Source organism: Ammodytes marinus (genome assembly GCF_949987685.1).
Source record: "Ammodytes marinus genome assembly, chromosome: 7".
Taxonomy (NCBI): Eukaryota; Metazoa; Chordata; class Actinopteri; order Uranoscopiformes; family Ammodytidae; genus Ammodytes; species Ammodytes marinus.
In genome coordinates, this window is record NC_137211.1 from 15663687 (window position 1) to 15735775 (window position 72089).

Consider the following 72089-nt stretch of genomic DNA (forward strand, 5'->3'; position numbering starts at 1 on the left):
ATTTTGTAATACTGCATGTTATAAGGCCTGTGATGTGATTTTCAACAAAGTTAACCTAAATCAATCATTTCAACTAGCAATTTGAATCAAGCAAAGTCATTGGACAATAACAAACTAGAATATTGTACCTAATAGCTTTGGTAATAGAGAAACCTTTGCTCCTCAAACTCTTATAAACATCTGTTGCACATTCAACAAATAAATCAATAATTCTTGGCTAACATTCCAATCCACCCTATCCAATGTAATTCACTGCACTCATCCTCAGGCCTGCAGGAGAGTACACAAAATATGTCCTTATTGGCCTGAATACACTAAACTGATGATGCATGCACTGTAAAAACTCTCTTTGGGAAAAATTTAAAAAATTGAGGCAACATTTTCCAAGCATTTTTTAGTAGTAATGTGAACCTCTGCCGATTTTGAGTTGGTGAAACCTAATTATGTGTCTTTCTCTGTACTTGAAAAAAAAGAGTACAGCCTACCAATTTTTTTTACAAAATTGAGTTCAGATAACTCAATAATACAAAATAAAATATTGCTTTGATAAAACTTTAAAAAATTGAGGCAACATTTTCCAAGCATTTTCTAGGTGTTCTGTGAACTTTTGCAAAATTTGAGTTGGTTCAACTTATTAATACATATTTTACTGTTCACAAAAATTTAGTACAGCCTAAAAGGAACAGTAAAGAAATTGAGTGAAACAAATGTCAAAAAAGTCAGTTTGGATTTGATTGAATTAAAATGAGTGTTTGACTTGCATGAACCTTAACACTAACTTAACACTTTAACTCACTCCTTTCCGTTTTAATTTTAATCCTTGAAATGGTTAAAAGTGTTGACCCATCATGTATTAAACAAAAACAAGAATGGAAAAGGGAATTTTAAGAGCATGTCAATAGATTTATTTAAAGTTAACACTGCCATTCAATGGGACATAATTTTAGAACAAGTGTGTGTGTGTGTGTGTGTGTGTGTGCGTGTGTGTGTGTAATTAGTATATCACAAAGTAAGCTGCGGAGACTTAACAATGACTCAACACTATACATCAGGCTCCTAAAGACTCATTTAGCTTTGACAGAAACAGAACTGAAAGATTGTCTGAGAACTGCGAAACTAGGAAAAACATACAGCAAGATCTGAGTGTGATGCCAAGAGCTGTCTAGTCTAAAATGTCAAGCAGAAAGGAAAGTGGCTTGGTCCGGTTTCGGACTATTTGACTGCTTTGCCATGGACTTATAGTCCACAATCACTAGTTAACCAAAACATACTCATTGCCTCTGACATGGCTGCATTTGTCCTTAATATATGAAACGAAGATCTGTGTACTTTTATCGTGTGTGTGTGTGTGTGTGTGAGATTAGTATGTCACAAAGTAAGCTGCTTTTGTTGACCTTACAACATGGTGTGGAGACTTAACAATGACTCAAAACATACAAAACACACTGAACAATTGTCTGAGAACTGCGAAACTAGGGAAAAGAAGAGGTCAACATGCAGCAAGATCTGAGTGTGATGCCAAGAGCTGTCTAGGTCATCAACCTGTTTTTTAGGGTAGTGAACCTTGAAGTTGGCTTGGGCGCCAGTGTGTCCAGTTTCACAAGGAGTCTTTGAAACACTTCAAAGGTTTTTCCAAGTTTTGGAGGATACTCGAGGTTCAGGGCATATGCCAGTCCTAGAAGAAGGCAGCATGCTCTGGCCACGTTGCCGACATTGGTAAGAACTGGGACACCCTCAATGATGATGCCCACTGCATCTGGCTCCCGGCACACATAGATCTTCATGCTTTCCATCTTCAGATCTTGCTGCACGCCAACCTCCTCTTTTCCCTGTACAAAACACAGACAGAACACAATAATGAGACAATGAAACGTGCATCTATTCAAGCTCTAAATAAATTGATAGTTAATGTGCAGATGGTTTTACATTTAGTGTAGTTTCAACATTGTTTCTAGTCCACAACAAAACATGGTGAATACACCACTTTGATTTTTTTTAGCCTGAAACCACCAATTATTGCACAAACAAATAACAGAGCAGTGCTCAGAAATGGGAAGATTGAGAGGAATTCTACAGCTTCAATAAAGTTTAAAAAGGGAAAAATATATTTTTTTAAATGCACTGTCATTTTATAGCAAAGAAAATCAATTTTCTATTTTGTGGTATCCTTTATTATGAAATGATTCAAGGAAGATGCCTTAATTAAAACATTAAACAATCAAAGAGCAGCATTAAGGTTCTGTTAACTGCAAAGCACACAAAGATAATCCAATAGTCACAGAATAAAAATATGGTCCTGAAAATGTGCACAATGTTAGCATGGCGGGACCAGACTGACGCAAGCTTCACATTTGTTTACAGCACATCATTCTGTACTTTCTCCAGTCTCCCTGGGGAGGAGCCTATCAAAAAATGGTTGGCCTGCGTTCAGATCTAACATGCCTAGTTAGTAACACGGACTAATCATATTTTGATCAGCTCCTCCCCACAGAGACTGGAGAAAGTCCAGACTGATGTGTGGTAAACAAATATGACGCTCGTGCGATATCAATTTGGCTCCTCAGATCAGCTCCTACGAACAGAGTTTGGAGAAATTCATAACTTGTGACATGACCAGACTGATATGAGGGAGATAAACGAATGTGAAACCCGCACGATATCAGCGTGGTCTGGCCAGGCTAGAATATATCAGTATCTTTTACCACATATACAAGAGGTACCTCGTTCAGAGAATTTCACAAAATGTAAAACTCTTTCTACTTCACTTACTTGATAGTCAGAGATGAGCTCGTTCCCACTCTCTCCCATATACTCTATGAGGCATCTCAGAAGGACTTCCCTCTTCTTCACCACAGACGCACATGGGTCCTAGAGTAAATATGAAAAAAATAAGTGTATTGTTAGCTTATGTGTTGTTAGCTCATGTGTTTACAATATAACCAGCTGAGAGAAAAAAACACAACCTGTTAACAACATAAAAAACAATTTAGGCAACATAGCTGAACAAGAAACTCAGTGAGACTCTAATAAGCACATACTATATATTTTGAACAGAAAAAAATAATCTGAGCAAACAAAATTGTCCTGTGCGCCCACCTCTGCCTACACTTGCTCAATCATTGCTCTATGGGATGGCAAGTATGTGCAGAGAGGTGAATCTTTACCCAGCTACAATGGCTGAGCAGGTAAAAATCATACACAATGTCTGTTATGATCATGTTTTAGTGCACATGAGATGACACAAGAGACACTGCACAAATGCTTGGGAGCAGAGATTAAGCAAGCCAGAGTTGAGTGCTCACAGGACAATTGTTTTTTTGAAAGGTGGATATTTGCTGTTCAAAATATGAAGTATGTTTTAGCAAGGGTCCCATTGTGTGTGCACCTCCACAACTATAAATACATACTAAATAAACATCTATAATTGTAAAGGCTACATCTCCTACCTCTCTGCTGTAGATCAGGAACACACAGGTCATGGACAGCTCCACCAGGATGCACAGCAGGATGAAAAACTGTAAACAGTCAACATCAGATTCAACCATCAATCTCTAGTCACCCATATTTTCTATTGTGATCACACACACTCACAAGTGCGCGCGCACACACTCACAAGTGCGCGCACACACACACACGTGCAAAATACCCCCCCCCCCAGAGAAAATGTATCAGCGGATCTCCATTAATCACATAGGTGGCCAATTATGTTTACAAAATGGCGAATTTAGCCGACTTTGACTAGTTTGCGTACCTGCTGTAGGCTACCAAAACACAGTAAAGGCCCTTTCCCACCGCTGCGCGGCAAATCGCCGCCTCCACGCTCCGTTTTTTTTATGAACACATGCACGCGGAGAGAATAGGCGGCTGCATTTTAACACACCTGTTCAACATGCATAAACGCTCAATCTGTCCACTGAGCACATAACTGATACGCAATATTAGCACGTAGCTCGGCAGCTAACAGCTTAAACAAGCTAAGACAACATATGTCTGCATGTTGTCTGGCACCCCCCCCCCCCCCCCAACCAAATCCACATTTAACACGGTAGAATGTGGCTACACATCCCAGCCAAAGGCACATTTTTTCCCAGACTGTAAGAATAAATAAGTATTTATTTGTACATAGTACACTCCAACATAGGGTGCTAAATTTTAGGTGCAAGGTTTGAATGTTTCTAACGGACAATGGCGCCAGAGCTTTCAGCGCGACACATACAGAAAACTCGGCCAGGTTGAAGCAGAAGACAAAAAAAGGCATAGCCACTTTAGTTATCATATCCGACTATAAATGAACAAATACAAAATGTGTACACTTACTTCTCTTGCGCAGGAGCTCGGTGAAATCCGTAAACAGGGTAATGTATAGCAGTCGCAGCCAAAGCAGAAAGCACGCTGTGGCTGTAGAGGTGGACTTGCCCTAGCATGCCCAAACCGGCCCAGACTGGTTCTTCCCTCGCTGCGTAAGTCGGCGTAATGACGTAGAGGTTCACATAAGCACTTTTATTGGGTTTTATGAAATCAATTTGTCATCAAGTTTAATGAAAGTAAATTTATCTTAAGAAATTATTGAGTTGTTAAAAAGTGTTACTGTTTTTACCTACGTGCGACTTAATTAAAACCACATACAAAAGGAAACTAATTTAGTGGAAGAAATTTACTTTAAAAAAAAGAGTAATACGGACTTCACCATTGAAACAGTTTTTACAAATGCAATTTACTGAAAGAAAACAAATGAGGGCATTTGCATAATCCATAATGCCCATATCACGTGTGCAAACGTACCCCATCCTGGTTTGTTTACTTTCCACATAAAAAAATCTATGATATGTTGGTCATGTAGATAATGAGTGGTAGCTGGGTTATGCAGGATTCATGCAAATATTAGTTGTAATATTTTAGGAGAAAGAATGAAATACCGAAACCGAGAGTTGGTCAACTTAACGAGGATGTAGGACAGCGAGAACTCATAAAGTGTCTTTATTGTACAGAAAAGTCATTTCAAGCTTTCACATGCAGCAGTTTACACTGAAAGGTGGTTTCGCTCAATGCACTTGTGTGCAAATGTGTTTACTTCTTGATTTAGGTATGAATGTGAATGCGTGCAATTGGATGTCTTAAAAGGGGAAGGGGCAGAGTGCCAACTGTACGTGCCAGGGTAAACTTGATCTCTTTCCATTACAATGCAGAGTTGTGTTTAGGTGAACTGATCTCTTACAGGCCTGCAGTATACCTTTCTTGTTTACCGTATTGTCTGCACTCTGTTGATGATGATGAATCAGATCCATTACACTAGCTCACTGGGCACACACCACACAGCAAGCTTTTGTATAGTCAGCAAAGTGTATTACCAAGAAAGTGTATTAAAGTAAATAGATACTCCTCAATACTTACATTAGGCTTGAGTGTAACGTCTCGATGTGGATCAGGGAATAACAATTAATGTCATGAAGGTAGAAGGAAGGAAGGATGGGATATGCTAGTTTGAAAAAGGTCAGCACAATTTATTCACACTAAAAGGAAAAACAAAAACAAGGAAAAAAACATGGATGGATGCTCTGCAGAACATCCAACCGAAAGCAAGCTCGCAGGGACAGGCAGAGGCTGAGAGAAACGACAAGGACAGAGAAGGATTAAGCAACCACTAAATCGCTTGTTGAACCACCACAGTCCATTTAAGGAAACACGTATATAAAAGGCATCACTCACAGCACAGTCAGCTGCCAACTGGCACAAACAAGGGATGAGAAGAAGGTCTCAAGGTTTCCTCCTGCTTTTATCCCAATCTCAGGGTAGAGACGCTCATGGGTAGCAGCCTTGAGAAAATGAAAAGGTGGGACACACACACACACACACACACACACACACACACACACACACACACACACACACACACACACACACACACACACACACACACACACACACACACACACACACACACACACACACACACACACACACACACACACACACACACACACACACACACACACACACACACACACACACACACACACACACACACACACACACACACACACACACCTATTTAACATTGAGTCTCTCCATTGGCTTGTGCAATGCATGGAAGCATAGGATGCTAAAAAACTGCAACGATGAAAGCGGGCAGACCAGATGGTCATCTCTACTTCAAGGTTAACACATTTGTTCCACTAGGTCTGTCTTATATCCTTTTAGAAGAGTCTGCCAGGCATAAATAAGGGAAATATATTGTAATATTTATGATTACAGGCTGGACCGCCCATAAGGGGGAGGAAGTGGGAAAGCTTTCTGGGGCGCATGGTGTTTGTAATAACCATAACTGACTCTATAGTTGTGTTTAGAATGTTTTCTCATGTACTATATGTGTGAAGGCACATCAGAACATGGAACAATACTGACTGAATACTGCGTGGTGAAGATCTTCTCTGAGGCTGAATGTGAGGTCATTACCACACTTGTATGAACATTTTGATACTCCAAACTCTCTCATTGTTGGTCTTCTCAAAAAACCAAGAAGCCTGCAGATGTTTTGAATTTATCTTGCGGTTCTTGCTTGTGGCTTCCAAATTATTAATTATATCACGTGATTCACGTGTAACCCCTTCCTGGCGCTGGAAGTATAATATGATTAAATAAGGTTACTATATAAATGTTCTAATCAACAGGATCCTGAGTACTTAGCAGTTGAATGGTGAATTTGGCTAAATCTCCCGTTACCAGTAGACAATATTATTCACAGGCATATGTAACAAATAAATGATTTAGAAATAATAGCGCACTTAACTCACACTCTATGAGCTATAATGGTATTTCCCCAGAAAATGTATAAAAGTAAATGTTCAGGACAATCAAGTAGAATGCATAACAAATCGGGATTTATTTACTAGTGCTAAATGCAAATAAATGTACAGGCAAGAGCCCTTTAAACCTTTTCACATTAAATGTAAAAGTCTAAGAAATAAACTTAAATTGAAGGCATGTAGCCTTTAAACCTGAAATATAGTTATATCCCCTAACAGGAAACATACCAGGGTTAACAATACTACCAATACATTTAGCACACTTGAATTCAAACACACTTCACATTAAAATAAATGAAATGTTTTGGTTAACCAGCTCAACCTTTTTAAATGTTCTCTAAATATACCAAGCGCTTGGGTTTGCATTAGTTGGGGCCCCTAAGTTGGTGCACTTATGATGAATAATTCCTTTACTTTGCGGCGACACTCTCTGTGTCGGAAACTACTCACATATCCACCAGCTCGGCCGAAATCAACGAGCTGGGATGATGTCGAAACAATGGCGGTCAAGAAGAAAAGCTGACAGAGTCAGCGCCGCTCCGGCGATGAAACGATGGCAGGCAAGATAAAACAGAAGATCCCTCTCGGCAACGGGTCTTGCGGTGAAACGATGGCAGGCGAGACGAAACAGCTCAGCTTACGGTGAAAGGATAGCAGGCGAGTTAAACATGGATAGTCCTCCGGTGGGCAATGCAGGTCCGGCGGTGGAATTCCTCCTCACGAGGCAGCAAACAGCGTCCATCCAATACGGCACTTAAGTGAAGTCTTTATCTCCCGGTGGAGCACTTTACTTTACTTTACTAAGTCAACACTACACATTATACACAAAGTTTATCCGTAACAGATATTTGTGCCCAATACTTGGTATTGTGTCTACAAATAATCAATCTCCTCGTTTAACTAAGTTCTCAGTCCTGTTCGTCCGCTTGCTGAAAGTCTCTCTCCCGAATGCGCACATGTTACCGTTTTCACTTCCTCATTAAACTTGTACTCTCCAATAAGATGAGCTGTGATTCGCTAAGAGTTCTTCATACATGAATCTTATTGGCTTATGGGTACTCAGCTTAAAACACATTGAAAATAATTTACAAGTTACCAAAAAAACAATGGATTAATGAAAATGCAGTTTCCATTCAGTTTACCCACTTATAAAATAAACACTTTATTTATTAAGCAGTAATTACCCATATATTAAATAAATCACCTTGTATTTATTTAACTGTATTTTAGGAGGTCCCTACACACGCATCATCAAGTTTCCTCTGTGAACAACCCTGCAGCCACTGGTAATTTATTCTTTAAGTTATTACACGCCTAAGTTCAACCCAATCTTAAAAACGGAAGCCATAGCAGCGTGTAGTATATACAATTTAATTTCCCTACCTCAAAGGCCTACTTCACCGGTTTGAATATGAAGGTGTATTGAATTCTGAGATCCTATGTAGTATAAATGTGCAAAAAAAATTCAAATCGGTTCATCCTAGCCTGAGAAAAGGCAGAAAGAGTGTTTTTTTTAACCCTATATTTCTCCTTCTCGTGACATCACAGAAAGAGAAATATAGAGTTAAAAAAAACGTACTTTGTAAATATTACTGTGATGTCACAGTAAAAGACATCACAGTAATATTTACAAAGTAAGTTTTTTTTTAACCCTATATTTCTCTTTCTGTGATGTCACGAGAAAGAGAAATATAGGGTTAAAAAAAACACTCTTTCTGCCTTTTCTCAGGCTAGGATGAACCGATTTAAAAAAAATTCGCACATTTATACTACATAGGATCTCAGAATTCAATACACCTTCATATTCAAACCGGTGAAGTAGGCCTTTAAGCACTGGGTTGTAATCACAGCTGTAGCTGTAGCCTGGTCAACACAGGCTACAGCTACTATTATATATTAATTGATTGATTATGTGTGATTATGTGTATTATCAGTAATACACATAATCACATTCTTAATTTCAAGGATTTTGCAATCCATAAACCACACAAGGTTATGATCATCAAAATAGGGGGGTGTAGTGGTTTGAGCGTCCCCCTAGAGGCTTAGGCCTCTCTGCATGTCTTCCCCTTTTGCCCCATTTCAACTCTGTCTCTCCAAATCTGTCAAATAAAGTAAAAAATAACACAGAAATATAAAAAAAAAAAACTATGCCCTGCATAGTCTTTGACATTAATACATTTAAATGATTAGTCAGCATTATTCATTGTTTAATCTTTGTTAAACAAAGTGAAGGCTTGGTTTGATTTGAGGTAGTCTGGTGCTATCATCGTCTAGTGATAGGGGGTTATTTCACTTCAAAGTAGACTTTCTTCCTGTGTCTCAGATGTTTAGATGAGTTGGCCCGCGTAATAATGAGCACAGTGCATTTGGAATGCCAGTTAATATCTCCATTTATTCTCAAAGCATTAACTGTTTATTGAAACAGTCTTACCACCACGTGTGTTTACACGTACCACGTATTTTTGAAATAAGCCAAAAAAGACAAGGATATTTATTCAAGCTTTGACAGCGGCAGGCTTTTACTTTTGCATGTTCACTGTACATTCAGAAATAGCCACTGTGTTGTGTTGTTATGAGTTTTAAATATGTCCTCTCTAATTCAATAGTCTCAAAGACTAGACCAATATCCTGTGTTAGTGGATAGCACATTAATGTGTGTGAGATTGGATCTTAATGTTCAAAGATGAAATTATTTATACTGCCAATGTGGAGCAATTAAATATACTATGAAAACTATGGGAGCGAAAGACGAGGACAGTCAATCAAAATGAATTGTTTTTTCCCTGGAGTCTGCCCGTAGGCGATGAATGCCTGGCTTGTGTTCCAACAGACACATTTTCCCATTATGAGAAGTGGAAGTAGGCCAAGAAAAAAAACTAAATGGAGCAAACGGGACATTATAAACAAATGAGATCAAATATTATACCAAGTGTGACAATAAAATGTAAACATTCACACTATGACAAATGTTTCAAGCAGTGACACTGTAGCGAATCCAATGTCAATGTGTATTATTATGGTTAGGTTTTCAATATGCCAGTGAAAGCCTATTTCATTTACTTGATTATTGCTTTCATGGAGATGCAAAACATTTTTTGTACCTCACTTGAATACATTTTATAAGGATATAAATTGGACTGTGTGCACACGGAAATTGGTATTTACTGAATCAAATGCACATATGCACAGCTGTGGTAACACAGCAAGGTCGGTCTTTATCTCCCTCATCACAGTCGCACTGTTTACATGAAGATCGGATATGCTGACTATGCAAACATTGAACAATCGGATTAGTGTCCTCCTCGAGCTAATTCCTGGCCCTACTGGCTGTATGAAATATGACTCTTGAGCAGAGAAGAGCAATGTCGTTCAATTGTAGCCAAGAAATCCGTAATGGGAGAAGGTCAGGGTGCATGTGATAATTTAATGAAACACCTGTATTTGACATAAAAGATAACAGCCAACGTTGTTTTTGTTAACCATTGCGGAGTTATATCAGAAAGCGTTTCTATTTGTTGTAGTTTCTAACGGTTTTGGAAGTAACTGGAAGGAGTTGTGTCGTCCTTCCGATGAAAGTGTCAGATCAGAAAAAGCTTATGATATCATTCTGGTGAACAGTAACAGACAGTGTATTTCGTTGTTAAATTAAAAAAAAAAATGTTTTACCAAGAATGTTAACCATGCATTTCCATTTTTGGCTCCTAACTTCCAGTTGCTATTTCTGGCCTGGCCTGATCCTGAGTTCACACAGCCTACTATAAATGTCTGCTGGAAAACACACGTCCACATTTCTGAGGAGGCCTGACACCAGCACATACACTGCATATTTCAGAATAAAATGCACATAATTTCACCCACCTCTATATAATTGTATGATAACAAAGAATCCCTATCATGTAATACTGTATGAAACCACTGTTACGCTGTGTTTTTGATGAGAAAATATTGTATTAGCACATACTTTAAACGTTATGATATCATATGATTATAAATAAATAATAAAACACAAATACCAGCGCATTGACCGTGACTATTATATCAGTAACATGACCAGCTGTTTCTTTCTGCTCCAGCGGCACTATTTGCTGTCTAAATATACTAATCAAACATTTGCTAAAATGGAGGTACAAGCAGCAGATATAACCTACGAGACACGCCCCCAATTCCGGAGTAGCCAGAAATTTAACTACAAATGAACAGAGTTGGAGCAGTCCCTTGTTGCTGAAGCAGAGTCAATAGATTGTATAGTTAGTTACGCACATTTTTTGTTGTACATTTCTGACATTCACATGAATAAATAACATTCTAAACTTGTAAATGTATGTTTGTACATGCATGGTTCATAAATGGAGTCGCCTTGGGTATAATCTTTCTATATCAGTTGAAACACCAGCAAAGCTCCTTTGTCAATCAAACTAATTCATGATTGACACAAACTTATGCTTAGCTGCTGCAGTCCAGCTCACATTGCTGTGTATACCTCCCCATCCTGAAATCCTGCTCTATACTGCAGACCTGGCAAGAGAGTAGAACGTTTGGCAGATGGTGTTCAGCAGGGACATGTTGTTAAGGTGAGGAAGGCAGATCATGTCCATCTGTTTGCATACAGTGTGCATGCTCTTCACCACATCTGAATCTGCAGGGTTAACGCAATAGGTCAGGTGTGCAATGACACAGCGAGTGCAAAAGGTGTAGAGAAACAGCTGATAGTTTTTCTTGATATGCGTTCAATAAATGAAGTGGAAAACCCTTTTTGTCTCTCCTCGGCTCTTTTTAAGCTCTGAGATGTTGTTGAATCGTTGATTAAAGATTAAAACTTAATATGTAGTTTAAGCTCACACTAAAGCCTGTTATGTGAAACAAATGGTTTAGCTTCTCTGAAGAGATTATTGATTCAACCACACAGTCACATAATAAGAAATAAGGGAAATCGTGCTACTTTTAATTATGTGGGGGTTGAGGTGATGGAAGAGGGAAGCAGAAAACATACCAGACTGTGAGGCTGACCTCCAACTCAATAGACTTTTCTTTATGGTTTAACATCTCCTTTTATGAAGAAACATCAGTCAGGTGCCCATGTGTACAGTGAAACAGGGTTTGCTTGCTCGAATCTTGTGTCCTGTTTATTCTGTCCAATAAAGAATCCCTTTAAAATCCACAGTTAAGTCCTCCATCTGTGAAGAAACACATTCAGAAGTCTATCCGATGCTTATAAAGCGGTCTAAATCAGACAAATACAGTGGGTATTTTGCACAGTTAAAGGTGATTTACCTTCTCTCCATTACAGCTCAGTAAAAACAAAACACTGCCTAGGGAGACACAAAGAGGCTATTCTAGACTGTAACTTTTGAAGTTATCCACTTGATCTGGCTAGGTAAGACTGCTGAAGCCTTATATAAGCTTATACAAAATATTAACCAAATTTTTGCACATATGGAGGACTTTGAATCCCTCCCCTATACATTACATTACGTAAGATTAACTCTTGATATCCGAACATGCCCTGGAAAAGCTTTGGTGATTTTCGGGAGATAACAAAATCAGTTTAAAATGCATCCTTAGTCTTACACAGAACAAACCCATTTGAGAATTAACTGTATCGGCTTAATCTCTCAACAGTGGTGTTTTTTTTCTTGGTCTATAGTTTTGCTTATCATGCACAGCATGTCCTTTTAATTACATTGGATATGTTCCGCCTTTGTTGACTTTGTGTGATGCATTGCAGTATTGTAACAGTGGCTACATGCATAGGCTTTGACACTTTATTGTAGGCGATGCTGTATCTGATGCGAGCCGCCTCAAAAATATAACTACACGTCATGGCCACGACAGCGGACAGAGATAACACATTGGGACTGCAAGTACTGTGATTAATCAGCTTGTGAAGTTTTCTTCTCCTTTTCAGCAACACATATGGAGCAAGGTAATTTCCTTTTGCTCACCTTGTCACCGCTCTCTTTCAAAGTCACTCCAGGAACATTACAAATGTATTGATTGCACAGCACAGCAGCAGAAGTGTCATATTCAGCAATGTGACAAAGTCGCTCCACATCACTAAATAAATTAAATGTAAACGCGGTAACCTGGGGAATGTATTGAAATCACAATACAGCCTGATCATGTGTGATACTTCTGTCTTGTGTTGTGATGGTGGTATCAGTGGACTAAATTATATATTAAAAAAAGCATTCGCTGTTGGTATATGCACGAGGGCTGCAGCAAACCCCTTGTCTCTTGGCGATCCACTAATGCAATGATCATATATTAAATTTGCCCAGGTTAATCCATCCATCCATCCAACAAGTTGTATTCCTTTTCAATGAGCATTGCAGCCTCACAGAGCCACTACAATGGCTGCAAGCTCTTATTATTGTTTTGTGATGGTCTAGCTGCCGTGCGACTCAAGGTTGCAGTGGAACAAGTACATACTGTTTCTTCATGCCCTGCTGCACAACTAAAACAACTTAATAAGAAAGGGAACATAAAAGAAGGGATATTCTCATTCATTGAATCCTGAATTTTATTTATTATTCCATGTAAATGATATGTTCTGGGATGAACATACCAAAAGATGTAAACATTTTTCACAATGCATCTGAAACTTCACAGACAACAATGATAATAATTTTAATATTTCAATTGTAATAATAATATTTCAAAACCTAAATATATAGATTTAGACAGTCTTTTTCCTCACATATCAATATACATGTACAACACATCACATTCAGTATTGTTTATGTCTGAAAAGGGTTATAAAACTTTTGTATCTTTTATTTACAAATAATACTTATAGCGGAATACAGTGCGGTCTAAAATTGCAAATCTCCAGAGGACAAAGTGTTTGCTTTTCAGACGACAAAAAGGAAAATAGAGATTCATTCACAGACTTTGCTCTCCAGCTTGCAGTCATAAGATTTAGGTTATAGTTGCATCCTCCTGATCGCATTTAACTTTATTTACACCGGATTAGCACAGACATATAGAGAGCAGTCAGTATAAGACTTCTCACATCATTCAGTCCAAGTGTAGGCTTAGAGAGTTCAGTAAGTGCATTATAAACCACGATAAATGCTGCATATGGAAATCCTGCTGATTCAGTCTCATGTCGCAAATAGGATTAACAAAGTCTTTGTCATTTTTTCAAGCTGCTTCTTGACAGGTAGATTCAGAAAGGATGGAGATTTAATACAAGCACATACAAAAAAAGGAAGTAGTGATATGATGCCTAGCATCGTGCTGGTGCTTGGCATTACAGAGGATTTCTTGATGCAAGGGCCACACAATAATTGCATTCAGCTCTGGCTGTTTCTTGCACACTTCTGAAGTAGCAGCACTTGAATTATTTTGTCATTGAGCTCACTTGCAGTAAACTGCTCATCTAAGTGGCTGTAATCACATCAGACACCTCTTCTGCACGGATTTCATCAAACTAAACACTGTACACTTCTAATTCCAATTTCAGCCACAACAAATACATTCCAATACTAATCAGGAGGTAGAAGCAGTCACCTTCATAGAAGCTGCATATAAAATATTATTGAATTAATTCATTACATTTCCCACTAGGGTTTTTGTTTCTCTAATAGAACCCAAGAACGGCATGGTGGGAGATGAAACTGTATTAATAATGTACTAAACCGAACCGTCTAGTATTGATAGTATTTCTATTAGGATATGCGTTCAGTTAAGTCTTTTCTCAGCAAGCTATTAAAGGATTTAAAAGTAAATGGATTCCAGCTGCAGTGGGGAAGACACAAACCTGGAAGCTGTTTTGCTTTAAAAACCTTATAATAGGAAACATTTATGAAAACACTTTCAAACTACCAGTCGGAAGCTGAAATAACAAGAATAAAAACCCATCACTCCCATTTCAGGATGCCGCAAGGGGTTGCTCCATCTCCCGTTAACACATTTAGACGAAAATTCATAAAAATATATGAATTAAATTTGGCATCTGTACATACACATATTATAGACACACATGCAAACCGATATCTACATAACTTCCCTGACATCTGATATACTGTTTACATCTGCACGTTGTGTTAAATAGGTAAAGCCAGTGAAGATGACCCGGGTGGGAACGCTAGTGTTTCAGAATATACACTCATGTGCTTGCAATATTTTTTCCTTGAGGATAACAGACTTAAAAAAAGGAGACATCAGAAGATTAGATTCGATTTTCACAGTAATGTTCAGTTTATGTATCCTGGTTTGGATGTCCATTGTGGCCCAAGATTATGGGTCAAACAAAGCCCATCATGCAAAGGACTGAGAGCCAAGTCTTTGATATGTTTTAATGATATCCTGCATATTGGTTTTGAGAAAAGTGTTCAGAACCACTTTTTGGCTTGGACAGTGAATGTTAATAGGACTGTAACCTTTGGTTCCAGCAGTACACACAGAAAATCCCTCTTGAATCAAACCGATCATTCAGCCTCCACACCATTTTATAGCTTCTAGATCTTATATAATCATCATTAAACCAGCAACATCTTTGAGAAACCAGAGTAGAACCAAGGGAACACGTTTTGTCTTCGTTTTAGCAACAAAAAAAAGTATTTAGTTTTTTCCCACGTGTCCACCCTGAATGTAATGAGCTGCTACCCTGCACATCCATGCAGATGTATTCGATGTTAGTTACACATAAGAAAAAACAAATGACAGCATTGTGTATAATGTCCTGATAAAGATCCTCAACTCTATACATGAGTGAAAATGCCTTTTTTGTCTTGGCAAATAGTTGTGAGACGATGGCTGAAATCCACCCAGGCTTCAGAAAGCTTTGGGTATTTCCCAGCCTTATCCCAGATTAAGGGTTCACACTTGATCATCGAAACCTTGGATTTATGTTAGCGGAACACTCACAGCATGTGACTTCTTTGATTTGATTTGACAACACATATTTCCATCGCTTCTATCCATTCTTTAACTCTAATAGTCTTTGTTTTTAGGAATTATTACAATGTCCAGGGTTTTGCTGATAGGGTTGTGAATTACGATCCAGCAAGGCCAGTTAAGTAAATATTTTAAAGACGTAGTGCAGCACAATCGTTTTATCAAATACACTTTGTTGCTGCATTATGGCAATAAATCTAGCCACGTTTAACTTTTTTTGCTGGATGACTGTTATTTTTTGCTACAACCGTCTGCGTCAATGCAGTGGCCCCATTGAAATGAATGAAGGTGCTGCGAATTGTTCGTGCAGTGCTAATGTCGAGCAGAACACGGCTTAAGCCCACAGCTAACAGAAATGTAAGAGCTGAGGTTTGAAGGGTCTAACCCCAGGGCTAATTGTTGTTTGAAGAGCCCAAGTGGACTATTTGTTCAGATGGCAATGGTGGTTAAGTATCAATTTCTTCAAGAAGCAATCACTACCCATTGCAGTAATTTGAAGAGAGAGTGCAGCCAGCAGCATAGATCACGTGTGCAGACATGGTTCTCTTGCATTACTTGAGGCAATTTTTTTTTAATGAGTGATCTGCTTCCATAGTAAGGTATTCTGTGAAAACTGCACAGAACTGCAATCTTCCCTCTCAAAGTGGCAAAGTAAGAAATCATGGCATGGCATGAACGTAGTGCCATTCAACCACAGCATGCGCTCTAGCAGATCTAATTAATCTTGTCCATGGCAGGGCTTTTTGTACGTCCTTTTGATGACCTATTCTGCAGGAAAATGTACAAAACTGCTTGCTGGACAAACACTGCGGTTAAGCTTAACTTTATGCTCACTGGACATTTTATATTGGAATACTGCTGCCGGTGCTGACGCAAAGCCTTGTGTCTGTAATTTTACAAATCCGTCCTTTGATCAAAAAGGTCCTCTCTTTTCCAAGAGACAAGAAGAACACTAAAGGCAAGGGGGGCCATCCATGCAAAGACTAGTCCTCTCTGTTGCTATAATGGCGTAAGGAACATGTAACATGTTTAATATGCCCATTTCAGTGTTCTGTTTTGTTGTTGCTGTTTGTGCATTAGACCCAAAGGAATTAGCTGACTTTTAACTTCTCTCATGAGCTGCGCATGTGTACGTCTGCCCATGAAAGCACAGACCCACAGAGGCACCTTAGAAAAATACACACACATACAGTATAAATAAACCCCACGACATTTCTTTCTCTCAATTTCATACACACACACATAGGCATCACTAAAGGCTATCGGACCACTTTAAACTATCATTCCAGTTCATAACAATTTTGAGTCTTATTTTCATATGTTTGGATATTAGTCATGATGCTAATAATAACATACTGACATAGTTAATTGATCTGGGAATGTGAGAACATTGCTAAGAATAGTCAGAACTTTGTTCTACCGTATTTACCTTAAATTTGTGCAGACGCCATTAAGAGTTATGACCAGCATTATCGGTGCTTTCTGACCTACAAAAGTGGTTAAATTGTAATCTGGTTAAAATGCTGGCTTGTTTACAACCTGTCTTTTCATTTGGCCGCTCGTTTCTGGCGCTGTCTGACATTGTTCTGCTTATCTGCCACACAGTGTCCAGATGTCAGCAATTGTATTGGTGTGCACATTATAATCATAACCAACATACATCATAATCGACACTATGAAAGTCCCACATTGCTCAAAAATAGAATTAGTCCTTCCAATGCTCTGGAGTCTTCCTTAGGATGAGAAAGCTACTTCATGATCAGCCTTGAGGAAATAAAAGATGAAACATGTGACACAACTCCTTCTTGTTACCATCATCCCTGTCCACCATGTCTACAAGAGACAGCTCTTTGTTTTATGTACACGTATAGGTTTCAAAGCATGGCCAAAGACATACACATAACTGCAATCTTGTTGTTCTGGATGAATATACATTTTCTGTTGGATAAAAAAATAGCATGATCTTTCATTGACATCAGATACGTACTCTGTTCAGTGTTATAATTGTGTAACTTCTGTCTGAATTTGAACATCCTTTACACAAAATGTAAACATGTAAATACTATCCAGCATATATTCCAATATGGATAGTACAATTTGATGGTGTAGCTTATTTGACAAGATGGTCCACAAAAACTGTACATGTTGTATGATGGATCCTCAAGCAGGTTTTTTCTTTGCTATTTTTATTTAGATGTCTATACATAGCATCTATTGAGTGAGGATAGAGCTTACTAAGTGTTATAGATTTGGTTATCCTAAGTCTTGCACCGAACACTTCTGCTTCTTATAATTATTTCCATTTGTCACGCAGATTAGACAAAATTGACACTGGCAAGTCTTATTTGCAGAGGAATCAATACAACCTAGGTCAATTGTAAGATGCCCATTTTCATTTGTACACACAAAAAACAATAGGCTCACTAAACCAAACCTTATTCTCCTGAAAGACAGAACAATTCTCCCATGATTTAAAGACCAAAACCCTGTGGCCCTTCAATTTTAGGCATGCATTTACAAATACCAATGAAATTAAATACATACTCAAGCACAGTAATACATACACAAAAGGTAGTTTAAGGGTCAGCATAAAAATAGTTTGCATTGTGACTCAATGGAGCTTGTTTAATGTTGATCAGTCAAAGTGATCAGTTAGTTATTGAGACAAAATATTGATAAACGCATCTGCAGTCTTATATCCTCCTATATTGGCTTCTAACTTTGTCGTAATTTTTTTGGCAGTATAATATATTTGAGGCATGAAAACAGTTCTTAGTTTATAATATTTCAGTTATACAGTTTTTCGTTCAATCTTTATCTTTTTTTTGTTGCAACTTGCAATAAGTGTATTTCAACCTTCATTCTTGCTGTCATTTTTTTTCATTACTTTTTTACCTTCTCGCTGTCCGGCTGGGTTTTTTTTCTAGAGAAAGTCGCTCTGCATCTCATTGGAGAGTCGACTGACAGCCACTTCACTGTGTTGCGATCCTTTAAGTATCCTGGCAGTCTGCCGGGGGCTGTAGTCTGTAAGATTTTCCCTGGCAGCGGTGACTGTTTCAGGGCAAGGACAATGTCTGCAGGTCCTGTGGTTCTCTGGTAGCCCATTTGACAACCTTGTAGAGTTGCACTCTTCTTTGTGATGCAATTGACTGCAAGTTACCTTCTGTGCGGAGCTGTGCGGACACAGACATCCACAGAGTGAACTTCTGCACAGGGCCACATCCCGACACAGGGACTTGCGGAAGTTGGGTTTGAAGACCAGATAGACAACAGGGTTGTAAAGAGTAGAGGACTTGGCAAAGATAGCTGCCGCAGCAAAGGCCATGGGTGGTACAGCTGCTGGGTCACCAAATGCTGCCCACATGGACACAATGGCATATGGACTCCATGCTGTCAGGAAACCGATGCAAACTGCCACGGAAAGCTATAGAATGAAACAACACAACATACTGTACATGTGTCATGTAAACAGAACCAAACACAGCCATGTAAACATGTATTTAAATATCCCTATATAATATCATAGAAATTTAAACCATGCACTTACCTTAATGATAAGTGTATGTGCGTTGGTGATCTTGTTCTGAGGGGACATGTGCTGCTGCACAGCCTGGCGAGAACCCCGGACAGTCATCAGGATATTTGTGTAGGACAGGAAGATGACAGTGCAGGGCACAATGTAGCAGAAGAAGAAGAGGCAGATGATGTAGCTCATAGCTGCAGAGCTGTGACTGGGAGCATGCCAGTTGATGCAACAGGCTGTACCGTAGGGCTCTGCCCCATACTCTCCCCAGCCCGACAGGGGACCTACGGCAAAGACTCCGGCATAGCACCAGACCCCAGCAACTAGCAGGCTGGCGTGGCAGTAGGAGAACTTGTTACCTGAGGTAGAGCAGCACAGGGTAGAGACAGCGGCAGAGAAGGGAGAGTTGGGGGAGTGATTATTAACAGATGAGGACATACGTATAGGGAGGATAAAGAAGCAGCAGCAGAGCAACAATATGCTACTGAAGCACAGTAAGCCTGGTTACCTGATTCTGACAACAGGCAATGAGTGAGGAGGAGAAAAAAGAACACAGTACGAGGAGGAAGCAGAATCATGTACAGTGCTTTAAAAAGATATAAACAACTTGACTTATAATGTCCCTAGGGTAGAAAGCTAAGTTTGACAAGAAGAAAGAATTACTGTTCTACCGACAACACGGCTAGGAATTGTATTCATTTTATCATGTGTTCTAGTCAATGCTAATTTTGATGTGACCTGAGGACAGAGAGCACAAGGCCCATGGAAATGCATGTGAAGTTAACAATGTTCATAATGCATGGGAGCCAATGGGCCTAATTTATCAAACTTTTGTGGAAACTGGTGCATATCCTGGCCCAAATATCACCCCACGCCAGGTATCTCGTGGGATTTATCAAACTTTCGTACCTCGCCAATCTCAGCGTACTCAAGATCAGCATTGATAAATGCGGCCCAATGTATTGTAGATTTAGATTTTTGCTGTAAGTAATCAAGCATTTGAAACATTTATTGAAATGGTGGAATGAGACGAAACGTTTTCAACATAAACGCAAAAGTATTTTTCCGTTTCGGTCAGTACGTTTACACAACAAGAACGTGTTGGGGGGCTGAGAAATTAAACTTTTGAAACCAGGTTCCAGAGTGGTAGCAGGAAATGGCAGGGAAGAGCATGGGAGGAGCTATCGTCTGTTACAACATAATGGTACAAAAATACAGCTGGATGGGGGGGAATGTGCAGATAAACACCACCACCACACATTCTAGTTGGGCAGTTGTGATCATTGAGAGGGATTATTTTTGTTTGACCCTATAATTTATTTTTTGTAATTAAAATGTTGCATATTGTGCCTTTAAATACTTAAATATAACCTTACTTAGGGTTTTAAGTATATATATATATATATATATATATATATATATATATATTAGGCCTATATATATTTTTTTTATATATTTTTTGGGCATTTTTTTTTATGCTTTATTGATAGTGCAGAGAGACAGAGGTGAAATGGGGCAGAGAGGGGAGTGACATGCAGAGAACGACCGCGGGCGGGAATCGAACCTGGGTCTGCTGCTGGGCCTGGCCCGGGGGGGACGCCCTACCAACTGAGCTAAGGACGCCCGGGTTTTGTTAATATTTTTTATGTCCCAAAGTGTATTTGCACTCGCATTTTTTGGTCAAAAAATTGCAAAAAGTATTCACAGAACTAGCCATTAGACATCATTTAGGAATTGGATTAAAACGATTTTTATTAATACAGCCCAATATCACAAATTACAATTACAATTGCAAAAAAATAGGAAGAGCTCTGACTCCGTATTTCATTCATTGTGGTATTTGTATAAAGATTTACAATCAAAAAAGTCTAAAGGAATACCTAATGTAATGCTTGTACAGCCTGATGTATATGCCGTGTATTTTAATCATATCAGAACTTAAATTAACTTATTGAATGTGAGGACATGGCATTCATGCAAGACTTTCTACAGCGTGATTAGCTGCGGATCATTTGGAAGTCATTACACTCATGTGCAGGAGAGTGGATAAATGGATCCAAACACTGAAAGAGACACCCATCACTAACTGTCTACGGCAATAGATTTAGATGAGTGCTTCTTCAGTGTGGGTTGATTGAGCAGGAGGACACAGGGAGCCTTATCTATGACACCACAGAGTCACACAACTAACGCTGGGGCCTCATGATTAAACCCTGTGGCACTTGTTAAACTCTAAAGGGCTATTGGGTGGATGGGGACTGGGGACTTGGGGGCTAGTTAGTCACTGCAGATGACTTTTATCTGATGTAAAGCTTCACTGATCAAACTCTCCAGCTATCCCAGTGGCACATGAAGGATTCAACCTGAGCTATTTTCGTTCTTTTACCACAGAGATCTGATGTCAAATTTGAATCATTAGCCCCGAAACAACAACTCAGACTACATTTTAAATAGGGATGCACCAAACAACTCGGTCTGCTTAAAGTTATAAACTTGCAGATATTCATAAAATCAAACCCCATTTTTGAAACTACTTGCATTGCCTGCATTTTATTAGAATACCTATTATTTATGTTCAGTTATTACCCCTCTATTCATCTACAGGCCCGGTTCTAGACAGTTAGATTAGGGTGGGCCTGTAGAAATTTTAGGTGGGCACACTGGGCAGAGAGACCGAAGATGCGAGAGCGCGCGAGCAGATTTTTTTTGCCCTTGTAAGATCTCTGCGTCTGCTTTTTGGCACATTTACTGTGAATTGTGTAGAAAACAATATGCAAATAAACTTTGAGTGTTGCTGTGTGGGAGATTTGATTCTTGCATGTTTTTTTCTCCAAAATGTTTATGAATAACATATAATATACATTATATACAACATAATGTATCTTTTTTTTAATCGCAGTATTAACAGTAGGCAGCCTGAGCTGATTGAAGAGAAAGCTTTGGGACTGGGCAACCTGGATGGTGGTAGTCCAGAGTTATATACTATACACACTATATAGATATACTGTATAGTCTTTCCACTATTGGCTCCGATGTCCAGCTGGGTGAAAATAGTAGCCAGCCGAGGTCACAACCGTGCTAGGGGGGTCCGGGGTATGCCCCCTCGGGATATTTGTTTTACCATTTTTAAGTGAAATGCATGAATCTGGTGCACTTTGAGAGGAGGAGGCTAAATCTGAGGAATTTTGTGTAAACAAGTAATTTGGAGACACTGGGTCGGATGAATTAGAAGCTATTGAAATATATATCCATAGAAATATACATTTGAAATTAAATATTATGCAGGGTCCTCTGGGATGGACTTGGTGCTCTTTTTCTTTTACGGGACACATTTTTCTGTAATATAATGAATTAATTTAAATGCAGTGAGAGGAACGAAGCAGAAGAACTCTGTTGTCCAGTTATCTTTTTTTCCACAGACGAGGCTGAATACACACTGTGCATGCCATGGACTTGAACGTGACGTAATCAGTTAACCTCGGATTACCTCCCAGATGAACTGATTCAATTATTAAAGGGGACATATTATGCTAAATCTCGGTTTTAAAGGTGTATTTCCAAGGTCTACTAGGAGAGGTTTTCATGGTTTATTTTCAAAAAACCCAATAGTTTTCTACCATTTCCCATTTCTTCATCACCTTTTCCAGCCTTCTCTGCCCTCTATCTCAAAAGGTTGGTTTTGACATCTACCCCCCTTCGCAAAAATCCTAGTCTGCTCTGACTGGTCAGATCTACATGGGCGTGCATGCACCGCCCTGCTCATTTACTCTATACCTACCTATATGGGCATGGCACACGCCCAGCTGTCAGTTTTGTTTACTTTTGGCCAATGCAGCATGGAGATCGATGTTACCATGTTTAGCTTCATTTCTACAGCAAATGTCAGCACACTTACCACTTCTAAACCAAAAGCTTTACAACTGAACCTGGTCAGCCAGGAGTCTGAGCTGAAAACTGTGAAAATTGCATCAAGATTTCTGGTTTCCCTGACATTATCCTCAGGTAAATACAGTTTAAATATGTCACAGTCAGTAACAGAATATGAGCTGAGTATATATGCATAAACTCTCTAAACTTGTAACATACAGCGTTTTATGTATGTCTCTACAGGTTAAACTGGGGAATGATCTACAACCAAGTGGAGTGAAAGCTTTGGTTGTGAAGCCATGCTGAGGTAACATGTAAATGTACAGTAACGCGGCAGGAAAGGAATGTATCATGTCAAGATTCACTGGAAAGGCATAATCTTTTGTAAAAAAAAAGTATAGAACAAATTACAGTCAGAGCTGCAAATTATCTGACACCCTTTCAATATCTAGTAGATAATGTATCATTTGTATTGTGATCACTCATTTATAATAAAGTTTTACTGTTAAAACATGTACTGTGTTGCTTACTGTCACTGTTTGCTTCGTGTAGTAAAGGATTACTTGAAACTCACATTTTCATAGTCAGGATGTTGGACTAGTTTTATGACCGATCTACATGCATTGACTTATACATTTTTAATTCAACCCTTTATCTCTCTGAAGATTTTTTCTTTGAAACAGTATCATTACATTTTAAAAAGACCAAAACCATCCTTAAACATAAAGCAGTTTATTCGTAGCCAGTGAAATGGAAATATAAAGTGTACATAATTCAAACAGAAGCAAAGCCATAACTTGTATGTAACTGTCCAGTTGTTGCTGGTGGGCCCTGAAGGAGACCACCTGTCCCACCCAGTGAACAGTCCTCTGATGGAACAGATAGTGTGACGGTCCTTGTGGGTCAACGCTCCGTCAGGTCACTCATATCTGTAAAACATGGCACATTCAATGTTACATCATGTAGCCTAGCTGACATGCATCATATATCTGTAGTTATGGCAAAGCTACAAACTAATGAAAATATATTTTTTCTTCTATTATTAAATAAGATAGGCTACTAATAGATTCAGTATAGCCCTTGCTCAAGAAGCAACGAGTTCTGAGTGATACTGTGTGCTTTTTGAAATATAATGGACAGGAAACAAACAGCAGCAGAGGCAACTTACAGTATTCCTGTCTATTATAGTGTACATGACACTGGAGATATAGGCCTACTGCTGCATGTACCATGACTGCTTGCATAACTACACACTTTCAACAACAAATACTCTTCAGTTTCCAACACACCATACAGTTTCCCCGTCTGTTTTTCACACAGGGGCTGTCACGGACAGACTCACATATCTAACCGTTAGCATAAAAGCTAACGGACGCTAACGCTAACGCTAACTACTTAACCCAGCGCCATTCTCTCGTTTCAGTCGGCTTTCGTTATTATAGGAGGGATGAATTAAAGCACATTACACATATTGAACTCATAAACGGACAGATTTGTTTTTAAATAGGACTACTTACATTTCCAGAGGAGAGATGGTGTCTCTTAGCCTGGAAATCCAGACCCTGATATCTTGAACGATAGAGGGTCTGGCCACGATCATTAGTAATTTCCAACTCAAGGGGCGGCTCCTACTCGTGCATTTCAAATGCCACTGCACGCAGTTGGATAGCACTACAACCAATCAGAGCGATGCACAAGGCGACGTAAGCCCCTTTCGTTTAGCGAACAGCTGTTAAACTGTTAAATTAAACGTTTGCCGTTGTCGGTCGGCAAAATAGAACATTCCACTTACTTGCTAATGAAAGATTTGAGTGCCGTCTTCCAAATCGTTAAGGGTCGAGGCCAAAGCAGTCTCAAACTCACACAACATATCCGCAGCCATATTTGATGTTTACTATCACGGCTTCGACGTCGCATGCACGTCACTGTCGTCATCCGGTTACGTCCTCCCCAGAGCACCATATAAAGGGCTCTGGCGCGCCCATATTAGATAGAACCAATTGAAACCACCAGCCAGATTTCTGGCTTTCTTGATAAAGCTTCAACGGAGCATGTCCAGACCAACACGCGCAGCAAATTTAATTTGCCAGCGCCTAGTGGCAGGTCTGGGAATGCCAGGCTAGGTGTCTCTCAGTCTTCAAGGCACAATCTCCTCCACACTCCAGTATAACGGCAGATCACACTAACAGATTGCCAACCTTTGCTGGGCATAGCCTAACAAAAAATGAAGTAAATCCATTCAGCCCCGGTCTGCTTCGAGGCTGGGGTGTGATGCTAGCTTGAGGATGAGCTCACACTGCAGCTTGCTTCTCCTCTGTTGTTGCATTAGCAGTGGAGGCTCAGCTGTGTGTGGTTACCAACGGGGCGTCTTGATTTGCCAATCAACTACCGAGTTTCTGGTGAGCTTTCCCGTGGGAGTATAATATGTTAATGAAAACCGACCAATTTCGTCATCAGTCGGTGTTTTTTGGAACAGACCATCAAATCCCCCCTTTTTGAAATAAGTATCCCAGAAGAAACTGACATAGTTGTCTTTTATAAGCTTGTGTGTGCTGGTAGGGACCCCAATAACCTAAAAAGTCATTTTCATTTTCATTCATTTTCCTTTATTTAACCTCGAAAGATCAATTGAGGGGTGACCCTCTTTTACAATGACGTCGAGTTTGTACATATACACAATATACAATGAGAATACATAACAAGTTTACACACACACACACACACACACACAGACAACAACAATTTAAAACATTCAGATCAATTGAATGAGAGACATAATAGCCTAATTAAAACAGTTACAAGTGTAGAGGGGCTGATTCAAAATAATAATTTTAAATTGGTTAACAGTTATGAGTGTATTTATTTTAATTGTATGTTGTAGGCTGTTCCAGGAGTCAGGGGCACTATGGCTAAAAGCGGATTTACCAAGCTCAGACCGGGCATAGGGGACATATAACATGAGCATGTCAGTTGAGCGGGTTTGATAAAGCCCATCTGAAATAAGCAGCATTTCTGTCAAATATAGTGGTAGCTTTCCAGTCAGAGCTTTATATATAAAAATATGCCAATGTGCATCACGTCTCTCCTTAAGGGAGGACCACCCAACCTTTTCATATAAAACACAATGGTGTGTATCATAAGCATCTCCTGTAATGAATCTCAAAGCAGAGTGAAATACAGAGTCTAGGAGTTTAAGGCATGAACGAGATGCATGCCGATAAACCACATCACCGTAATCAAGGACAGACATAAAAACTGCCTCAATAATCCTTTTCCTACTGAACAACGGGAAGGTGGCTTTATTCCTATAAAAATAGCCAATCTTTTGTCGGAGACGACAGACAAGATTTTTTATGTGAAATGTAAAAGAGAGTTTTTCATCTATCCAGATGCCAAGATATTTATATTCAGTGACTCTTTCAATATGAGATCCATTATTTGTGTGAATAATAAGATCATTAAAATGTGTAATTCTTGCTCTGGAAAAGCACATATATTTTGTTTTTTCTATATTAAGGACAAGCCTGAGATCCACTAGACAGTTCTGCAGGGTGTTAAAAGAGCTCTGTAGGTTCTGAACAGATTGTTGCACTGAATCAGAAATGCAATACAGTACAGTGTCGTCAGCATACAAATGGGCATGGCAGTTTTGTAGTGATGAAACAATGTTATTGATGTAAATTGTGAATAGGACTGGACCTAAAATTGAGCCCTGCGGAACACCATTTGTAACTGTTAAAAACTCAGTTTGGTAGCTTCCCAGCTTAACTGACTGCTGTCTATCAGAGAGATAGTCCCTAAACCAGCTACATGTAGAATAATCAAAACCAATTTCATGCAGCCTCTCTAAAAGCAAATGGTGATCTAAAGTATCAAAAGCTTTTGACAGATCAACAAAAAGTGCTGCACAGTGCATTTTTTTATCGATAGCTGTAACAATGTTGTCTAAGACCAAAGTGACAGCAGATATAGTACTGTGGCCTGCCCTAAAACCAGATTGAAATGGACTCAAAATGGAAGCACTGGATAAAAAGGATTTCAACTGAGTATTAATGACTGATTCTAGAATTTTTGCCAGGCATGGGAGTTTGGAAATTGGCCTGTAATTGTTAAGATCACTTTTGTCACCCCCTTTATGTAATGGAATGACGTGAGCTTTTTTCCAGACTTTAGGAACAATACCAGAAGAGATGGAAAGATTAAAAATATGGGTTATTTGTTTTGATATGATAAGTGCAGAGAGATTTATTGAAAATGGGTCCAAATTGTCCTCTCCCATGTACTTCCTGGGGTTGATGGCAAGAAGCGCATCTACAACAATACTTGTTGGGACTTGAACAAGGCTGAAAAGAGGAGTTTTAGAGACAGGTGGTATGCTATTTTTATTTCTCGTGGTGGTAGGCGTAGAAGGCGTAGATACTCCATTGTGAAAGAGTTTACCAGCAGCTATAAAGTGTTTATTGAAAGCTAAACCAATTTCTTTCTGATCATTTAAAATATGATCATTTATTTTTAACTGACTGGGAACAGTGCTAGAATTGTTTTTGTTATAATTCACAGCCTTCCAAAATAGTGCAGGGTTGGAGTAGCAGTTTGAAATTAGTTCGAGGTAGTAGTCTGATTTAGCTTTCCTAACCATGGATATGCACCTATTTCTGATTTGTCTGAAAGCAGTCCACTTGGAGTTTTCACCAGAGCGTCTAGCTAGGGACCATGCTTTATTTCTCTCTGCAAATATATCGGACAATTCATTTGTGAACCAGGGGTTTGATCTATTTTTTACTCTGTGCTTTTTAAGGGGTGCATGCTTGTTCAAAATGGAGGAGAAAGTATTGGTGAAAAATTCTAAGGCCAATTCCACATCAGATATTTCACTTGTGAGATGAATGTCACTTTGATAGAGTTCATTTAAAAATGCTTGCTCGTTAAAACCTTTAAAATTACGCTTAATGATGATTTTGGGTTGAGATTTTTTAAGATGAATACTTCTGATACAGGCCACCGGGCAGTGATCACTGATTCCAAGCTCAAAGACACCAGCAGAAACTATTTTATTGCTTTGATTTGATAATATTAAATCGATCAAAGTTGATTTTGCTGGGTTTTTTAGATTTGGTCTTGTGGGCTCAGTTATTATTTGTGTAAGATTTAGGTTGCTACATATTTCTTTAAAAGGTTCAGAGGCACCAGAAAGCCAGTCAATGTTAAAATCACCCATCATAATGACCTCTCTATTTACATATGGAGAGATTAAATGTGCTAGCTCACTCAAGGAGCTATTTACTGCTGAAGGGGGCCTGTACACACCAATTACAACAAAACAATCATTGGATGATAAAGACAATTCCAAAGCAATAAATTCAAAGCAGCTTCGAACAGAGACAGCATGTAGTAATGATACAGAATAATGTGATTTAACATAGACAGCCACTCCCCCACCCCGTGTGGTCCTGTCTATTCTGAATAAACTATAATCATTTATTGCCACCATAGAGTCATGTGTACTGCTCTTCAACCATGATTCAGTCAGAACCAAGACATCTGGGTCAGCCTGAGATACTAAGATGTTAACATGGTCTAGTTTATTGTGCTGAAGCAAACTTCTTATGTTTAAGTGAAGAAAACCCAAACCCTTTCTTGTTTTGAGGATGTTTGGTGAGTTTAGCTTTGATATGCTCATGTCCAGGTTATCAACAGCGGGGTGGTCCAACACAATTGACCTATTACACATAATAGGTACATTTTTCAAGTTACTTGTAATCCCAAGTGGTCTGTGGCGTGACCTGTAAAATCTATGAGGAGGGATTAATGATGATCTGACAGACTGACATACAGGGATTGGGTGAGTTTTTATAGTAATGGATGTTCCAGGCCTGGAGGGGGCGCTAGATGCATGGGGACTAGTGGTCATGGAGGCTGTGTCACGTGAGCTAACTACCTCTTGACTGACCAGGTGTGGAGATAGTCAATCATGCTGGACAGAGTTTGCAAGAGGAGTGACGCTAGGAACCGATTTTATTGTTAAGAGCATATTGCTGGCCAGAAGATGTTTCCCTTGTTTGTTTAAATGCAAACCATCGCTGGCAAAGAAAGACGGTCTGTTCCAGAAAACGTTAAAATTGTCGACAAAGGGAATGCCCATGGAGAGACAATACTGTTTGAGCCAAACATGAAGTTGGCGTGCGCGGCTGAATTTGATGTCACCAAATCGAGGGGAAGGCATGGGACCAGAGACGATACATTGTTTCCCAGCGGTCAAGACGGAATCGATTAGGGCTTTAAAATCAGTTTTAAGACTTTCTGACTTTTCTGACTTAAGGTCATTTGAGCCGATATGTGTCACGACCATAGATGCAGCGGGATTACTGTGGATAATGTGTGGTAGCACTGAGTTGATGTGGGATACCTGGGCACCGGGATAGCAGAAGGTCTCCGCCCTCGGCAGGAGAACTTGTCGGACCATGGATGAGCCAATGAGGAGGCACTGGAGCTCCGCTGCTCGGCCCTGCTGCGCTGCAGAGCAACCAGGTGAAGGCCGGGCTGGATCATTAGCCTGCAGTGTTGATGCCCGCGGTCCAGAGCGGCAAAGTTGCGTAGGTTGAGCCGGGCGTCTGGTGGATCCTTCTGATCGTCTGATGATGGCATCCTGCAGCATCCTGCGTCGGTTCTCTCCCGTGTTGGAACGACGAGACGTCTGGGAAACACCGGCCACAGGTGGAGAGGAGACAGCGGCGGCGTAGGAAGCGGCGGCGGGCAGCGAAGTGACAGCGGAGGAAGAGGAGGCGGCGGGTATCGGAACAGCGGAGGGGTAGGACGTGGTGGCGCGTGCCAGGGCAGTGGTGGTATCCCTGTCCACAGGTGAACCGTGGCCAACTGGACGTGGCTGGAACCGGGGAGGAGAGCTAGAGCCATTTGCCATTGATGGAAACTCCTGTAGGCTCATAACTTCGAATCTGTTGCCAAGCTCCAGGCGCTGCGGTGTTGGGGGAGTCCGCGGACGACCACAATGTTTACCCTTGCGGGCTGTTAACCAATTTATCGGTTTAACAGGGGTCGAGCTCAGCGGGAATTGTCCATCCCCTTTGTTGACAGTCGCTGCCAGCTTAGGTTTTGCACCAAGTAGACTCCACTGATCGTTGGGTATGGCTAACACGGGCCCGGGCACAGTGACAGGAGAAGAGGATCCCACAATGGCGGAGCCGGGCCACGGGAGAGTAGGATCATCGCCTGCCATGCAGAGGGAGCCGCAGCCAGAGGATCTTAGGGCGACAAGGTGCTTCATTTGAGTGGAAGCAACAGAGGATAGCTCCATGATGATGTCGTTTTTACCCCTGAGTTCAGCTTGCAGACCAGAGATCCTCTCCTTCAGTCGACCTAAGGTAAGATTGCATTCACACGTTTGTAGCATAGTGGTAGCTGGTGCTAGCTTGCTGTATGGAGCTGCTGCGTTCAGTGCAGGGTTGGTGATATCCCGTGTAGATGGTAGAGCCTTGGCCCAGCCTGGCCTGGTGGGGATGGTGAAGCCTGTGCTGTTGCTCAGGTGAGCGTGCTACTGCTGTTGCTCAGGTGAGCGTGTGCTGCGTGAGCTCAAGCGTGTGCCCAATCACCGGAAATGTTTGGTTTTTCATAATATGTCCCCTTTAAGATATTAACTATCTACCAAAACATTGTATTCCTTTTATTGTATAATAATTTACATTTACTAGGGATGGGCACGAGTAGTGTTTTCGCTACTCGAGTGATCGCTTGCATTCCTCGAGGATCAATCGATTCCTCGTTAAACTTTTTTCTATTTTTAGAACGCAGCGCACCTGTCTGCAGAATAAGGGTGCAGCGCAATAATGCCAATAATGCCAAGACCCAGCGCTTAATGCTTATTGTAAAACAGTCACAGTTACCATATGATTGTAAGGATTTATTTTCCACAAGTTTAAAACACATTTTCCTAACTGAAAGTAATTAAATAGGCAGGCCACAATTTAAACCGATCGAGTCTGAGGTGGGGAGAAAAAAAAAGCATGGGCTGTAGTTGGCTAACAAAAAAAAAGACACCATTTAAAATAAGAAGGGCAGCAAATACAATAAAATGATTGTCCTACAATTTAAATACATAGATAAATAACTCACCAAAGCAGTAGAACTAGTAGTTGTAGGCTATATCCAACTGCGTAATGCTCACTCCGTGTCCGTGACTATAATTAGCCTACCGCGACTAATTCCTCGTTAACGGAACCGACACCGGTCGGCTTTTGAATCTCAATCCCATATTCTATAATAAAGGCTTCTTAACTGTCGTTGGCTCGGAGCGAATGTGCCCGAAGTCACCCTGGCTACTTTCCAAGTTTTCCAGTACTGCATTCAGTGCCGCGGTGCTGTGGAGACCACACACTGGCTGCGCTGCACGGAGGTGGCAGTTATTTGCGGTTGCTGTTTGACACAACGCTCAGTTTATTTCACTTGGATCAAAATATTTAATTTTGTTAAACTTTGTTTTATCCGTTTTGTGTCGTTTTTTTTACACGTGTATAACATTTTAAAATAGGGCCAGCCTAGAGGCTACAGACACTTAAAAAAAAATAAAAAATAAAAAAATCGATTTTCCTCATCCACCAATCGAGTTCATTTGAAACGAGGAGTACTCGAGTACTCGATTACTCACGCCCATCCCTAACATTTACATAATATGATGTTGATATCAAACACACAAACTAAAAAAAAAAAAAAAAAAAAAAAATTGGTGGGGCCCCCCTTGCAGTCGGGACCCTAAGCAACCGCGCATTTTGCTTATTCCTCGGGCCGGCTCTGCTGACCAGTGACCACTATAAGCGGGTGGGTAACTTGGAGGCAGGCTCTCTTGCCCACCCAATAATACAATTAGAAGCAATGCATGGTAATGGTATATTATTTAGTGTTAATTAATAGTCTGAATTTTATTTGACATTTTCTTGGACAGCGAATGAACAGGTCCGTCCGATAGTGGGTCTGGACTTCCACCTAACATTTGGGTGGGCACAGCCCACCCTGGCCCCTGGCTACCGCCGGCCGTGTTCATCTATCTAGTTTTTATTTAATATGTGATAGAGTACGGAATCCGTACACTGTATTCAAATTACCTTAATACACATGAGAGTACTCTATATAAACGAGAAATTATGCATGAATGTGAACCAGCGTAAATGTATATAATTGTTAACAGCCACAGCATAGAGCAGCCAGAGTAATCTGTTAGATGAATAACTGTATCTGAAATGAAGCCTGCTGTTGAGAGGTGCTTGAATCCAATTACAGCTGAACAACTCATCTCATGGACAGCCATATATGGTAAGAGCTCATTTGTGCCTGAAGGTTTTTAATTTTTTACAGCCAATAGCACTTAACGTTGGGACACGCATCCCACATCGATTCTGTTGTCTGTTACTGGTAACTCAGTCGAACTGTAGTGAAGTTACCCTGATCCCCACTTGATTCTCTATGACTCACCTCCCCCTGTTTATGACTGAGGACGTGTCTGACTCAGCCGCCCGCATGGTTTTGTTTGATGGATTTCGATCCCTCGTTCAGTTAAATTAAATAGGAAGCACGAGGTCCATGTGCTGCTGTTAGATCACCATGTGACGGCTAATTTGTCCGTCAGCAGGGGTTCATTAGGAATAGCGATACCCACTTAAGCTACTCCAGCTGTTACACAAAAATAATTAAATCGAGAAAAAAGAAGTAGTAGTCTCCTGCACGCTAACCCATGTCCCCAATGTTCCATCTCCTGCTACCCATGTGCGTGTTTTTATTTCACCAGTTGCCCCTTGTTAGGTGTTTCTCAAAAAGGGGCAAGAATCTAACATACTATTTGTGTTACATGAGCAGATACAATCAGGCCTTGCTGACATTCTCTATAAAAATAGTTTATCAAGAGGTTAGTGTTCCGTATATACTGTACGTGTGTAGTATTAAGGCTGTCAGCACTAATGCGTTAATCACAATTAGATTAAGGTCAGAGTGTAACGTGTTATTTTACTAATCGCGTCCTGCTATTTTGTCCCTTCAACACACCATAACTAGTTGTCGAGTCGGCAAAGCAGCTTCCTGCTTCCTACTGCCGCAGTCTACGAGAAGTACGACAACAATATGCTTCTGAATGGTTCATTTTATTTTTTTAAATCCCAAAGGGCTCAGTCTACAAGTCAAATGTAATATGCACCTTGTGTAAAAGAGAATAAAATGTCAGAAGTTTGTTAGGAGAACATTTGATATTTAGGCAGAGTATTTAATCAAACAATAGAGGCTTCATGTTTCTTGGGTCCTTAGAAATGAAGGTCCATCCTGACCCCAGCAGCACGTATGCTCTCAAGGTGAGAATGGCAAAGATCAGATGAGGAAGCCAACACTTCAGTTTAGTATCATACAATATGTAATATTTCTCATTACACTAATAAGCGTTTGAGGAATCTAACATTTCAGTCAGGAGACATACAATATGCAATATTTCTCATTACAAGTTCTTCCAAGTTTGAGCTACCACCTTAAAGCTAAGCATACAACTGCAGCTTATCAGAGTGATAATGCCGCATACCTGTTGATTAAGCTAAATCGAAAATGTTAACTACAGCGCTTGCGAAATGGGTTCCAGTTTACTGCAAGCCAGTCAATCTGGTTTACACACTGTTACATCTGTTAGAGCATTTCTTTTCTGAATACAATTCAGTACTTGATGTTGAATAAAAAAATTTAAACTTGACAGCCCTAGTACTTGTAAGTATACAGTAGATAACCCAGAAGCCAATGAAGTCAGCCTGGTACATCTAAAGTCTCAGCAGATATTTTTTTCTTCTCCTTTTGTCACCGCAAATAATCAGACAAGATGGAAAAATCCTGGGAGAACAGTTTAAAAAGGCAATGCAGTTCTTACAATATACATCTTTGAAATATATGATCTCTACTCTTAAAGGGATAGTTCAGTATTTTTGAATTAGGGTTGTATGGGGTACTTTATTTTTTGTATGACTCCGCCAATCAGCCTCTTGACTCCGAGCTACTGTGGATTATTTATGCTGCAAATTTAACATTTGGAAGAAATCTCAGTTAAGCGTACAGTTGAAGGGATATTTAGGTTTTAGGTGAGCATTTGGAGAAAGGACATGTTTCTTCTGGCCCCCTCTGCAACAATACAAGGCTGACTTCTGTTACATTGACCCTTCCCTCAAACTCCTTGAAATGACTGCGCTGACCCACATCTCCATAAGGTAACACACTAACTATGCCTAAGTACCCCATACAACCCCACTTCAAAAATACTGAACTATCCCTTTAATATTAACCCTGGTAGGATGTAATTTTACATTGTACGTCTTCTTCAGTTTTACATTTTTTTCAAAAAGCATTTCCAACTTTGAATTCGGTAAGTCACAAAATCTGTCTAATTCAACCAAAATTAATTGTCCTTTGAAAGCGGCTATAAAGCCCTTGTTGAACCTATAGTATAGAACACTAAATAAACTATAGTGTGTCAGCTGCCCATTCATGTTATTATGGTTTTTACTCTTAGTCCCACCAGAAAACCAATTGCTAAACTTATTTTTATATAATCATGTATATGCATGGCCCTCCATAGAACTGGCTCATACACCCACTCATTCACGTTTGGTAAATTGCAGAAAATTCGAGAAATTCTTTGGTGATTGCCAGACTATCTTGTTAAAGAAGTAGCAGCAGCAATTTGGCCTTAAGTGTCCATTCTACAGAAAGTAAAAACAGTGTTGAAATCTGACTTATTCTTTCTTCTAGTTATTGTACTATGGGCATATTTTAACTTTACTGTATCAGGCATTATGCACCCAATTGATACAGTGCATGACATGCTGGCTCAGTTCTGTGCTCCCCTGCAGTGTGTATGGGTGTATCCAAGTGTGGGAAGTAGTAAGCTATATATACAGGGGAATATGTAAATGGGAACACCCAGGGATTCTGCACTCCAGGATGCAGATGCCTGGAGTGCAGAATATGTGCCGCAACGTAAAATTGTGCAAGAGTGTCGATGGCGATAATGTTTCTGAGATAAATTTAATATATATTTCTGACTGTCAATGGATACAAATGTGTATGCACTGGATATTCAATATTGCTGAATGAATTATGAGCGAGGGCTAAATGGTGCTGGTAATGATTATGCCGGTATTCCCTTCACCAGATTAAACACCCCTAAATTAATATCAGGATGTTTTCATGTAAATATAGCCCGCCAAGTTTATTTGTTCCTTGTTTAAACCTGTTCCACTATAAAGTTTATGTGTTCATCGACCCCTGCACTTTTATATGGCAAAAAAGACCAAAAGCCGATTTACACAATTCCCAAAAGGTTTTACTTTTCACCAAAAACCTTCACACCATATATTACCTTAAAGGCTCTGGTTTTAAAGCATGTTACCCTTTGACCCCTGCCTATCTCCAGATCTCCCCCTGTGTTGATCCCCTAATGACCCTTACAATTGTCACTTCTAATTTTATCCTAGGTTAAGTCCAGATTTCAGACCTTTATCCTTGATAAGTTTTTAGAAAGGAGGAGATTAGATAATAGGTTTTTTCTTATTCTGGTGGATGAATACCTCACATTTACCCCTAGCTTCAAAAGACTACCGTTAAGTCCTCACTAAGTTTATACACCTGGATGAGCTTAGGCCAATAGATAAATGCAATTCCCTCCTAATTCAAGGAGTGTGTTTATGGGATGTGTATTCTTTGTTATCAGTAGTGTAGCCGTAGTGTAGGTTTGGATTGCTTACCTCAGAGGCGCCGCGATCTCTTTAAAGAAAAACCCTAATTAGGTCCTTTTTCCCAACTCTAAACTAAAAACTCAGGCCAAAGATTTATAACGTTTTCAAGAAATTTTATTTAACCAATATAAAAAGATTATACGTTCACAATATAGAAAGAAAAGATAAAATAAAATGAAAGGAAGGAAAATAAGTACCTACACTCCCATTAATGTGGTTAAATATATGTAGATAAGTATAAGACTTTGCTTATTTGTTTTATGTAATTTGTTCACATTGAATTTAGTTCCTATTAGTAACCCAAATGTTCCCTTACCAAACCTCTCAGAAAAAAGGAGAATCGGTTCAGAGCTTCTTCCCCTTCTAAAAAAGAAAAAATAACTGCTCTCAATTTTTCTAAGTATTTTGCACTCAAAAAGATTCAGAGTGTTTCTTTCGAGTTTTTCTTCTAAGTCTTTCGTCCATGCTAAAAGAACAAAAAAGTGGAACAGTCAAGACTTCCCCAAAAACCCTACTCTCTTGCTCAAAACCCTGGCCTTAAATAGTCTGAAGACAGAGAGAGTGGGTGTGTGTATTAGGAGGAGAGAGGGTGGGGGTAAAGATGAGGGTGTGTGTGTCCAGCTCAAGGACCCACTGCCCCCCTTGTCTCTCTCACCCCTGACCTGTCCCAGGACAAGCCCAGACATGCCTTTTCAGAGAGGCCTTATGAATTCACAATTATGTATATATTTCAGGATAAAAACTTGAATACAACACTTTTAGTGATTCTACCTTAATATTAAAGGTCACTTGTTACCTTGCCTGTCTTATTCAAAATATCATACTTTTCCCTACGAAAACAAGAAATATACATTTCACATTCTCCTAAGAACAAGATATGTACAATGAAAAGTTGCAATATTCTTGCCTATCTCAACACCCTCTCTTGAAACTTCATAATTGGACATATTCAACCATCATCAAGACAATAAATGCCTTCACAATAAAAATCATAATAAAAAAAATAAAAAAAATAATAATATTTTTTTCTTTTTTTTTTTTTTATCTTAACCTGATCCACAAAACAGGAATACATCACAGCTACAAAGCAGTAGGATACAGTATCCGTAATACGAAACTACAAATAAAGAAAAGCATAAACCCAGTATACCATAATATTAAGGTAAAACCCAATTCAGAGAGCAAAAACACAACACCAGATCAAAAAAAAATTAAATGTAAAAAATAAGTGATGGATTACCAAAAACCTAATTTATAGAAATAAAAGGATTATATAAGCAACCTCAAAGTTCAAATCAATAATATGAAAAGAGTCCCCTAAATCATATAGTCTCAATAAAACACCACCCTGAGATAAGTAGACATGGAAATTCCTCAAGCAGAATACAAATGAGTACCCATGTAGAAAAATCACAACATCTTGACCAAATTCAGAGTAATGAATCCGTCAGACAGTATAGTCAAAAGTTCTTAAGCTTTTGCAATGTCCAAAAACAACAATTCAGTCCCACGACGATTCAATCATAAAGACAGAGTCCATTTTCTTCGGCCTGTTGAGGCTCTTCTTCAAACACAGAGCATGTAGATGAGTCAATATCTGAGTGTCTGCTTACACATAAGGTGGCAGCCTTTGTCCCAGGCATACACCTTTTCTATAATCTTCTCCAAGCTTAGCATATAGGACAGTGTCTCAAGTCCCCAGTATTCTGATCTCAGAATAGAACACTTTCCCCTGGCTCGCTTCGTAGAACATCTGCAGTTGCCCAGCAGTAAGAGCAGGAACATGGGCAGATGATGAAAGGCCCACTGCAGGACAAGGTAGAGTTGATGCCCCAGCAGGATAGAGTTGCCGACCTACAGCAACCGATGGAGGTGCAATGGTTCACCTCACCCAGCAGAGGATGATTCTGCAGCTTCAGGAAGCATGGTGTTGTTTAACAGGATGTACCAGGAGTTGGAGATGTCACAGCTGAAGATGTAGCTGTCAGGTGACGCCTGTGTGTCAGAGGTCTAGTAGGCCCCAGAAGCCTGTCAGCTTCTTCTCGGGCCTGCATCGTAGAACATCTGCAGTCGCCCAGTAGTGAGAGCAGGAACATGGGCAGATGATGAAAGGCCCACTGCAGGACAAGGTAGAGTTGATGCCCCAGCAGGATAGAGTTGCCGACCTACAGCAACCGATGGAGGTGCAATGGTTCACCTCACCCAGCAGAGGATGATTCTGCAGCTTCAGGAAGCATGGTGTTGTTTAACAGGATGTACCAGGAGTTGGAGATGTCACAGCTGAAGATGTAGCTGTCAGGTGACGCCTGTGTGTCAGAGGTGTAGTAGGCCCCAGAAGCTTGTCAGCTTCTTCTGCAGACAAAAAAGTCTCCAAGCGGTTGTGATATAGTACTCCATGTTAAAGAAAAAATGCATATCAACAGCTAAAGCTGCTGAGGCTATATCTGGGATTTATAGAAAGGATCCTGTAGATTCTCGGTAGAACATAGAGCTTAATGTTTAGTGAACAGGCAAAGGAGCCCTCTTTTCCATGAAAGGAAAAATATCTCATGATTGAAAAACAATAAAAAAAGTAGCAAATCAAACCAAAAACTGTAGTAATCCATCAATAAAATAAAGGTAGCGAAGGTGTCTTTACTGGTGTTATGCTTCTATTGGTTATTTTGATTTATTTCCGGGTACTGACATAATATCAGGTAAGCAAAACAAAAAAAATTAAAAATCCTATTACAGGAGTAAAAAAATAGCAAATCATTCAAAAATTCAGTAGTAACTTCATATGATAAAGATAAAAATTGTGGCTATACTGGTGTTAAGCACTCATGTTTATTTATTTATTTTAAAATAAAACAAAGAATAAAATTCACAGGTTAAAAGGCAAGTAGAAAAGTCTTCAGATTTTGTTTTAAAAGAGCTGAGAGTTGCAGCAGACCTACAGTTTCTGGGAGTCTATTCCAGACATGCAATGCATACAAACTAGAAGCTGCTACTCCATAATTATGTTTTGGCCACTAAGATAAATCAAAAATTATGATTTTATTTTCCCCAAAACACTAATATAGGAAAAGGTTGGATGGGCTGGCAAAAGAAAATTAAAGGGTGCTCTGGCCAACCACACAATGGGCCGTAGGACCAGAGACTCTACACTGCCTACAAGTAACTACACTTCAAATAAAGCCGCGAAAAACAGTGTTACCAGTCCCATCCTTCCGTAGCAACATCAAATAAAATTTGAAGTCATTGTATTTGTCATTTTAGTTTTACCCTCAGCTAGGAAAACAAACAAAAAAAGAATGTGCTGGGAGAACAACATCTTCTATGTTTGAGAAGACTGAGATTATGTGAAAAGATAAAAGAAAAAAGAAACAATACACTAAAGTAGTAGAAAGTAAAAACTAAATATAGAGTTACACTAAGTGCAGGTGGTAGAGGTGAACGTCGTAAACTAAGGCCATTAGTTACAAATTAGATGTCTCCAATGGAGACACCCACACTAGAGACTGTCCATCCTTGCTGTTATCAGTCCCAAAAGGGTTAAAGGTCACAGGCCTAGGCCAGTGAGAAACTGCAAGTGTACAACTGGCATCCCTCTCTACCCACTTGACTGATCTTTGCACTCTGAAAAAAAAACAATTGAATGCAAATGTATTTACACATTTCAAATAAAAAGCGCCCCCGAGGAAGACAATACCCACACGGCTTGTGTTATGTAGATAGAGGTCATAGGGATTCAACAGCAGGACCAGGTAAAAATGGGATAAGGTGACTCAATTTAGTTCAGTTTCTTTACAGAGTAGTTTCAGTTGTTTCTTTAACCCATCAACCATAGCACCCTGTTGACCCCTGACCTCAGTTGTGTTGTAAGTGCATTTTAGGCATGAGAACCAGGTTCACTTTAGAGACACATAAATAATATGTGTCCAACCTGGCCCTTCATATGTGCACCTGCAGTAATTACTTAAAGAGGCTTTCTCAAGTATAACTGTGGTGTGCGATTTTCTTTGTGTCTACTCTGATGGAAAATCAAAGAGATGTTTAGCCATTTCCGGCCTGGCTTGGGCCATTTCTACTATTCTGTGTTACCACAATATCTATATTCTAAATACCTGCTTCAACAAGCATTTTAGAACATTTTTTCTTTTATTGAAAACTTAACAATAAAACATTAAACCTATATTTAAATAGATTAGTTTACATTTGAGGGCTAATTGAAATTGGTTGTTTGTGGATGTTTTGGGGTAGCTATATGGTGTCTTATTTCAAACTTTTTCATATACTCTGGACTAGCACCAAAAACTTCAGTGACATCACATGTATCTGTTCTTTGCAGCTGAAATGACTGGCAGCTCCCACTAACGTTTAAGAAGCTCTTAGCGTCAGTACAGAGTCTACAAGTATCCTATTTGAGAATGACAAACTTTCTGTCTTCTATTTTCACCATGTATCTAATAACACTGAAGACATACTGCTTTTATCTAGTGCCCTGCATGCATGGCTGTGAATAGCGAAATACCTGTTCTTGTTTGCTTCAAAATAAAAGTCAACTCACGTTTGGCTAGTAACAGGCTTTAATGTGAAAGTGCACTGAGATGTTCTGTTTGCACAACCGATAACTTAATTGTGGTAATGTAAAGAGCCGTGCCTCTCCCATTTACCAAGTTTAAAGTTCATTAAATGTTTAGAAACGCCAATTACACACATCTTTCACCAGCCAAAGTGATGGTTTGACCTAATACCTTACCCGCCTAAGACTACATTTTCCCCCATTTGCTGTAGTTTAACTTTGAGCCCTCTAAGCAGTGTCATACATTGCTCCTCTGTGTCTCACTCTCATCACTAGCAACAAGTGCAAGCAAACTTGTTTTTATCTTTGCATGTCATTTATTCTAATAGCAAATGTGATCAAAACTGTCGCACTGTACTCTGAGTCTAGAAATTTAGATTTTTGACAATTTAGAAAACCCTGGTGAATAGCTGGTATCTGTTATCAGTTTTATGGCTTTGGGAGCTGCAAGCACAGGCTGCAGGACGAGGGGCAATAAAACAAGAAAAGGTGGAGAGGAGAAGAGGAGGAATACCCCTTCACTACCCCCTCTTCAACTTTCAAGAATAGATTGTTGACGAATGTTACAGCTACATTAAATTATAAAAAGGTAACAGTCCTACCAAAAAGGCCCTTGATAATTCTGTCTCATCCGAGTAGACTTCCTCTGCATTCCTTCCCCTGTTATTGGTAAAATTGCAGCAGCCACACCACCACCATAAGTCAGATTCCAATTCTCTGTATTTGCCATCATACAGGGTTCTGTAAAAGGAAGGCCCACAATAGTAGACTGTAATATTACTAATTTTCCTTTATTGTATTGATTACAACCCTGTATTCCCTCTCGCTTTGGAAAAACGACGGTTGGACTATTTACCACCCCAGAAGAAACGTTGTTATCCTCATTAACATCATCATATGAAGGTGGACATATTGCCATATGTGTCCGACCTCTATTCCCAACCTCATCTGTATAGCCCTCTGCACCTGTATTACTCCTAGAATCAAAAAGTAGGTGCATCAGGGACCTCAGGAACTAAGAATTCCCTGTTACAGACCAAAAAGAGTCTGGTTATATCATCCATATTTCCAGAATGATAGTATTTTTCTTGGAAGGTTTATAGCCGTTTAATTCGCCTCTTCTATCCCTGAGTCTTTATAGCACTGGTTAGCAAGGCCAGCTTGACTTTCATAGAGTTAAAGGTTACACCTTCGGATACAGCTGCTGTCGACGGGAGAATGAGCTATATTTATTAGTCAAATAAGCCCTTTCGCCTGGCTGTTATTTCAACAAGTATCGGTACCTTCTGAACCATATACGCAAAAATAATCAAAATCCACTAACTACCCTAAATGCCCTCCCTTGAAGTACGTTTAGTTTAGAGTGATTTTTTACTCAACTAGTCAAAGAAGTTATCCCTATGGCAATTTTTGCTCTCCCTTTTTAAACAGACATTCCCTTCTCCAGTGAAAAGGGTGACCAGAGTTTTTAGAGGTGAGTTTTATAAGCCTTTGCCAAAGGTCTTAGCCTAGTTTAAATAACGCAGGAAGTATTAAACACTCAATCCTAGTTTTGCCGGTACATGCGTTCTGTTTTTATTAAAGGAAACTTTAACACATCTTAAGGATATTTTGCCCCGTTTATACTTCCTGGCAGATTTTGAATACTCTCTCAGCTTGATTTCGCTGGTTGAAAAAGACCCTCACTAAGGGTTTGTGGATCTTTGTATTTTAAGCCGAAAAGAATAATAGTTGCCCTATCCTCCCTGTTGTATCTTTAATATAAGTAAACAGTGATTATGGGTCTATTTATCTTATCGTGCCCCACGTTGCGCGCCATAATGATTATGCCGGTATTCCCTTCAACAGATTAAACACCCCTAAATTAATATCAGGATGTTTTCATGTAAATATAGCCCGCCAAGTTTATTTGTTCCTTGTTTAAACCTGTTCCACTATAAAGTTTATGTGTTCATCGACCCCTGCACTTTTATATGGCAAAAAAAGACCAAAAGCCGATTTACACAATTCCCAAAAGGTTTTACTTTTCACCAAAAACCTTCACACCATATATTACCTTAAAGGCTCTGGTTTTAAAGCATGTTACCCTTTGACCCCTGCCTATCTCCAGATCTCCCCCTGTGTTGATCCCCTAATGACCCTTACAATTGTCACTTCTAATTTTATCCTAGGTTAAGTCCAGATTTCAGACCTTTATCCTTGATAAGTTTTTAGAAAGGAGGAGATTAGGTAATAGGTTTTTTCTTATTCTGGTGGATGAATACCTCACATTTACCCCTAGCTTCAAAAGACTACCGTTAAGTCCTCACTAAGTTCATACACCTTGATGAGCTTAGGCCAATAGATAAATGCAATTCCCTCCTAATTCAAGGAGTGTGTTTATGGGATGTGTATTCTTTGTTATCAGTAGTGTAGCCGTAGTGTAGGTTTGGATTGCTTACCTCAGAGGCGCCGCAATCTCTTTAAAGAAAAACCCTAATTAGGTCCTTTTTCCCAACTCTAAACTAAAAACTCAGGCCAAAGATTTATAACGTTTTCAAGAAATTTTATTTAACCAATATAAAAAGATTATACGTTCACAATATAGAAAGAAAAGATAAAATAGAATGAAAGGAAGGAAAATAAGTACCTACACTCCCATTAATGTGGTTAAATATATGTAGATAAGTATAAGACTTTGCTTATTTGTTTTATGTAATTTGTTCACATTGAATTTAGTTCCTATTAGTAACCCAAATGTTCCCTTACCAAACCTCTCAGAAAAAAGGAGAATCGGTTCAGAGCTTCTTCCCCTTCTAAAAAAGAAAAAATAACTGCTCTCAATTTTTCTAAGTATTTTGCACTCAAAAAGATTCAGAGTGTTTCTTTCGAGTTTTTCTTCTAAGTCTTTCGTCCATGCTAAAAGAACAAAAAAGTGGAACAGTCAAGACTTCCCCAAAAACCCTACTCTCTTGCTCAAAACCCTGGCCTTAAATAGTCTGAAGACAGAGAGAGTGGGTGTGTGTATTAGGAGGAGAGAGGGTGGGGGTAAAGATGAGGGTGTGTGTGTCCAGCTCAAGGACCCACTGCCCCCCTTGTCTCTCTCACCCCTGACCTGTCCCAGGACAAGCCCAGACATGCCTTGTCAGAGAGGCCTTATGAATTCACAATTATGTATATATTTCAGGATAAAAACTTGAATACAACACTTTTAGTGATTCTACCTTAATATTAAAGGTCACTTGTTACCTTGCCTGTCTTATTCAAAATATCATACTTTTCCCTACGAAAACAAGAAATATACATTTCACATTCTCCTAAGAACAAGATATGTACAATGAAAAGTTGCAATATTCTTGCCTATCTCAACACTGGGACAACGATACATTTTGACAAAAAGATTAAAAAAACAAACATAATCCTTGTTTAGCTGAAATTGAATTTCATCAACTATTCTATTTTAAAAAAGGTTTAGAAACTTTCGGAGTTACTATAGTCACTTCAGAATAATAGTTCCGAGTGTTTTTTTAGAGCCACACAGTAGCAGTATACAACCTCTGTGAATAACTACTTAAAGGTTCAGTAAGCGGAATGGTCAGGGTAACACTTTACAATAAGGTACACAAAATTGTAGTACCTACTACATAGATATGTGTTACCTACTACATAGGTTTTTTTTTGTGTTACCTACTACATAGGTTTTTTTTGTGTGCTACCTAACACATAGGTTTTGTTTGTGTTACCTACTACATAGGTTTTTTTTTGTGCTGAATGAACCTATGTGTTAGGTAGCACAAACCAGCCATGGGAAGACCTTCTGACCTTAAAACCCCAACAGAAATCACTAATATCTAAGATTTATGACAAACTCATGGCTCTGGAAAACAATTCGGCTGTCAAAAGCAAAAGTGCTTGGGAGAGTGAGCTTGGGATAAATCTGACAGACCAATGGTGGGATAAGGCTGTGCATAGTATACGCTCATCTTCTCCTTGTGCCAGGCTGCAGCTTATACAGTTTAAAGTGTTACATAGAGTCCATTTCACCAAATCTAGACTATCTGAAATCTATCCAAATGTTGTGGACCAATGTGACAGATGCCACGCCTCCTCTTGCAACTTGAGTCATATGTTTTTTTATTGTCCCAGACTACACAGATTCTGGAATTACTTTTTTTTATAATCATGATAAAAGTTCTAGGAACCCAAATAAAAACAGACCCCTTCATTGCAATATTTGGAACCCCATCTAAACAACCCCATATACAGCCTTACAATCAGAAACATTAGCCTTCACTTCCCTTCTGGCAAGACGCCGTATTTTACTCGTGTGGAAGTCCCCTGATCCCCCTTCAATTCCAATCTGGCTCAAAGACGTTATGTTCTTTTAAAATTAGAAAAAAATAAATTGACAGTTAAAGGCTGCACTAATACATTTACCAGAAAATGGGATTCTTATATAGCTTATTTAAATTCATTATCAACCCTGGCCCAGGACTAAACCCCCCCTCCCCCCCAACTTTATTTAGTCGCCACTTTTTTTTTTTTCATGTGTATTTTTACACAATTTTGTATGAAAGCCTATTATGTTTTGTATGTTGTATTTTGATTTTATTTGAACCCGGAGACACCTGGGGCCTGTTTCAGGTAGCTGGTTTTGAGGCAACCCGGAGTTTGTTCGCTCTGAGTTGGTGGAAACTCTGGGTTTTCCGTTTCAGGTAGCAGGTTCAATGCAACCGAGAGTCAGTTACTGCGGCAACATACGCCGTGGGTCTAACCTGCTGGATAGGTGGTTAGACCTACCCTGAGTTTGTTTTCACTTTACGCTGCAGCTCCGACTGAAGAAGGAGTGTCACTGTCACACGCGTCCCTGTACAGTTTGAAGCAAAATCACTCCACAGAAATCTCCATCGGGATGTTTTTATCATTTCCTGATGATTTTACGTTTGACCGATCATTTATCTGATCAGTAGCCTTGTTCTCAGCCCTCGGTCCGTTCATATAGGCGGCCACCTTACACATCGTGACATGCTCTACATTCAGATTAATAAACATATTTGTATTGTATGCTTTTTAACGTCTGTGCCACTGAACAGATTTATGTCAGGTGGATTCATGTAACGCTGCGGCTGCACGCGATTGTTACTGTTCACTTGTGCGATCCTAAAGTCACAGACGAGCCCTTTTATATTCATATTATAGCCTAATATGAATATAAAAATTATATAAATAATTATATAATAATTTAAACTGTGATCACTTGAGGAAAATGGATCTGATAATAAATCAATCAGGCTCTTCAATGGAAACTGTCACCTTATGTGTCAGACGTTAATGTCTTTCACTCCCCATTTAAAAGAAGCGACAGTCTGTTTACTGCACAGTGGGCTATTAGGCTACAGCTTCCCAAATACAGCGAATATAAAACACTGTCAGAAATGCTGTGCCGCGCCAGCTTTATTACTTTACTGCTGATATGCGTAACTTTTTAAAATAGACTATGGCTTCTCATACGGAAGCGAAATGATTGCTCTGTTTTTTTCTGAATTGCCGAGGAGATTAGATCAGAGTTATGTGACAATATACCCGTTAATTATTCTCCATAGGCTACCATAAACTCATTCGTTAATATTTCTAACTCCAGTGGGAGGAGCGGAGAAGTTTTTTTTTCTTTTTTTGAGAAGTGGAGAAGTGGGAGGATCACGCATTTGTTTCTTCTGTTTCCATGGTGAATCATGTTATCAGCGATCCATTGACGATGGCTTTTATGCACACGCTCCACCCAGAGTGAACACGCTCAGAGTTGATTAACCCAACGCTGATCCACTGTTCTGTAACCGAAAACCCAGAGTTGCTTATCAACCCTGCGCTCTGAGTTAACCAACTCAGAGCGTATGATTAAACCCAGAGTATGTAAAACCAGCTACCTGAAACAGGCCCCTGTTCCCTGTGTATGTGTTTTTGTTGTTCCAAAAAATGAAAAAAACACAATAAATAAATTAAACAAAAAAAGAGTGGCAAGCGTGTGGTTATTTGTCAGAGCATGAAAGAGAGCATAACATAAGTTTGATCATAATTAGTCAACCCTCTTTATGCCCTTCACTGATATCATAAGTCATTTGCATGATGACACTAAAAACCATCTGTGTTTAGAGTTGTCTGGTTTTGCTTTTGAAATATCACAGTCGAACCTCTCTACTACAGCTTTTTAGTGAACCCTTTTTCTATCCCCTCGATGAGCATTTTATCAAAGCACTTTACTTGCAAATGTATGGGAACATCTAGAGCAGTGGTTCTCAAAGTGCGGCCAACGGGCCAATGGCGGCCCGCAGAAACATATCTGGCGGCCCGCATTGAATTATGAATGATAAAAAAAATAAAAAAATTGCATTTTTTTTTTCTTTTTCTTTTTAAACGCACGGAGGGGATGCGTCCCCCGTAACAGTAAAAACAGTACAGGGGTCAAAACACTTAAATATCCCTCCTAATTATTTATATTCATTCCCCAATTACTAATAATAACACCCCTACAGTGGACCTTAACATCTTAAACTTCTCGTTGCAGAGGATGGTCAGCCTCCCGCAGTGCAGCAGACAGTGTTCCCAATGTAAGTTGTTAGATAGTGAGCTTGTCAAGCCCAATACGATGCACTTTCTCACCTTCAAGGTGAATTACACTCAACAAAAATATAAACGCAACACTTTTGTTTTTGCTCCCATTTTTCATGAGATGGACTTAAAGATCTAAAATTCATTCTAGATACACAATTGTACCATTTCTCTCAAACATTGTTCACAAATCTGTCTAAATGTGTGATAGTGAGCACTTCTGCTTTGCTGAGATAATCCATCCCACCTCACAGGTGTGCCACATCAAGATGCTGATCTGACATCATGATTAGTGCACAGGTGTGCCTTAGACTGTCCACAATAAAAGGCCACTCTGAATTGTGCATTGTTTTGCTTTATTGGGGGTCTGGGGACTCAGAACCAGTCAGTATCTGGTGTGACCACCATTTGCCTCATGCAGTGCAACACATCTTCTTCGCATAGAGTTTATCAGATTGTCAATTGTGGCCTGTGGAATGTTGGTCCACTCCTCTTCAATGGCTGTGCGAAGTTGCTGGAGACGGCTTATGGTGGAGAAATGAACATTCAATGCACGAGCAACAGATCTGGTTGATATTCCTGCTGTCAGCATGCCAATTGCACGCTCCCTCAATGCTTGTGGCATCTGTGGCATTTTGCTGTGAGACAAAACTGCACATTTCAGGGTGGCCTTTTATTGTGGACAGTCTAAGGCACACCTGTGCACTAATCATGATGTCAGATCAGCATCTTGATGTGGCACACCTGTGAGGTGGGATGGATTATCTCAGCAAAGCAGAAGTGCTCACTATCACACATTTAGACAGATTTGTGAACAATGTTTGAGAGAAATGGTACAATTGTGTATCTGGAATGAATTTTAGATCTTTAAGTCCATCTCATGAAAAATGGGAGCAAAAACAAAAGTGTTGCGTTTATATTTTTGTTGAGTGTAGATTAGGTCAAGTGTCTAAGGATGGATGCTAACATTATCTGGTTTCTAACTCTTTTGGCTAAAGTTTAGCTAACAAGCTGATGTTAGCTAGCTGCTGATAGCCATGGAACTATCTGCCTAGTTGACTGCTGATAGCCCACCCTGTTTATTTCCAATGTATAGTGTCATAATAGTTAACACTGCGGCTGCATCATGAGTAGTGAGTCCTAAAAAAAACACTCCAAAAGGTGATACGTTTTCAATGTGCAGAAAGTTTTGAACAATAAAGTAGAATAAATATTTGAATGCAATACAGAATGCCTCAGTGCCTTACTGATTTATATTCCATTAGATTTGCGTCAATGGGAGCTAGTTGTCTTTTCCTTAACATGTCCACCATAAATAAATACAGAAGACACAAATTACTGCATAAAAATTAACCAGAATGCACAAAATGAAGTGTTTGAACCTCAATTTTTTTTGGGGGACTACCCCCAGACCCCCGCTTTTAATGTGTCCCCCCCAATGTTGAAATGAAACCTAGCCCTTCATTAATTAATTAAAATGTGTTAATTACACATTGCTGGATGCAGACCAATACATGTAAACTGTAAAGACGCAACCTGGCCATTGAAATGATTTCAGTTTTTTCAAAAAAATCCTTCGGCGGCCCTCGGCCCAATGTTGGGTTCCTAAATTGGCCCTCAGCTAACAAAAGTTTGAGAACCCCTGATCTAGAGAGAACAGGAGGACATGGAGAGCAGTACACACACAGATGTGGTGTCACACACAGGTCATTCCTCGCTGCAAGGCAATAACACTGGCCACTGAGTAACCATATGAAAGTGCAGACTCACTTAAAACAGCTATAATCGATATTTTAATTATAGTAATGTATCAAATGCCAATCCGCAAACCTACGGAGAATTACTACACTGCAATCACTCAGCCTAGCTTTATAGCCAGTTTTCATTCACTGTTAAGCTGTCTTGCCCACGACAGAAAAGAAGCGTACATTGGGCCAGAATCATCCTTTCAACCATCATTATTGTATCCCTCTTATTTCCTTCTTCTGCACTAGCTTATAAGTAAAAAAAAATTAATAATTTTTTCCCTGACATCACTGTCAATGGACCGCTATTTTATTGCTTTGAAAATGATTTTGATTGTGCAGCTACCTGAAGTTCACTTGACATCTGAATGTCAACTGTAGACCTTCAGTTAAACAACATCAATCTATAGGTGATTGCTTTTCTAAGTGAATACGGAGAGAAAAGGGTTTCATGTGGTAAGCACTTGCGTCAACCACATTGCAGCTCCCCTCAGCTTTATGGAGCTTTTCAGTTTCAGCTCATTGTAAAGCTGTCTTGCCCACGACTTGAAGAGAAGCGCACATGGGGCTAGAATCTACCTTGACTTTAAAGAGGACCTATGATACTTTTCGACTTTTATGACCTATAAACGTTGTTATAATGATTTATAGTCATGTTTAACCATACTAGAGTATCAAGTAATTACGTACATGCATTTCGACGTATTCCCTGCTGACCGCCTGGGGTGGCTGTGCAGAGCACTAAAAACTATGGCAGCCAGTCGAGCCGAACTTGTTCAAATTTCCGGTATGTGTGTCACCCGAACTTTTTGCCATATATGGTCAGGCAAGCTCCCAGGTTGCTATATATAGCAGGGGGTGACAACACTAGACCAGTGCTCGCTTAGCTTAGCCTGTAGAGAGATCGTTTACGAAGCAGTAGACCCGCGTTCACGTCCCGCCCGGGCTGATTCTTTGCAGACATTTAGAATCACAACTTCCCTTCGCAAGGTAACCAATCACAACGGAGTTGGGTTTGCAGGAAGGGGGGGAGGGGGCGGAGATGGCAGAAGCAAAGTGTTTACAGGGCCTGCTGGATCGCCAAAATAAGAGAAAGGGCTTCCCGAAAATCGACATAGTTTTTTGTGATGTGATTCGTGTCAGGTTGCTCTATAGCAGTTTTTAACAAGAAATTAAGACCAGAAAAGTAGTATAATAGGAGATCTTTAACATGTTTTCCTTCTACTGCACTGGATTGTATTGAAAAAAGGAACTTTTTATCCTTGATATCACTGTCAATGAACTGCTATTTGCTTTATTTGAAAAATAAGTGCACTTGACATCTGAATGTCAATTTAGACCTTTAGTTAAACCATGTCAATCAATCAATGCAAGTTGTCGTGAATGCTTTTTTAAGTCATTCATGTTGTAAGCACCCATGTCAACCACATTCACATACTAACCTTGAGCCCCTGGAGGTGGTAATTGGGAGAAGAATGTTACAGAAACGGTTGAACATTATGGACAATAACATGCATCCCTTACACAGTCTTGTGTGCAAACAGAAGAGTGTTTTTAGTGGGAGGCTAAAGGCAGCTATGCTGCAAGAAGGACAGATTCAAAAACACTTTTTTACCTACTGCAATTGCACTTTATAAGGACAGATGACATTTAAACTGTAGCCAGAGCTGCATATCAATTGTATTTTTGCACCTGTATATTTTTATATCACTTGATTGCTTTTTTATCATAATTTTTATTTATCTATCATACCAAGCACTGGCAGAGCTAGGATTTCTGTACTGTTATCTGAGTAAAAGCTACTTATGCATATGGACCATCCATACCACTTTTTTTAAATCTAGGCTATGTATTGTGGGCTTATGTTTTTTGTATGGGTGGGATATGTATCTATATTGTATGTGTTGTGTTGTGTGTATATGTATGCTGGCTGCTGGAACCCCTACATTTCCCTGCTGGGATGAATAAAGTATATCTTATCTTATCTTTATCTTAGAGAGTAGGTGAATTACAAAGGTGGAGAGTTTTTATATTTGATTATTTCTAACCAAGTTGCTAATTGTGCTTGCACAAGTTGTATGGTCCCAGAGGGATGTTGATATGGCACTCTAAACAAAGCACTCCATCTGTATTGTAACTAAATTGCAGCAACTGTTTTGCATTAAGTAACTTTTCAGTCTGTAAACATTTACCGTGGGCGCAAAAAACTGTGCAAATTCCAATCATTGGTTGGTGGGGGAATATGTTAAAATCGGAAGGGAGTTAATTAAAAAAGCCTTGTAAACAATTCCATATGTATAAGTGATTATACTATGGCCTTGACGATCAATATTGTTACAGCATGGCAACATTTACTTTGTAAGAGGCCCTTATCTGGCTGGCTTTGCTACATTAATATTTCTCTCTTCAGATTCAAGGTCTGTGGCTTCAGGGATGAGCAAGAATACATTTTTGAACAAGCTAAAAACACTTCCTTCTGTTTAAATATAATATGCAACTGATACTAGTACTCCTCCCCTTAGGATAATGAATTAAAAGAACAAAGACTGTTGTCTTACCATAATATGGGCAGCAGACTTTAAGCCAGCAGACGCTGGAGAGCACCGTGAGGTTAGTCAGACTGCAGAGGCCAAACAAAACACCACAGAAGGCATAGACAGTACAGGTGGTCCTATTAAACAGCCACCTGCATGGAGAGAGAAGCAGTATATCACATTTGTTACTGACTGGCATCCTGATATTAAGAATCCTTCTGTTGAACAGTATAATTCAAATTCAGAAGTTCACTGTAAGGAGGTAAAGGCACTTTCACCCCTTAGGGGATGGCTGGAGGTGGCCTCACTAACTTTCACTTAGTGAGATGTGATAAGATGGGGCACACGCAGGCCCGGCCCTGGGCATAGGCAGTATAGGCAAATGCTAGGGGCGCATCCATCCGCAGGGGGCGCCGCTAAAAAAGAAAAAAAGAAAAAGGGCTACCAAAACTTTTTTTTTTTTTTTTTTACTAATACCGTTAATACTATAATTTCAAAATATGAGTTAAGCTTAAAATATGACAACTACTGAGGATAGACAAACTATTAAAAAAAATGAAGCGCCCCCCCCTCCTCCGATAGACTCTTCCAGATTTCTGGCGATCAGCCAGGTATCTGAACGGTAACTTCTCCGGTCGGAACCGGAGGAAAAGAGCTCACACCATGTCAAAAAGACAAAAGCTCTCTCGTGCCAAGAGAAGACTGAAAAGGAAAAGAAGTGGAGGAAAAACGTGACAAAGACAGAGGCAGGCCTAGAGTGACGTTAATGTGATGAATGAATAGTGTGCTGCATTGTTTTAGCCGTTGTATGAGCAGTGTGTTAACTTGTTAGCTTACTTTTGGAAGATGGGTAACGTTACTCCCAGCTTAAATTCATCAGAGACATTTAGAAAGATTTTTCAGGTAGCCTACATCCCCTGTCATAACTTGCCAAAGTTTGCACTGCTTGTAATGGTTATTAGAAAGATATTCCTTTTCCACTATAATTAATGGTTGTCAACCTTTGGTTTGTTGTGTTAGTTTACATCAGTGTTAAAAGTGCACAGTATAATAGCTGTTAATATTGCATAGCCTACCTGAGGCAAGTCAAGTTTATTTGTGAGGCACTTTTCAACACAAGGTAAATCAAAGTGCTATACATAAAGCCATGAGATATCATCAGAAGGCTTGATTCTGATTTAATAAAAAGCAGGAGCAAACTTTTCCGTTTGATTGTACCTTACCTATAGCTTTCCATTAGTTACTGCTTCTCTTCACTCTGGTTGGATGCTAAACTGCATTTAATTTTAATGACAATAGTTTAATCTAATTTCCATTTTAAAGCTTTTCACCATGTATTAATATAAATAATGTAACAACGTATACTTCTCTTTTCTCTTCAGGTTTTCCTTTGAAATACTTTGAGCCACCTGTCCTGCAGACATCTTCTCCACCTTAGCACAGCCCAGTGATGCAGCATGAGGAATAAAGGCTTCACCAATAGACCCAAAGGCAAGAGTAGTCAGGCTGTAGCAAGGTGAGGTGAGCTTGTTGAGATATGAAGATGAGGTCTTAACATCTAAATGTAGACAGCTCTCTGTTGGAATCAAGTTAAATAGCAGTACAAACCAGAGGTCTCTGTCATTTAATTTTGTAATATAGCTTTTGTGTGGAATTATATTCAATGCAAAGTTATGATTTATTTAAACTATACTTGTAATAGATTATAATTTTAAATTTTAACGTCTGCATTTTTCTGTGCATTTTTTAATGTTATGTCACTTGTTTTGTAATATGGTTTTTATTTTGTGGGTTATTTTCTATCTAAAATAAAATGAAATGTCCAAGACAAAGCTATCCAGTTCTGTGTGAGTGTATGAACAGTGGTGGACCTGACTGCAATGCAATGGGGGGCGCCAGCTAAAATCTTGCCTAGGGCGCCAAATTGGTCAGGGCCGGCCCTGGGCACACGTCATAAAACCCGAGAAGCAAAACTCAAGCCAAAAGTTCACTTATCACTCACTCCTGCATGTAAAGCTTAGAGCGGCTAAAATAGATATTCCTATCATCTGAATCTGAAGCTCCTCTCAGCTAAATTTCTGTAAAATATATCTCCACAAATGAAACTGTAAAGGCTGTTCCAAAGAAATTATCCTGATCCCCAATTAATATTGTTTTATTCTGGTGGTGAAATACAAAATCTAAACAGTTCCATTAGATGCCCATGTCCATTGAAGACATGCCCTTGGGGTAGCTATAGTCCTGGGTATCCTATATAAGAAAACAATGAATGTGGAGATGACGTAGCAAGACAATAGATGCGAGATCTGTGGAAACCTTAATGGTCACTCACATATGAGCGTAGGCTGAGAGGATAGCCATTGGGAAGAGGCTCAGGGTCATGCCCATGTCACTGATGGCGAGGTTAACAACAAAGAACTCTGCAGGCTTCAGGGAGGACTTCTTTCTATATGCCACAAATAGCAGGATCCCATTCCCCAGCACTGACAGCACACCTGGGAGACAAGAGTGGCAGGGATGTTGGATCTGAAGACATATTCACACAGATAAATGCTGAAAATCTTGGGGGGAGGGAAAATCACAATACTTACAAAAAATGGCGTAGAGAGTTCCCATGAGGAAGTCATTGTCTTTCGATATTTTGGACACGAGCAGAAATGTTTCAGAGGCATTTCCCATCTAGAACAACCATGGGAAAAACAGACAGGAAAAGAGAGGGAGAGAACACTAAATGACGTGCTGATCACACAACAGCATTTGTTACAATGCCCTTAAACCATGTTGCAATAATAAACACAGTTAGCTTCACATAACCAGCCTCCATGTCCATACAGTCTCAGAAAAACTTCCTGTACTTTCCATCACAACGTAGCATAGCCTATGGGGACATACAGTACACACAGTCTCACCAAAGAGAGAAGCTCCTTTCATTTACAGATTCAATAGCCCTCACAACAAAATCAGCCTCAACTGGAAACCAGGAGATTATTTGCATACAAAGCGTGACCTGTTGCCAATACACTTACAGTAACTGTGGCCAGAGCCGGCCCGAGGCATAAGCGAACTAAGCGGCCGCTTAGGGCCCCCGACTGCCTGGGGGGCCCCCTCCAGAAACATTTTTTTTTTTTTTTTTTTAGTTTGTGTGTTTGATATTAACATCATATTATCCAAATGTGAGTTATCATACAAAAAAAGGAATAAAATGTTTTGGTCTAGATAATTAATAGCCTAAAAATGTAATCAGTTCATCCGGGAGGAAATCCGAAATTATCTGATCATGTCACGTTCACATCCATGCACAGTGTGTATTTTATTTAAAAACAATTGGAAATGGGGCTGCCCTAAGTTGCCCATGCACTGTGTATAGTCTATAGCCTATTTCAGCCTTGTCTGTGGAAAAAAAGATACAGTAGCTGGACAACAGAGTTCTTCTGCTTCGTTCCTCTCACTGCATTTAAATGCATTCACTATATTACAGAGAAATATGTCCCGTAAAAGAAAAAGAGCTCCAAGCCCAACCCAGAGGACCCTCCATAATATTTTATTTTATATTAATATTTTTATGGAAAATCCATGTGTCCTTCTTCAATAGCTTCTAATTCATCTGACCCAGTGTCTCCAAATTATTTGTTCACACACAATTTCTCAGATTTAGCCTCTTAATTTTCCTCTCAAAGTGCACCAGATTCATGCATTTCACTTTAAAAAGGTTAAAAAAATCTCCCGGGGAAGGGCATACCCCCGGACCCCCCGAGGAGGGTCTGAATCTCAGCTGTCTAATATGCCGCACAGTGGAGGCACTAGCGGAAAACACTGGGTGTGTGAATGATATTTAACAAAGATCTATAGTTTCAGCAGCGCTAACATTGGAGAGGGGCCCCCTAATCATATTTCGCTTAGGGCCCCCTGAAGGCTTGGGCCAGCTCTGACTGTGGCCAAGGCACATTTCTGAGGCAATCTCTTTGAAGCAATTTGAGTGAAGATAACATGAACATGTATTCATAGCCTTTCTATGTACTCAATGACTACATTCAGATTAAAGAGAAACAACAAAGAGAAGAGACAAGTTAAATCATCTTTTAGGTGTGGACTGGAGCTTCTTGTGGATAAATCAGGAGAGTATCTTCAAATATAACAAAGGGTGAGGAGATTATTTTATTAATATTCCTAGTGGATTTTCTTTTAAAATATAATGGGCCTCAGTGTGCACAACTCAAAGGCAGATGCAACACTGCAAAGGTTTGTGTGCAAATGCAAGCACTAGTCTGTCTCTAAATGTTTTCCCTGTGCATGCATGTGTTTCATACTACGGTATATGCATACATTACAATGCAGTCTAAAAGTAATCTACAAAAACATACTTTATTCGATCATTTATCAAACATGTCAGCTATTATTTGTAATACTGGGCTACATAAATAAATACAATAAATAAATTGAATTGAATTAAAGCAGCATTACACTATCATTATTGCAGGCAATCCTATCATTCCCCCATAACTTACTATATGTGTATAGTAATGAATCAATTCAATTCAATTCTATTATTGTAGCACTCTCCCACAATAACCGAGAGTGTGCATGGTGGTTTTAAAATGTGTAACGCCTTTGCCCCACATTGAAATTTTCCCACATATGTTCAGTGTTGTTGATGTCTGGTGACTTTAGAGAATGGATGGGACATGACAATGCTTTAGTAAGCCCTATGGGGGATTTAAGGAGTCATACCCCCTAATGATCACAAAGATATGATCACAAGTGGATCAAGGATATGTGTTTTATACATGAAATACTCGGTACACAAAGAAGTAATTTAAATGTAAATATTAGGCAACATGCTTTAAAGATGATAACACTACTCACTTACATTTTTTTTTACCTTGCAGCAGCAAATCGTTTGTAAGTTTCCTGGAATCTACCTCTACAAAAAAAACATCTTTATGTTTTTACATACTACATTTGTAATTATCTATGGAGATTTGATCCCATAATGAAACTTCATCCGTACTGGAGCTACGTGTTATGACATCTGTTTTCCCTTCGAGTCGCAGTACTTGGCTTGAATCATGAGCTTAGTCGAGCATATTTTTCCTCTCTCGTTTCTATATTCCAAATATCTGACTTATGAGGGTTATGAAACCATAATAAATCAAATGCAGTGACTTGAAATTGGACGGAGGTAGATTTTGAAGATTATTAGATTTTGGTGAAGGCTAATTTCTTTCTACCTTAGCATACCCATATTCAGATTTCATTTTCAAATGTATAGGTTTCCGCCCCAAGTAACATATCTAACATAACCAGACTTTATTTGCGAAATCAGTTGAATTCCGTTTTAACTCCTGAAAAACTGACGGCTGCATGCCTTTGTCAGCAGGGATCTATAAGTATCTATCAAAAACATAACGATAATGATGTCTGACTGTGTGGCTTATAATTTAAACTATTTCCCACTTCCCCTTCTACTGTATGCTCCCCCTCAGCTCATCTTTATCAGGAGTAAAAACTGAAACACTGAAAAAGAGGGTAGGGAAAAAGGAGGGAGGCACGGTTGGTGACAGAAACCCTTGTTCACCCCCACAGAGTGAGCACAAGTCTAAAAGTGACAGGCTGTAGGTGAGTGCTGTGATTGTTGGTAGTCGTATAGATGTCTATCTTTTATATACAGTCTACAATGACAACTTATGCCTTTCTGACATTGCAAATTGAGCTTAGAGTCTGCACACATGCAGACAGAGACACTTACTCGCAGAGAAAACAGAAAGAGAGGAAACAATTGTCAAGGAGAGTGAAGGAGGTGGAGAATTGCTTAAGAATGGGAGGCTGGATAAAGGGCAAGTGAAGAAAGAGCAAAATCCTATAGCTAAAAACTCTCCGAAGCAAGGGGTTAGAAGCAGAGTGATGAAGATTACCTGTAAGAAGAATTTTAAAGAAGGACAATGTAAAAATTCAGTGATACTGAGAACCTCCGACCTGCACACACTTATCATGGAATACCCTAGTGAAATGTAAAGTGATTGGGATAGTGGGATCCAACTGAGAATGTGTATACTCATACACATTAAATACTTAAATACTTAGAAAACAGATGTAGCTATACACACATAGGGTCCCCTTCGATACTGCAGTAGACGTGTTTCCCTTCAGAGTTCCAAAAAGACACCATTTTCACTGACTTATCTTCCTCTGTCACACCAAAAACAGCAGCCTCGTTATTTTTTTCCCATCCCCCTCCTCAGTGTTTTTGGAGCATATTTGAAGTGATGGAGGACAGCAATGGAATAACACTGTCAACGATGACTCTAATTTGGGATGGGCAGTGTTAGGCAGAAGTTATTGCTAAAATAGTATCGCAAATATAACTTTGAATCGCAAGTATAACGGCAAATAAAAAGGAAAGACTTGTGCAGGTTGGTTTTTGTAACATGAGTTACTGATATTAGTGACTTATGGTACTCATTATTTCACATTAACCAGACTAACTAAACACATAATTGCAGATTGTGTTATGTTAACAAAGCAAGATCACTCAACCAGATGGCTTATACAAATACAACGATTTGTCATTCTATGCTTCTTATTACTTTCATGTGTAACTGTAATTGATTAGAGTCATCTCCAGTATTCAGTAGGCCAACTGTATTAAGTTTAATGTGCTATGAATAACAAATGACTGAGGGCAGTCAGGAGGAACATTAAATTATAGTTTCCATTATAACTAGGAATGAAGCACGGGTCAAACTGCTTTACACTCTGTTTAACCATATAGCTGGAATAGTGTTTTCTCTTATCTCTACACTGCCAATAGCCTTTAGAAATGTTCTAGGGTACATTTAAATAAATCATGTTATGGAAATGTAGGTTGTATAAGTCTGGTGTCAGAAAGAGTCAGAAATGTCAACACTCATTGTGTATACTATATGTTTGGGTTTATTAACAGAATGACAAAATATGACAGCATAGACAGATATTCTACAAAATAAACGGGTATTTATACTGATATATTTTATAGCAAATACAAATATATATTGTAATGAAGATACTGTATATCTATTATACAGTGAAACACTGACTTCCTTAATAGGTAAAGATTATAAAAAATAAAGGGAAAGCAAACAAGAAAAATGATGTGAAAATGAATTTCATAAATTGAGTTCAGAGCTGCAAACACCTGTTTGTCCTCACTAATGATGTGTGGTTTACGAACTGCCGAAGACTATGCTTCAGCTCATGCAAACCCACAGTAACAAATCCAAACTTTTACCAGACCCCTAAAGCTTTGAATGTTATCAGTGAAATGTTCAATTCAAATCTGTCACAAGCAAGCGGTAGGTGTAACTTGATCATGACTGCTTTTGATAAAGTCAGGCAGCTGCACACCAGCAGAAGGAGAGAAATGGTTCTCTGAATGAGTCCTAGAGGCGAGGCGTTACATTATTCACTGTGATGAAATCAAATCATGGATTTGATTTTCAATGTGACAAAAGCATAGGGAGGAATGTAAATTGTCTAACTATCCTCAACTGCACAACACACGATTGCAAAATTCTATGATGTCAATAACAGGGTCCAAAAAGGAATAGCCTAAATATAAGAATACTCGTAAAAATTTAACAAGATAAAAATCATCATGGGCCCCTCAACTAGGGGAGAAATACAAAAGCAAGTTAAAAACAACAGCATTAGTAGCTCTGTCTAAGGGGCTTCATGAGGGGCCTTGAAGGCCCCCTCACACGTACAGAAATAAGATTTCTATGTGTGAATTCTAAATTGTTCATAAAAAGTAGCTATCCACCCTGAATCTGTTGAAATGGGCCCCTCCATCATAGAACATGGGTCTGGAGACCAATCTACTGTACTGTTTTTACAGTTGCAGAGTAAAGAGTGCTGCCTGTTCTGAAAAATAATGTAGCCTCTAAAATTTCCTCTCAAAGTGCACCAGATTGATGCATTTTACTTTAAAAAGGTAAACAAAAATCCGGGGGGGCAAGCCCCTGGACCCCCCAACAAGGTACAGGGTCCCTCCAACAGTATCCCAAAATCCTGTGGGAAACACTGACTTCCTTAATATGTTTTTGCCATTAATTGTTTGCATCTGTGTGGAAAAGTCAGTGTACCTGACTGGATAGGGACGAGTGGGGGGCCCTTTAAGAGTCTGTGCCCAGGGGCCCATTATCTCATAATCCGCCGATGCTCCTCCTCAATCTTGTGTCTCCTAGTTTTCTACGGTCAAGACTCATCTTTCAGTCTGTCACCCACAAATAAATGCTCATGAACGTTTTTGCTGTCCTCAAGCAGAGACCCCTTCAAAGTGGGACACACAGGTAGTAACCTCCATGGAGAGTCGTTTGAGTTTTGAAAGGAGACGTACATCACTAAAATAATTTGAAAAAGACAGCAAGGCAAATAACAAATACCATACCTCAGTACAAAGTCAGTGCTTGTGTCTAACATGTAGAGTAGTCAGGCCTTGAGACACATTTCATGCTTGGTCTAGACCAGTTCAGTGACACTTCATCAATAACATGTCCTTTTTTTGAAAATGAAGTGGAACACTGGAAAAAGCCCAAATGGCCTTCATTATGGCTCACTTTCTTCATTCCTCAACTCCGTTACTCCTGTCACTTCCTGTGAGTTGTTACTTGCTGTAAGAGGAAACAAAAGGAGGAAAAATGTTAAATGTTCATGGATCCTCACCATCTCTCTTCTTTCCTACCCAAATCTTATGTCCTCATCTTTCTATCCTCGTGTACTTCCTAAGGGTTTTAAGGACTCCAGATTTAAACCTGGTTTCTCCAACTAACTTTGCTTTTCGCTCTGTTCATCTCCCTTAGTATGATTTATTTAGAAAGAAAATTAGACAGTTTTGCTTGTTGCCGAAAGTTACATCTCAATCCATCTGCCTCCCTGCACAAAGCCAGTTGTTATTACAATACTCACCCACAGATGGTAAAAAACAAGAAAAGACAGTTGTTTGGGATGCATTAGGAACCTATATAGTGAACTTAGGGAGAGTGGATCTGTTCAAAGCTATTGCATTATAATATATGCTTTTATAAAATGTTGATAATCACACCTCAAACCACTTCTACAACTTTTGCTCGCGGAGCATTTAAATTTATAAATAAAAAGGATAGTTAAAGCTGATTAAGCATTATATTAGAGGGATATGCTGGGTGCGAGCGCTTGGCTACCGATTAATAATACATGCATACAATTCAGACTTTTTTGGGAGGTCTCTAAATTATTGACAATAATCTGTTTTTGCTGTGCGTTTCTACCTGTCTGAATCTAAATCATCATGGATTTTGTGTAAACAAAATAGGCTATTATTGCTATTATTATCACTAATTTGCTTTAATAAAGATCCCAGCATGCATGCCATTCATGCCATTGCCATCGCAGCATGGCGACACAATATCATTAACTTCACTAGCTTTAACTTGCTACTGTTTAATGTATCCATTTGGTAGTCAGATATATGCCAAAAGAAAACAAGGAAGCTTTTTGCTGTTATCCACATGGTCATACATGATGTGTAAAAGAGATAGTAGTTTGGAGCTTCAGGCCATCACATGTTACTCATGAAAAGTAAGGTGTGTTGTAACATGTAGTAATCTGCACCTGTTATATTTAAAGTACATTTAAGAAGATTAAGGTAATAAAACCCACTGTTAAAGGGCCCAAAGCCCAAAAAAACCTTGACATCTCTAAGGTAACTCAAATCTAATCTTTGAACTCAAGTTATAGAAATTCTGTTATATTCCGTAAAATTCAATGATTTTTTTATGATTATTCTCTCAGATGTTTTATTGAATAAAACATCTTTCTCTTTTTCTTTTGACAGACACACTGTCTTCAAGAGAGGATTTCCCAATGTCATCAAAGGGCTTCAAATTGTTCCTCGTCATGCAAAGCCTCTGTATCTATGTAATGATCAAGCCCCAAACTCAGCAATTTTTACCAGCATCCAATAAGGAAGTGACCAAAAGTGTAGTACCTTCCAGTGGCCACTGGGGGTGGTACCAAGAAGACTGAGCAATTTTTCTTTGACTCACTTGTTAGACAGGCTGTTTTCAAAGTCTTAATAAACCTATCTACAGCCTGGTCCACAAAACCATTCTAGTCTGTATGTTTAGGTTATATCTCCATGACAACACTGAGGGGGTTGAATTTTTTCTAGCATGCTAGTTTTTATTCTTTTGGAGGTTAAAATGTATTGGCATGATCTCTTGAGTGACAGCTCTCCGCCCGTTGTCCCTCACTTTGCCTCGGAGGTATACGTCAGCTAGATGGGCGTATCTCCCTCCCCCCGACGTGAGGCGGAGTAAAAATCTCACAAGATGGCGACGCGCATAAACCAGGATTATTGGATGCCGTGTGAATAACTGAGGTAAGAACGGATGATACATCCATATTATATACTATCTATCGTAGTGATTGAGAACCAATATCCCAACATGTCAACATAGTGGTATCCTCCCAACATGTATTTGGAATACCTTTGGCAATAACTAACGGCTTCGACAAATCCTGGAAGATGACCTGTCACTCAACATGCTTTGTATACTTCACCTCAAGAAAAGACGGGTGACTGTCAATCTCATGAATACAAATACTGTATAGTGACATCATGCCTTGACTTGGAATCTAAAATGCTACAACATAGTAAGTATACCATGGCAACGGAAATGATACCTCCAGCTTGAAATGTCCATTTCGCAGCCAGTCAGATGGGACGTTTTGTTTTCCCTCATTGCTATTCCCTTCATTTAATTCTCATCGTGTTTCCCAGTCATCCTACAATCGAGCCAACATCTCCCCATTTATTTCAAACATTTACCTAGGTTTATGCAAATGACATGGGTTGCAGTCATCACTTGCACTTGCCACATGGACTGCCGCTCCATCATTTATGCATCCATCTGTTCACCTCTTCGCCTCTGAGAGAAGCTACTCAAACAGTGCCAGGCTCAAACATTGGCCTTACTCTATATCTTTAGTATAAAGGGGCGACTCCAATCACTCATCCCGCTCTCTCCCATCTGTTCATCCAAAGTCTGCCCACTGCAAACACAAGCCTCAGACATATCCATATCTCAGCTGGCTTCATTACTCAAAGGAATGGGTTTTTGATTATTTACTTTGACTTTTTAACTTTCAGAAGTTTATTTGCGAACGTAGTTTTCAGAAGACCTATGTTACCGACCAAGCTAAATCATTCAGACACATGGTTGATTTCCTGTATTTACATCTATACACTGTACTGTACTGCATTGACAGACATACCAGTTGTAGAACCGTATGTGGATACTATCTGAGTGCATCATTTTCAGTTTTAAAGATAAGCCAAATAAATATTGCTCACTGCTCTGTCTGTCCCACTGACTCCAGCTCTGAATCCTTCTCGCCTCCCATTCTCATCTCATGATCACTGCTGTTCAATCTTGAAGTGCCATCATTTATCAAGTGATGCTTGAAAGCCTTTTGTACCACACCAAATATCCCTGCTCATCCTCTTGTCAATATCAAGTTTCGAGTAGAGAACCTGCAACTGAGAAAAAGCTCTACGACCCGATGAAGGAGTCTCCACTGTCTCATATCGGTTTGCTGTCAGTCCTTGCATTTTGTTTCAGGCATAGTATTTTTGGCCTCAGACCAATTCTGCCATTCCTACATAAACCTGTTCCAAATATCTGACAGCCTTCACAGCTCCACCACTGGCACTGTTCTTGTGGCAGTCACCGGCCTGCAGTGGCACACAGCTAAACCTGAGTGTTTGTTTGGGTTTCACTGTTTTTATATCCACTAATCCTTGACTTGTCGGAATCAATTTACCAAAGGCAATCGTCACAACATCCAAACACATGTATGCGTCTCCACAAAGCCAGCAAATAGCAGCTGTTGGAGCAGCGATAATCGCTGAGCAAGGTTGGTGTGGTTAATTTAAATATTGCATGTTTGCAGCTCATATCTGGGACTAATGTTGTTATTGGTGATTTCCTAGAAGCAGAAGGTAGGGAGAGAGAGAGAGAGAGAGGGAGAGAGAGAGAGACGGGGAGTAAATAAGAAAATGACAATACAGGTTGGACAGCTTGCCTATTCTCCTGTTTCTGGCATGAGCCACAACCAGTACTCTTTATCCCCTCAGTTGGCATGCTGAGATCTCACTGAAGATAAAACCTTCTGAAAATGGGTTTCACTACTGTCGGTGCATGAACAACACTTACATATCAGACTGCCAGAGCGAGACTAGCTTGGCAAGGTCAACAGTTAGAGATGAACGTGAGCCAATTAAAGAGACAGGTGCAGGGCAGACAGACAGGCGTAGGGAAAGAGACACCATACACACGGAGAGATGTGTGCTTGCGATGTTGTAAGAGGCTGTGCTGAGGCCGTGTTTAATATAGATGTATCCATTAGATTCATTTTGCAATCGTGTCATTAGGTTTTCACCTACTTGTCATGCTGTTTTTACAGCTGAATGTAGATATGTTTTTCACTTTGTGTCATTAATATTTGCTCTTGTTTTCTCATATGCTGCTCTACGATACAGCACACCTTACTAAGCTTCAGTTATTTTATATTATATTAAGGTTTCTTGGAGCCCTCCAATGTTGCTGTTAAATTAGCAATAGAAAACTACAATCGAAGGATTACATTATATTGTATACAATGCTGACCAACATAAATGGGACACCTGTATACTGTATGTCATAAATATTAAAAGCAAGTCAAATGTCTCAAAATGTAAGCCCTAAAATCCTTTATAGATTATTTGCCCGATCCCTGTGAGACCAGTGAAGAGTGAAAATCCACGTCAAAGTGGTATAGATAAGAACAGATAAACAATAACCAGCTAATAATAACCCAGCTGCAAACAACGTAAAGCTAAATCTTTACTTTGACAACTTCAAAGCATACGGCTCACTGAATTGCAATTACGAAGATCACAGGCAGTAGGAAGAAATGAGTCATACCACTTCAGTAACTTTTGGTCGATAGAAGGACGTGGTGATACTTCATCATTTCATACTCAATAATACGTCAATGAGTCAATTCATTGTTTGGGCTATACATTGTAAAAAAATAATGATAAAATGACTGTCACAATATCCTAAAGGCAAAGGTCAGGCAATCCGTTGTCCTACCGCCCAGATCGGTTCTTAACTTGCTTGTGTTTTGTGTATTTGGGTGTGTTGCCTGCATTGAGCCCTCCAAACCACCATATCTTCTTACTAAACTATATATCATTACAATAAGTGTAGAGCTACAGCCGCATTTCATTCAAAATCCTGTATTGTATGATGACACTGAACCCGCACCTGCCCCTCGGCTTTTGACCTATTTCATACAAAAGGAATGAGGATGTGTGTGTGTGTGTTTGTGTAGGTGTCTGTGTTAGAATGTGTGTGTGTGTGTGTGTGTGTGTGTGTGTGTGTGTTGCAGTACATGCTGTCAAACTCATACTGTCGAATCTCAGCTATAAAAATATCTGACAGATGCACATACACACAGACCCACACTGTCACAGAAACATTGATTAAAACAGGCACTGAATCCGTTGGGGATTTCATGAGATGAGAAATGAAATAGAAGGGCTATTCATTTCGAGGTGGAACAACAAAAAAATTAAAATGTCATGTAATTTAAAACAAGTGTCTCCTTTTGTAAGAGGACGGTTTGTCCATCGCAATATCTCAATAGACTTGGCTGCCCTTTCCAAACATGACGGGCAGCCATTCTGCTGACAATGTAACACAGCAGCATTTCATCTCTTTAAACAGTGGCAATCTTACTCTTTTAATTTCTGTAAGTGCTGTTTGGCTGTGTCTATAAAAGGGTCTCATATACAATACACAAACACTGTAATTAGTTCAGTTATACCCTCAAACTACTGTTATTAATAGAACAAGTCTACAAAGTTTTCAACAGGTGGTAGAATCGTGGCTATTCAGATGTGAAAAAAAGCAAAGGAATATTGCGAACCTAGTCACTGGGGAATTAATAATTGTGTCTTGTGCCTTAAAATGTAGACCCCCAACATCTTCACCTAGATATCGGCAAATAAATCTCAATGAACAAAGATATATATTAAGCTTACAGTTTTATCACGTTTTTATTCTACTGATTCTTCCAAATGTCCCAAAGTTTTCATTTTCATTACATGATTTGAAAAACCTTCTCAGCTTCTCAGCTCTGGGACACCAACTTAAAACTTGAAACAAGGTAAACTAGAGGTGAAACAGAAGGGACAGCAAATAACAGTTCACATATACAGTAGTATAACAGTCTTAATTTTGTTTTGTTTTGCCTGCAGCTACCCTGTTTCCAATTACACCCAGCACCCACTGTAAGCACTACATTCCCTTTACATTTACTTCAATATTATATACTGTACCTCACATCTGAGATGCAATCACGTACAGCCTATTACTGAAACCACTGTCATACAAATAAGTGTTTTTGCTTAAGTAATATAATTAAGTCATTAAAATCATGTAATCAAACTCAATATATTTGTAAAAGCTCACCCCTGAAACTATAGATATGCCTCTGTTGTCATGTATTCAAAATTGAATAAACAGGGATGGCATTCAGAGGATGTCGGTGTTTTGGTCAGTCCAGATTTAACATTTCCCAACAAGGATGGAGGATTTTACCATGTCTTATGAATCCAGCAGTGCAGGTTTCATGCACTGCCACTCTCCCACTTCCAGCACAGGTCTTAGTTTGCTGGGTCACTGTGATGAAGCTGTACCAAAGTGGAGCCCCCAGCTGCACCTGTCAACTTTAATTAACGGAGGCTTAGTTATGTTAATGAACATATATGTGTCATTCTCCATTTGTATCTCAACTCTCTCTCTCTCTCTCTCTCTCTTTTCTATATTCTATTTCAGTCTGAAAACTGTTACATCTATTGTTCTCTTTGAAATGTGTGATGCACAAAGATGCCAGATCAAACTCCACAAATGGTTTGCGCTGCTTTTGCTTGGGAGTTCTTCCCCAGTCTAGCCAAGGGTCTCAGGACAGAGAGTGACAAATTGTGGATGGACTATGAAACCCACTGTGGCAAATGGCTATTTGTGATATTGGGCTATATAAATTAAACCGATTTGATTGATGTGTGAGAGGGCCATTACTATTTCTCATTAGGCTTCAATAGAACATGTCAGACTGGTCTGGATGTCCGACTCATGCTTTAACGATACTCTTTGTGATCCACTTTAGATAATTTGGCAAAAATTAAATAGCTTTAAACAGGAGGATTTTCCTGGTTACCAAACAGACACTGGAAAGCCTGCAGCCTGCAGGCAATTAAAGTTCCAAATGTTCGAAGAGTGTAATGTGAAAGCTTGTGAAGGTCAATTATATCTATCTATCTATCTATCTATCTATCTATCTATCTATCTATCTATCTATCTATCTATCTATCTATCTATCTATCTATCTATCTATCTATCTATCTATCTATCTATCTATCTATCTATCTATCTAGATAGATATGTCATATCTCAGCTTATGTCATGTTGTCATAACAAAGCTATCTCAGACAATGTCAATGTTGCATTAAACGTGACATAATTGACCGAATGACACTCTATGACAACAGTCATAACCATTCATAGTGTTCATGACAGGTGTCATGACAGTGTAATGACAGTCTTATGACAGTCTTATGAATACACCGTCAAATAAAGTGTTACCACAATTTCTTACGTTAAAATCACACTCTGGATGTTTCCTAGTTTGTACCTCCTCACCGGCCACATTCCTAATGCTCTGAAACCTTTTATTGCCATTTTGCATCCATCTACCATCTAGCCAGCATCGTGGTCTGTTAGCCGCCAGCCAGCATGCCAGTCTGTTACCCAGCACACAACACCTCTAACAGTATCACAACACAGCACAATTCGGATAAGGAAAACTTTCAAATTTAATTTGTTTGCCCACAGCTATAAAGAAACAAGATACAGATCATTTTCAACACGTATTACAGGCTAGAGCTTGTGACATGAGTATATCAAAAGAAAAAATAGCAGCTACCCATCATACTGGAACAAGGTGTCAGTCGCTCAAAAACTCTACTTGTGTAACACATGATAGAACTCCCAGGAGGCAAACTGAGAAGCCTATCACTCACTCTATGCTGATGCCACTCCTTCCCATTCAATCACACTTTGCCCTCAAGGTTGTTGTCTATGAAGTCATAAATACCTCCATTGGTCAAGACCCTAGGCTTTTCTTCTGGAGCCTTTGATTCAGGTTATCGCTTTATGTTTTCCATCTCCCTTTGTGCTTTCCATCGTCAAGTAACTACAATATATGCAACCAAGACTGACAACATAAGAAATAAAGAAGGATACAGGAATACAACCATATTTCTGTACATCTTTTAATGTGAGCGTGATCACATGGTAAAGGCCAGGACACACCAGCCCGATAATCGCCGTCGTCAAAAAAAATGGAGTCGGCCGTTTCAGGAAGCTCCAGCTTCCCGTCGCTGCTAAAGAACACACCGAGACGACTGTTTATTTTCCGTACGCTCGCGGGACGTAATGTCTCCACAACAGCAGGCGGCGCTAATCTGTATTGTGGCCCGAAAAAATACGAAAGCCGGAAATGATTGGACATCTCTCTAGAGCATAAACATAGATAGAATTACGTATTTATATTTATGGACCATAAGAGCACAATTTTTAGCAGAGAGTGTCGAGCATGGTGTCGAGCAGTCAACAAGGGTTGATGCATGTGAGTACTCTCAAAACGAAACGAACAAACACATTAAAACGATGGCTAGCTGTTGTTAGCTGTTTGTGCTACCCGCCTCACTTCCGGGCTTCACTGATTCGCTAGCCCTCCACCAATCAAATTGCTCCAAATGAAAGACGGTCGGCCGCCGATTGAACATGTTCAATCGGCGGCCGACAGGCTCAAAACAAGCCCGACGACCTCTACGTCGGCCGACGTCACGGCACACACCAAACAGATTCGTCTTTTTTTTTGACGACGGCGATTATCGGGCTGGTGTGTCCTGGCCTTAACATGACATTGAAGTAGACAGGTGAAAAAATATGTGTGGCCTATCCCCTTAGGACGTCATATGGGGGAGGGGGGGAGGGGTGACAAATCTGAATTGGGTTTTTCAACACGGGTTTTCAGAAAAGTGTAGATATTTAAAAAGAGACAGGGTTGTTATTTTCTCATACTTTGTGTGTCTCTAGTCACACCAGGGATCCATATTGCTGTTGAAAAAAACAATTGAAAAGGTGAATTTTGCACACCTTTAATATGAAACTTTACCTACAGAGCTTAGCAGCCCAAGCATATTCCTCATCAGTGGCATGGCTAACTAACAGTGGCCACAGCAACCTTGGCCCTTCGACCATGGAAAATATATTTCAGTATAAACGTCATGACTGCGCCAATCAGATTTGAACAAAGTCGATATTCTCGTATCCCTCCTGGCATGCCACAGGGCAAGGTACGGATTTGTTATTGTAATGCCTTGTCAAAACATACAGTTACATGTAACTAGAATGATTAGCTTAATGAATTAGCTTTTTTTCTCAGAGAATAATGGAATGTGAAGCTGAAGGGGCACATTACATTTTCATTCATGTGGACGAAGCAGGGTTCAACCTTGCAGTGAGGAAATGCGGTAGGAACATTAGGGCCACTGTTACAGTGCGAGGTCAGGGGTGCTACAATACCGGGCAAATGTCTGAACCGGAGCATAGCATAGGTTTTGCAAAGCAATGATAGTTGACAAATGAAGAAAAGCTTCTAAGAAAATGTTTCTTTTATTTACAGAATTCCAACAGGGCATCTCAACAATGTGTAAACATTGTGTGTTTCCTTTTTAAATCATCTTTGAAGAAACTAATACAGTTGATGTTGTGATATGCCTGCTTTCCTTTTGGCACATTTGTAACGTATCAACAAAATAGAAAAGGCACATAGGACAAATTACTGCTGAACCAGTTCATGTTGCTGCTGTATTTTCTGTTTGTTTTTGTCCATTGTGTAATGTTTGATTGAAGGTATATATTAATTTTTTCCACACGATGTGTTGTATAATAGCAATTTTTTTCTTTAGAGGAGGACCGGAGAGTGCGGGTGGGTGTGTTGGTGTGCAGAAGTTCACAGATGTATGGAGGGGCGAGGTTGTGGAGGGCCTTGAAGGTGAGGAGCAGAATCTTGAAATCGATGCGGGTTTAAACACCCTTTAGGCACAAGTGTAAATGCAAAGGTGTAAGTGGAGCAGTGCAGTATTTCTCCACTTTCAAATGGATTCATCTTTAAGGTGTAAGGAAATGCCTCAGGGGTATTCACTCTCATACTGTGCAATTGACCAAGATGACACATTTTGTGGTGAACAATTTATTTATTACTCTCTGCAATATGCTCTATTTTATATGAAAAAAATATACTACTAGCTTCTATATATTTAAAATAGAATTCAGCATTGTTTACTCATATTACATCTGTCATTTGGTTTGACGATAAACATCCCAAATCTTTAGATCAAGGCTTCTAATGTGAAGGTGAAGATCAACAATACCACATCCTCCCCTCTCTTCCTCAGTACAGGCACACCCCAAGGCTGTGTTCTCTCACCCTGGCTATTCTCCCTTTACACAAACAAGCTCACATCCCACCACAGCTCTGTCAACCTGTACAAATACGCGGACGACTCAACCATCATAGGACTCATCACCAACAACCAAGAAACAGAATACCGTGCACAGATCAACCAAGCAGTGACCTGGTGCACAGACCATGACCTCATACTCAACTCATCAAAAACAAAGGAACTCATCGTCGACCCAAGACGCCAGCCATCCCCCAAAACTCCTGTGCTCATTAAAGGTGAATCCATTTCCATCACTGACACATTCAAACTCCTCGGAACCCACATCAGCAATAACCTCAAATGGAAAATAAACGCAGACCACATCTACAAAAAAGCCCAGCAAAGACTTTTCCATCTCCATCAGCTGAAGAAGTTCAGGGTAAGGTCCCATATTCTGCTCCGCTTCTACACAGCCATCGTAGAAAGCATCCTCACATCATCCATCACAGTCTGGTTCGGCAGTCTAGACTCACTCTCCCGGAAGAAACTACAACGCATCATCAATAGAGCATCCAAAATTATTGGCACACCCCTACCATCCCTTGATTCACTCTACCACAAACGGACACTACACAGAGCACGGAAAATCATCTCCGACCCCACTCACCCTGCACACTATGCCTTCCAGCTACTGCCCTCTGGGAGGCGTTACAGGACAATTGCCTCCAGAACAACCCGGTTCAAAAACAGTTTCATTCCAACTGCAATAAACATTCTGAACTCTGATCGCTGAGGATTATGCATGGCCCTTATGTATTGTGTTGTGTGTATGTGTCTATTTGTGTTATATGTTTTGTAAGTTGGAACCTGTACCAAGCTGTACTGACAACAAATTCCACCAGCCTGGCTGTGTGGTCATTAAAAGAATCAATCAATCAATCAATCAATCAATCAATCAATCAATCAATCAATCAATCAATCAATCAATCAATCAATCAATCTAATCTCATGGAGAGCATAACGAATTAGGTACAGGTAGGTATTTACTTTCCACAAGGAAAATCATCAAGAGAAAATTAAAACAAATACCTACAATGGAGCCTTTGTTTATGTTTTTACTGTGAAATATCGAACTGAACAAACGCTATGAAAACATAATCAATGCTTTCATTCAAGACGCAGACTTAATGAACAGAAAGTTTTCTCTTTCACCATTAATACAGATTTAAACTTTGTAAATTATGTCAAACTGTATATTGTAAGGCCATCAGTAGACCTTTAAACAGTGACATTAGGCTATTGCAATGCATACAATGTGGTCTACAGATTTCAGAGTTAAGCAAAACAGTGCTTTGTGTCCGATGAGGAATAATTACTGAATCTAGTTGTTGATCAGATGTGTGCAGTAAGTGATGTGAAAGACAAACAATTCAATTTTACCCCTGATTTTTTATCTTTGTTTTCCAACACTTGTGATGGATCGTGAGCAGAAAAAAATGTGTGTATGGTGAAAGCCTCCAGGAGAGATTCAACAAAGCGCAGGCAACATGCCAATGCTCACTCACTCATAAAGCTGGCCTACTTATTTAATTTACATCCAACCAGTTAAGGAAAAACAGCTCACTCTCGCAACAATGTTTTCCCAGCCATTGCTGGTATTTCATCATGTGCAGTAACTGTAGATAGAGGCTGGTCCAGAAAATTATTTTTCTCAACAAGGTGTTAATTACTAGGTGTCAAGCTACATTCAAGATATCAGCCTGAGAGTTCCACATCAAAGGCAAATTGGATTTTCTGTGCTGCTCCTGGCTGTGAATGGGGCTACTGGTAGATCCTGAATCAATTATTGTAAGAAATTGGCAGTATAGGAACTGAGGTAATTGTTAAAGGAGGAAGGAAAAGATTACAAGAGAGTATAGTGCAATTATTTGTTGAATGGATTTAGACTAACAGGTGCAGCGAGCCGAATGTTACGGCCTATTCAGTTGATTGCACTGCAGCAAAAAAGCATTACTGTGAGGCCACTGCATTAAAAAGCAGCATACATTGTAGCATGACCTTGAATCAAAACCATGAAGTATCTTGGATGAGCTTCTCATATTGTAACATTTACAATCCTACAGTACACAGCAAGACCGTGCAGTGTGCTCTCTTCTTAGCTACATTACGATGTATTCTGTGGGAAACGTGATGAAAAAAATGCCATGGCAATCCATAGTTGTT

The 72089-nt window shown here is 39.5% G+C and overlaps 2 protein-coding genes across 4 annotated transcripts; both read right to left on the minus strand.

The window, feature by feature from the left end:
* Positions 1–1055: 1055 nt before the first annotated feature.
* LOC307253338 (uncharacterized protein) lies at positions 1056–7748 on the minus strand. Of its 3 annotated transcripts, XM_080031329.1 has the most exons (5): positions 7254–7748; positions 5707–5813; positions 3447–3515; positions 2770–2868; positions 1056–1829 (listed from the first exon to the last, which is right to left on the minus strand). In XM_080031329.1, exons 3-5 carry the CDS (start codon positions 3477–3479, stop codon positions 1530–1532), a joined length of 432 nt encoding a protein of 143 aa, XP_079887455.1. In that variant the 5' UTR covers positions 3480–3515; positions 5707–5813; positions 7254–7748; the 3' UTR covers positions 1056–1529. The 3 variants fall into 3 exon arrangements, with proteins under 3 accessions (XP_079887455.1, XP_079887456.1, XP_079887454.1); XM_080031330.1 differs by lacking the exons at positions 5707–5813; positions 7254–7748 and adding an exon at positions 4318–4508; XM_080031328.1 differs by lacking the exons at positions 5707–5813; positions 7254–7748 and having other exon boundaries at positions 3447–3576.
* A 10882-nt stretch (positions 7749–18630) lies between these two features.
* Positions 18631–53968, minus strand: opn7b (opsin 7, group member b; the record flags this gene model as incomplete). The annotated part of the gene is made up of 5 exons (XM_080031760.1): positions 18631–19131; positions 19255–19589; positions 51314–51441; positions 53622–53784; positions 53881–53968. 5 exons carry the CDS (start codon positions 53966–53968, stop codon positions 18631–18633), a joined length of 1215 nt encoding a protein of 404 aa, XP_079887886.1.
* Positions 53969–72089: the final 18121 nt, after the last annotated feature.

What these genes read in the sequence shown, in the direction of transcription:
- LOC307253338 (XM_080031328.1), bottom strand. Translation starts at nt 3,545, where the DNA reads ATGGTTGAATCTGATGTTGACTGTTTACAGTTTTTCATCCTGCTGTGC. An exon ending in TCCTGATCTACAGCAGAGAG is followed by an intron (nt 2,869 to 3,446) that starts GTAGGAGATGTA and finishes TATTTACTCTAG; the next exon opens with GACCCATGTGCGTCTGTGGT. An exon ending in AGCTCATCTCTGACTATCAA is followed by an intron (nt 1,830 to 2,769) that starts GTAAGTGAAGTA and finishes TGTTTTGTACAG; the next exon opens with GGAAAAGAGGAGGTTGGCGT.